This window comes from Aulonocara stuartgranti (assembly GCF_965226115.1).
Source record: "Aulonocara stuartgranti genome assembly, chromosome: 16".
NCBI classification, from domain to species: domain Eukaryota; kingdom Metazoa; phylum Chordata; class Actinopteri; order Cichliformes; family Cichlidae; genus Aulonocara; species Aulonocara stuartgranti.
This window is the reverse complement of record NC_138952.1, coordinates 918,564-989,543: the sequence shown is the minus strand read 5'-3', so window position 1 is coordinate 989,543 and position 70,980 is coordinate 918,564. Positions and strand designations below refer to the sequence as shown.

The 70,980-nt window shown below is 44.9% G+C and overlaps 3 protein-coding genes across 5 annotated transcripts; all 3 read left to right on the top strand.

The window, feature by feature from the left end:
* Positions 1-19,167: 19,167 nt before the first annotated feature.
* LOC309691497 (uncharacterized protein) lies at positions 19,168-38,448 on the top strand. Its single transcript, XM_082509179.1, has 8 exons — positions 19,168-19,290; positions 27,927-28,047; positions 31,089-31,212; positions 34,283-34,473; positions 34,626-34,792; positions 36,316-36,469; positions 36,745-36,872; positions 37,448-38,448. Exons 1-8 carry the CDS (start codon positions 19,183-19,185, stop codon positions 38,156-38,158), a joined length of 1,704 nt encoding a protein of 567 aa, XP_082365305.1. The 5' UTR covers positions 19,168-19,182; the 3' UTR covers positions 38,159-38,448.
* A 1,312-nt stretch (positions 38,449-39,760) lies between these two features.
* LOC309691500 (interferon alpha/beta receptor 2-like) lies at positions 39,761-55,370 on the top strand. Of its 2 annotated transcripts, none has more exons than XM_082509184.1 (8): positions 39,761-40,192; positions 40,592-40,709; positions 41,571-41,700; positions 41,880-42,055; positions 42,155-42,300; positions 42,992-43,148; positions 43,766-43,881; positions 53,254-55,370. In XM_082509184.1, the coding sequence occupies exons 2-8, from the start codon at positions 40,661-40,663 to the stop codon at positions 53,800-53,802; spliced, it is 1,323 nt and encodes a 440-aa protein (XP_082365310.1). In that variant the 5' UTR covers positions 39,761-40,192; positions 40,592-40,660; the 3' UTR covers positions 53,803-55,370. The 2 variants fall into 2 exon arrangements, with proteins under 2 accessions (XP_082365310.1, XP_082365309.1); XM_082509183.1 differs by having other exon boundaries at positions 39,762-40,398.
* Positions 55,371-55,478: 108 nt separating this feature from the next.
* Positions 55,479-69,600, top strand: LOC309691510 (interferon alpha/beta receptor 2-like). 2 transcript variants are annotated; one of them, XM_082509227.1, is made up of 7 exons: positions 55,479-55,639; positions 60,605-60,737; positions 62,286-62,461; positions 62,986-63,137; positions 67,415-67,571; positions 68,368-68,489; positions 68,722-69,600. In XM_082509227.1, the coding sequence occupies exons 1-7, from the start codon at positions 55,579-55,581 to the stop codon at positions 68,836-68,838; spliced, it is 918 nt and encodes a 305-aa protein (XP_082365353.1). In that variant the 5' UTR covers positions 55,479-55,578; the 3' UTR covers positions 68,839-69,600. The 2 variants fall into 2 exon arrangements, with proteins under 2 accessions (XP_082365353.1, XP_082365354.1); XM_082509228.1 differs by having other exon boundaries at positions 55,483-55,618.
* Positions 69,601-70,980: the final 1,380 nt, after the last annotated feature.

The window sequence follows — 70,980 nt, the reverse complement described above, 5'->3', positions numbered from 1 at the left end:
GACAGGAGGAGGTCTGGAGGAGGTCAGGAGGAGGACAGAGGAGGACAGAGGAGGTCCGGAGGAGGACAGGAGGAGGTCTGGAGGAGGTCAGGAGGAGGACAGAGGAGGTCCGGAGGAGGACAGGAGGAGGTCTGGAACAGGAGGACGACAGGAGGAGGTCTGGAGGAGGTCAGGAGAAGATCAGGAGGAGCTAACTGGAGGGGGTCAGGTGGAGATCGGGAGGAGGACAGGAGGAGGTCTGGAGAAGGACAGAGGAGGTCTGGGACAGGAGGACGACGGGAGGAGGTCTGGAGGAGGTCAGGAGAAGATCAGGAGGAGCTAACTGGAGGGGGTCAGGAGGAGATCGGGAGGAGGACAGGAGGAGGTCTGGAGAAGGACAGAGGAGGTCTGGGACAGGAGGACGACAGGAGGAGGTCAGGAGGACAGAGGAGGTCTGGGACAGGAGGACGACAGGAGGACGACAGGGACAGGAGGAGGACAGAGGAGGTCTGGGACAGGAGGACGACAGGAGGATGTCAGGAGGAGGTCTGGAGGAGGTCAGGAGGAGGACAGAGGAGGTCTGGAGAAGGACAGAGGAGGTCTGGGACAGGAGGAGGTCTGGAGAAGGACAGGAGGAGGTCAGGAGAAGATCAGGAGGAGCTAACTGGAGTGGTCAGGAGGAGATCGGGAGGAGGACAGGAGGAGGTCTTACCTTTTTTAGCCATTCCTCGCCGTCGGTCCCCTGACCATGGTCGGAATACGCAAGGGGAGATGCTTACTCCAGGGCCGAAGTTTTGTCCTCCTTCTGGGTTAACTCCCTTCACTTTTGCGGAGTAGTGAGGTAGGCAGAAATCAGCCGAGACACTCAGGAGTACTGAAGAGATGAGGCTTTTGTCATGTAACGGTGTGGCAGACAGGAAAATAGGACCCAAACGCAAACTCACGGGAAAACAGGACTGAACTCAAAATGAAGCTTTAATGCTGACAAAAAGGTGACAAAAGATAACGGTGATACAAAAGCAATACAAAACTAAACTGGGAGAAGCCAATTGTAACACATACCAGAAAACACGGGGAGAATCACACACAGCATGAGGGACGACGCGACACTGACTCAGAGAAACACAGGGTTTAAATACACTGGGGAGTAACGAGGGGAATGAGACACAGAAGGAGGGCACAGCTGGGAGAAATCAGGACTGACGAGACAAGCAAAGCAGGACACATTCACATAAGACACGGACCTTCAAAGTAAAACAGGAAGGATCACACAGAGACGCGAACATGACACAGTGGAGACAGCAACTAAGAAACACAGAGACATAAACCATAAGGCAGAGGACTCTAAGAACCAAAATACGCGGAGGGAAATACTCAGCTTGGAACACAAGAAACTAGACTAGAGGGAGTAACAAAAGACCAACCATGAGAACATAATGCACAATGCAGAGTGACAGAAAACAAACTCAAACATGCAAAGACACACAATTACACAGAACAGAGGGGACACAGAGAGACATGAAGGGCAAGGGATCAAAACTAGAAGCCATAGAATAAATCACACACATAAGTACAATAATACAAAAACCACAAAGAACTAAAAACGCTGGGTCAGGAGACCCAGGACCGTGACAGCTTTAATAACGGCACTGCACATTTCAAAACACACTGCATAGGCTGTAGCCCATTAGAACGCTGCTCTCGGTCACCGCCTCTACCCGTGACATTCTTTTTCGCTTACCGCGTTTCCTCACACGCATGCTCTCACACACATCGCATACACGCCTCACACAGCACCCAGCCACACACAAGCTGGCAGTTCCTGCAACACTACCCCCACTCTGGATGGCAATTAAACAATAGTTCCACTCCAGAATTGTAATGCACAAAATAAAACATTTCAAGTGCTGTAAAGTAGAAAAGAAATTACACAACTGTAACTATTACATGGCGACTATATATAATAAGAATAACTAACTTATCCTAGCATCTTGGAAGGCACAAATACAAATGCATGTACATAACCCCGTAGGTTCTTCAGATACTTTACTCCCCCTTTTTTAATGTAAACACTGGCACAATGAAAAACATAGCTCTCTTAAACCATTGTAGCTAACACTGTAGGAAGCTGAAACGATTTAAACTTGAACTGAATCTTCAGTCCTACTTGAAACTGTCCATGGTAGATAAACCAAGCTAAGTAACCCACACCCCATACCGGTCTGGTGCTCTGCGCCGACGAGTTGGTCACTGAAACTGTTGGCCCAGATGGTCTGGCTCACCCACCACACCCACCACACCCCCACCATTCTCATGGTCTACATGGGAAGGAGACGATGGGACAAGCACAACCAGAGTGGGATCAGCTGCAACTGAGACAGAGAGAAGCTGGGACCATTGCCAGTGTCTGTAGAGAACAGACTGTGCAGACCCAGATCACGGTCTGCTGGGTCATCCTCTAAAGCTGGTGGGACCTCTGTAGGTGACCACTGATGAGCTTGATCAAGGACCCAGGTATTGTCCAGGGGCTCACAGCAGCGATAATGCTTTAGCTGGTCATGGTGGACAACTTTCATTTTAGATCTTGGGTTCTTCTGGATCCGATAAACTAGGTCATCCAATTGCCCCAGGACAAAGAATGGTCCTTCATACGATGGGAGGAAATTTTTGACCTTGTTCTTGATGTGACATGTTCCTTTGATGAGATACCACACAGGATCTCCAGTCTTGTACTGTGTGTGGCAACAGTTCTTGTCATATTGTCTCTTTGCGCGCGTGACTGACTCACACAGGGCTTCCCTGACGATGAGGTGAGCCAGCTCCAGCCGCTGAAGCATTTGCTGCACATACTCTGGAGCTGAGGGTTGGTTGTCTGGATCGGGAGGTAAACCTGCGACAAGGTCCACTGGCTCACTCAGTTCTCGACCAAACATCATGAAGTTTGGGGTGAAACCTGTAGCACTGTGCTTGGTCGCCCTGTAGGCCATAACAGCGTACGGGATCATCAGGTCCCAGTCCCAATGACAACGTTCTGCTGTGGAGGCCAGGATCTTTTGGAGAGTGGCATTGAAACGTTCAACCTGGCCATCTGACTGGGGTCTGAATGGTGTTGTGTGAGTCTTGTCTATGCCAAACAAACTGCACACCCCCTGGAACACCTCAGATTCAAAATTGCGTCCCTGGTCACTGTGCACTGCTTGAGGTATCCCGTAGCGGCACACCCACTCAGATGCAACAACCTCAGCAACAGTTGCAGCCCATTCATCTGGGATAGGAAAGGCTTCAGTCCACTTTGTAAAGTAGTCTTGTATCACAAGCACATATCGGTTTCTGCGCTCTCATTCAGTGGTCCCATAATGTCCAGCGCAATGCGCTCCATTGGGGCTCCTATCCGGACAGTTCCCATCGGAGCTTGTGGTGTCTTCTGGGGTCGGGCTCTGGATGCACAGCTGGTACAAGTACGGCGCCAAAGAGCAACGTCTTCCCTCATGTGATACCAATAGAATCTGTCACGGTCCTGGGTCTCCTGACCCAGCGTTTTTAGTTCTTTGTGATGTTTGTATTATTGTACTTGTGTGAGTTATTCTATGGTTTCTAGTTTCGATCCCTTGCCCTTCATGTTTCTCTGTGTCCCCTCTGTTCTGTGTAGTCTGTGTCTGCATGTTTGAGTTCCCCTCTGTGTCTCTCGGTTCTTAGAGTCCTCTGCCTTATGGTTTATGTCTCTGTGTTTCTTAGTTGCTGTCTCCACTGTGTCAAGTTCGTGTCTCTGTGTGAAACTTCCTGTTTTACTTTGATGGTCCGTGTCTTATGTGAATGCGTCCTGCTTTGCTTGTCTCGTCAGTCCTGATGTCTCCCAGCTGTGCCCTCCTTCTGTGTCTCATTCCCCTCGTTACTTCCCAGTGTATTTAAACCCTGTGTTTCTCTGAGTCAGTGTCGCGTCGTCCCTCATGCTGTGCGGATCTCCCTGTGTCTCTCTGTGGGTTTAGTTTGTGAGTTCCAGTTTAGTTTTCTTTGTATGACTTTCTCCTGCCAGCGAATAAAGCTGAGTTCTTTGTGTTTAAACCTCGTGCCTGAGTGCCTGCATTTTGGGTCCAACTCCTGCCTGCCGCACAGCGATTCATGACAGAATCGGGTTCGTAGTCTGGCCACAGTCCTCTTGACACCAAAATGTCCGCCCACTGGCCCTTTGTGCATCAGGCTCATCACTTCTGGTTGTAGCTTGCGTGGCAGTATGATTTGGAAGAACTGGGTCTCGTCAAGGCAGTAGAAGCAACGGACCAGAACTCCATTTCTGAAGTAGAGCCGTTTCCATTGAGCCCAGTGTGTCTTAGTGGCCGGGCTGCATGGTGAAACAATAGTCCATTGAGGACGCTCACTGCTGGCCTCCATCCAGGCACGTATGGGTGCAATGTCTGCATACTTATTTTCCACCCTGATTTACGAATAAATTCTTTACAAATCCTACCAGAATCGTGTTTATTGGCCAAGTATATGTGCAGACACATGTGGATTCATGGATTTTTTTTTCACATTCTGTCTCTCACAGTTGAAGTGTACCTCTGGTGCAAATTACTGACCTCTGTCATCATTTTAGGTGGGGGAACTTGCACAATCGGTGGCTGACTAAATACTTTTTTGCCCCACTATATATCTCCCATGGGTGGCTACACTCCCGAAGTGGCAACCCCCAACTTTGACATACACCAACTGCTCACAGATTCAGGGGAGGGGCAGAACAAATCTCACAGACACAGCATCAACGCACCTGAACCAGAGGGACCACAGTGTAGGACGGGTAGCTGCGGTCACATCAGCGGGCCTCGTGCCACTAACTCACCACCAACTGACATCAGACATCCACTGATTCCCCAGCAACACCACATGGCTGCGGGAGCACTGCCTACCCCAGCCCACGAGAGTGTGATTGCCCTTCGCGACCTGCCCCTGTTACAGAGGAAGGAATTCAAAATACATGGTGGGCAAATCAGAATCAGAATCAGAATACTTTATTAATCCCGAGGGAAATTAGGGTTACAGCAGGCAGCACGCTAATGGCGCATGCGCACTTACAAAGGAACCTTCTGACCAACTTTACACAAACATCACATTGGGGAGACATGTCAGAGAGGTCAGCTGATAGGAAAAAACAACGAATATACACTACATGAGGTAAGAGGAGGAGAAAAAAACTCCACTCAGACTGAGCTCCTAGTGGGAGAACAGTTTGATAACAGAAAAAACACCTCAGCACAAAAAGCACATGACTATCAACACACCATAGAAACACAAGACAAGCAACAGGGGCGGGTAAAGGGTAAGAGAGAGCTGGTGTAGACAGCGCATCCGGTCCTGCAGCATCTGCGCTGGTCCAGTCGACTGCCATCTTCCCCGGGAGGAGACAAGCATCGAAGGCGTTGGAAAGGGAGGGGGGTTCAGTGAGTGCATATCAGTGTAAGTGTGTGTGTGTCCATAGTTTAGCTGAGACAGTGTCCTTCGGCCTATCAGGCTAAGTAAACAGTCCTCCAGCCAATCCAGGTGTCCTTGCATGGGACGGGAAGAATAGCCGTAACACAGTCGTTATCAGGGAGTGATTGTTCGGCTCCAGCCTTGGGCCTGCAGCTGGCGCCATTATGGGGTCCGCAATCTCGATGTTGATTTTGTAAATTTCCATGCGAGCAGCCCAGGAGAATTTTCAGGCTGCCCTAACACTCCGACACTGGCCTCTCGATCTCCTGTTGGAGAGTCGCGAGCCTCCCCATGATGGTATCAAACTTCTGTTCCATGGTGTTGTCATTCTTTTGATTCTGAGACCTCACAGCTGCAGTGATCCATTCCGCGATGTCTTCCAACTGTCGCTCAAGGGTCCCATTTTGAGCAGGCCTCTCTCTGATGTATCCCCCCATACGCTCAATGTTGTTGCTTTGAGCCTTCACAGCCGATGCAAACGTCTCCAAGGTGTTGACCATCTTACGTTCGTTGTGAGAGGTCGCATAACTGATACTGCATCGGACATTAGTTTTAACAGTATCTGCAAACAGATTGATGATGGTCGCAGGGAACAACACACAGATGACGACATAATTAGAGGAGTCCTACGCGTAATCGAGGGCTGAAACTTTAAAGACATGCTTGTGAACAAGGAAGACCTGACAGTTACAGAACTGAAAAGTTTCCTACAGTCCCATTTGAGAGAGAAAACCAGCACCGAGCTCTTTCAGGAACTGATGTGTGCTAAACAACACGAGAACGAATCTCCACAGCAATTCCTGTATCGCATGATCGGACTGAAACAGAGAATAACGTTAACATCCAAGCAGGCAAGTTCAGTCATAAAGTATGATGCCTCCACACTCCAGGGCGTGTTCCTGAACGCAGTTTATCAAGGCATGGGAGAAAGGCACGAGGACCTCAGGCGGGACCTGAAGCCGCTCCTGGCTGACCCCACTGTTTCTGATGAAGCTCTCTTAAGACAGGTTATCCAGACCACGATGGAGGACAACGAGAGAAAACGCAGACTGGGGCGTAGCACCAGCCGGAAGTTCACACAAGCCCACAGCACAGTTGCAGAGCCAGAGGGAATGACCGGCGTTGTGGGCGAGACTAGAGTCAAAGGTAAAGACAATGTAATTCAGAGACTGAGTGCTCAGGTCGAGGCTCTAATGGAGGCCATGGAGACACTGAGAAAGCTCACTACTCCAGCCCTGGTGCCTGGGGCTGCCCATCAAATTGTCCAACAGAGTGCCTCTGACAAGACCAAATCGGACAGAAAGACACAAAGATCATATGGGTGTCCACAGTGTGTAGCCCAAGGCAGGCCAAGCTGTAACCACTGCTTTTCGTGTGGAGAAGTAGGCCATCGTGCTATTGGCTGCTTGAAAAGGAATATGCAGTCGGGAAACGAGTGCCAGTCTGGGCTGAGGGGCAACCGCTGACCAATCCAAGGGACAAATCCCAGCCCCATGATGCCACAGTACTAGAGTTAGGAAAGAGGCACCAGTCTATGAGCTTACAGATGGGTAACCACCTACCCCCACCTGAGAAAGTTGCCCCACTGATTGGCCGAAAATCCCTATTGAAATGCAGCATTAACGGCTAAGCAGTAACTGCCATGTTAGACACCGGGGCAAATGTGAACATCATAGACCACGCCTGGAAGAACAAGTACCTACCTGAAAAAGAGATCCGCCCACTGAGTGAACTAATGGATGAGGAACTCAGTGTAACTGCTGTCACGGGGGAGGCAGTGCCATATGATGGGTGGATGGAAGTGGTGGTAAACCTGCAAGGCAACAATGATCCAGATCTATCCATTAGAGTACCTTTTCTAGTTAGTCGGCTAGATTTAGAAAGACCATTGGTTGGTTTTAATGTCATCCAAGAACTCATCAAGAGTAACGAGAGCAGACCCAAAATCATGTCCATCCTCGTCAACCTGCTGACTGGTGCCCTAGAAATCAACAGTGCAAAGGCAGAGGCTATTGTAAGCTTCATACAGACCAAACCAAAAGTAGAACAGAATGCGACTGTAAAGGTGGGCAGGAAAGGTGCCACTATTAATCCTGGTCAAGTAGTGTATATTAGGTGTGGAGTATCTTTAGACATTAGTGACTCTAGCCCACTCGTGCTGTTTGAACCTAACCTAGATGACACACCACTGTTGCCACTGAGTATAGGTGAAGGGCTATTGGCAATCCAGCAGGATGAGAGACCCTTCGTGAAGGTACCAGTTTCCAACCACTCTACCGAGACGGTGGTCCTGCCCAGCTCCACGGTCCTAGGCACCATTGAAGCCATTGATGGAGTAATAGGAACAGGCAGCCCAAGCGGCAAGCACAGTTAAGCCCGGGGCAACACTGACCCGCCACCAAGCTCCATGAGTGACCTGCCCCCTACTACACTGTGGCACCTGCCAGTGGATGTTAGTCACCTAAGTGATGAGCAACAGAGAAAGGTGAAACAAATGCTATACGAGGAGTCAGGAGCTTTTGCTTGTGATGACGAAGACATAGGGTGTATTCCAAGCCTGCAAATGTCCATAAATTTAAAGGACAACATCCCAGTACAGCAAACCTATGCTGCAGTGCCCAAACCCCTCTACAAAGAGGTTAAAGAATACATCCAAGATCTGCTTGCCAAAGGGTGGATAGTTAAGTCAAAGTCACCGTACGCAGCACCTGTCGTGTGTGTCAGAAAAAAAGATGGAACATTGAGATTATGTATCGCTTACAGGCTTTTAAATCAAAAGACTGTACCAGACCGCCACCCACTGCCTCGCATCCAGGACCTCATAGACACACTAGGAGGCCACAGCTGGTTCACTATCCTGGATCAAGGCAAAGCCTATCACCAGGGCTACATGGCAGAGGGATCCAGACACATGACAGCATTCATCACTCCTTGGGGTCCCTATGAATGGGTGAGGATCCCATTTGGGCTCTCCAATGCCCCAGCCGCTTTTCAACGCAGCATGGCAGGAGATGTTAGATTCCCTGCGTGATAGCTGCTGCATCCCTTATCTCGACGACATCCTCTGCTACGCAAAATCTTTTGACGAGCATGTCGAGGGAGTATGTCAGGTCCTGAGGTCTCTAAAAGCCCATGGTGTCAAGCTTCGGCCCACAAAATGTGAGCTGTTCCGGCAGGAGGTCAGGTATGTGGGGAGGCTGGTCTCAGCTGATGGTGTCAGGATTGACCCAAAAGACACTGATGCGTCTCTTGATGCTGCAAGAGAAAACACCCAATACAGTGGGTGAGGTGAGGAAGCTGCTTGGGTTCCTGAGCTATTACAGAATGTACATCCAAAACTTCTCTAGCATCGCTAAGCCAATCTACGAGCTGCTGAATGTGAAGACCGCCCCAGCAGTAGCAAGTGGAAAGCTCACGAAGGGAAAGGGGGCCCAGCTGCCATCAAAGACACCCATCGTGTGGACAGATGAGCACCAGAGGATACTAGAGCAGCTGATAGACACTCTGTCGCCCCCACCCGTGTTGGCGTATCCAGACTTTGAACTCCCGTTTGTACTCCACACAGATGTCTCTAAGGAGGGACTAGGTGCTGTGTTGTATCAGTGCCAGGGTGGAAGAATGAGGGTCATCGCTTATGGCTCGAGAACTCTGTCCCCTGCTGAGAAAAATTATAACTTGCACTCAGGGAAACTGGAGTTCCTCGCCCTTAAGTGGGCGGTATGTGAGAAATTCAGGGATTACCTGTTTTATGCACCCCATTTCACAGTCTATACGGACAATAATCCCCTCACCTATGTGCTGAGCACTGCAAAGCTTAATGCGGTGGGCCACCACTGGGTGGGTGAGCTGGCAGATTTCCGGTTCGATGTCAAGTACACGCCGGGGAAGGTGAACATAGATGCGGACACATTCTCCCGGTTTCCACTTGACATCGACACCTATCTCACAAAGTGTACGGAAGAGCTCACGGGAGACGCTGTCCATGCTGCCTGGGAGGGTTGTGAGTCAGCAAAGACAGAGGACGTTGCATATGTTGCTGCCTTGAGCTTAACATGCCCGGAGCCACCTGTGAACGGATCACCATTTACAGTCTGTCACAGTGATCTGGTGACATCACAAAGGGGGGATCCTGTTATCAGCGAACTGATCAAACTGAAAGAAACAAAAACAGTAATAACGAATGACAACAGAAGGAGAGCCAGTGGCCCTGTGAGGAAGTTGATGCACGAGTGGGGAAAGCTCAATATCGAAAACCAGCTACTGTATCGCACGGCAGGACAGCGGAGACAGCTTGTGCTTCCAACACAATATCACCCCCTAGTGCTGAAACATCTTCATGATGACCTGGGTCATTTTGGGGCAGAGAGGGTCATTCACATGTTGTTGGTCTCAAAGGTTCGGTTTTATCTTGGTTTAAATCCTATCTCTCAGAGAGGTCGTTCTCTGTTGCTATGGGGCAACACTCCTCGGCTTCTGCTCCTATTTATTGTGGTGTGCCTCAAGGGTCCGCGCTCGGTCCTGCTCTTTTCTCTTTGTACATGTTGCCCTTGGGATTAATTTTTAGTAAATACAACATCTCCTTTCACTGTTATGCCGATGATATCCAGATTTATTTACCTTTGAAATCCGATGTGTCTGCTTCTTTGCAACCTCTGTTCAACTGTTTGCATGAAGTTAAAATTTGGTTATCACATAATTTTCTTACATTGAACGAGAATAAGACCGAAATCATAGTCTTTGGTAGTCACACTCCGCTAGACCAGTTAGTTGATGCCCTAGGCCCTCTCGCTAGCCATCTTTCGTCCACTGTAAGAAACCTCGGAGTGTTCCTGGAGGGCTCTTTTAAACTCGAGAAACAGGTGTCCACTGTGGTAAAAAACAGCTTTTACCAGTTGCGTCAGATTTCCAAAGCAAAGCCTTTCCTTCCTTTAAAGGACCTTGAAAAGCTTATCCACGCATTTATTACATCCAGATTGGACTACTGTAACTCCCTCTACTCGGGCCTCCAACACTCCTCTCTTTGCCGGCTCCAGTTAATTCAAAATGCAGCTGCGCGTCTTTTAACAGGTACGAGAATTCATGAACACATAACTCCAATTTTAGCCAAATTACATTGGCTCCCTGTTAAATATCGTATAGATTTTAAAATTCTTTTGTTCACTTTTAATATTTTGAATAATTTAGCGCCCAGTTATATTTCTGATTTACTCCATTCATACAATCCCAACAGAGCACTTAGATCGTCCAACCATAGGCTCCTAGCACAACCTAGGACTCGAATGAAGTCGAGAGGCGACCGGGCCTTTGCATCCGTGGCACCCAGACTCTGGAATAACCTCCCCGTTCATATTCGCACTGCCGAGTCTATCCAGTCTTTTAAATTACGTCTTAAAACTTATTTTTTTACTTTGGCTTTTGATTCTGTCTAGTTGGCTGTTTTAGCTTGTTGCGTTGTTACCTATTGTTTGTTGTCCTCTTTTATTGTTTGTTTTAATTGTCTCATGTTTTTATTGACTGTGAAGCACTATGGAAATGCCCCTGCATTAAGCAAAAGAAGCCGGTCAAACAGATCAGAGCCCCGATGGGATCAATCTCCACTTCTGCGCCGCTTGAACTGGTGTCTGTGGACTATATGCACCTGGAAGCCAGTAGGGGGGGCTACGAGTACATCTTAGTAGTCATCGACCACTTCACCAGGTTTGCTCAGGCCTACCCCATGAAAAACAAGTCGGGAAGGACGGCGGCGGAGAAGATATTCAATGACTTCATCCCCAGGTTTGGATTTCCAAGGCGGCTACACCATGACCAGGGCAGAGAATTTGAAAATGACCTGTTCATGGCCCTACGACACCTGGCTGGGGTTGCTCACTCGAGGACGACACCATATCATCCACAGGGCAACCCAGCCGAGCGATTTAACAGGACGTTGCTCCAAATGCTAAGGACGCTGGAGGAGAGGGCGAAGAGCAACTGGAAGGAGCACCTACCCCAGATAGTGTATGCCTACAACTGTACCAGGCATGAGGCCACAGGCTTTTCACCCCACTACCTCATGTTTGGTCGGCACCCCCACCTCCCAGTAGACCAAATTTTTGGCCTGTTAACCAGAGATCAATCTGAAACACCTCAGAGTTATGCCAAAAAGTGGGCGTCACGGATGAAGGAGGCTTACCGTATTGCAGCTGAGAACAGCCAGTACTCCAGTGCAAGGGGTAAGAAGTATTATGATCGTCACATACAGAACACAGTCACTCTCCAGTCTGGTGACAGGGTCCTAGTCCGTAATATGAGTGAGAAGGGAGGACCTGGAAAATTGAGACCCTACTGGGAGCAAACTGTGTATGTCGTCAAGGAACAAGTGGGTGACAGTCCCATTTACAAAGTATGCTCTGAGGCAGGTGGTGCTAAAACCCGCATACTTCACAGAAACCTTCTACACCTGGTAAATAATCTACCTGTGGACTTACCTGACCTGCAGAGGGGGCCATTGCCATCCAGAGGGGCTCGAAGGAAAAGGAGTGACCCTGCTGTGGGACATGACGGGATGGAGACGCCCGAAAGCAGCAACTCGGAAAACTCAGACAGTGAAGCACCCAGAGTGCAGTACTGGCTCAGAGTATCACCACAGGCTCAACGCCAAACAAAGAATCTGAGACCAATGCGTCAGTCCCAGAGAAATATTGAAGGAGCCCAGAATGTCCCTGGAAAACAAATATACATGCCACAGTCAGGAGGTGATATGGCAGAGCAACCCAGAGGCACTTCTCCTGAAAGAGAAGTTGAACAAGAACAAGGTGAAAACCAAACTGCAGACTGCTCTGTTGCTGATCCAGAACACCTTGATGCGGAGGAGTGTCCAGAGACAATGGCTGAGGGTGATGAGGCTCGACCGCTGACTTCTCAGGAAGCCACAGTGAGGAGATCCGCCAGGGGCAGGAAACCCCCTCGGGTTCTCACATACGAGTCCCTGGGCCAGCCATCTTACCGAGCACACGGGTCACTTAACCCCGCTGGACTTTGTACAGTACAGGCCCTGCCAGTGTGGGGAATTCCACCCCTCGCTGTGCCACACTACATCCCATACACACTACATCCCATCTTACTTTTATTTTTTCATGTCTATTTAAGCGCAATTTATGACAGTATGTTTGCACTGAAGCACCGCAGCAATTTCCTAATGTTGTAAACCTGCTCAACATTTGGCAATAAAACCCTTTCTGATTCTGATACCAACCATTCCCCTGCACGGTCGTGCCATACACAAACCCATATTGATACACACACTGACAAAATACCTTCGCTCTGAAATACGAAGATCAAGAACTGTTTCTAGGTGAGCGAGTTAAAGTGTTAAGAAGTGTGAACTTTCTGTGTATTTTTCTTGAAATGTCTGGAGCCATCTTTTTTTGTTTGGGAGCATGTGATCCACACAGAAATGTGGTCACAATTGTGAGTTAAGTGTTGTGATATATGGAGATTATTATGCATGTTTTATTTTGCTGGTTTATTGGTGTAATTTAAATCCACAATGTCATGTAAGTTCCCTGTTGCCAGGAGAGTGTATAACACTTTGGACAGTAGGGGGCAGCAGCGTGCTTTGGGAACTGAGTTGGGTGCATAGCTGCCGTAAGTTTTCCATTCTGGCAAGACTGACCAGGCGAACGGCAGCGTGTCTCCTGTGTTCACTTTCTCTCCTGTTTTACAGGATCGTAATCTGGCTACGCGCCCATCATAGTGGGGCCTGTAACATGTGCGCGCGTGTGTGTGTGTTAAACCCATGCAGTGAGGATTCAGAGCAGAGAGTCAGAGTTCAGGTCCACGCCCAGCACACGCTGGCCTCTATGCTTAATTACACGGCGGGACTTTGCACGCTGCTCAGCGCCTCTGTGTGAGGAAATGTTCCCGCAAACAGAAACTTTTAAAACGTGCACAGAGCACGGCTCACTTTTACAAACACCAACCTTAGAGTCCAAAATGATGTGCGTCAGAAATGCTTTGATTCGCTTCCAGGTTCTAATTCTCATTCACAGCAGGACAGCTACAAAGTGCACACACATGGCCAGAGTCCAAGCTAGCACGTTCGACTTAATCAAGGCCGGGTGGAGGGATTAGCCCTTTTTCTTAAACTGGGTTTGATCTCATGCACAAACATTTGATGTGAACAGAGGGTTCAGTTTCCTGGAGTTTCTCTGTTCTGAAACAGTTCAGTTTTGGCTCTGCAGGTGTCGCTGTGCTGCAGCCACACGACAGAGGATGTCAGGCAAATCAGTGCATGTTTGCTAATGTCCTGGTAGTTCCTCACACTCTGGTGGTCAAAGGCAGAACTGAAAGCTGCTCCTGAGTTAAACCATAAGCTATAAAGATACATTTATCATTTCTTATACTGTAACAGTCCATATAAACCTTTGATGGGCTGTTGCTGTTTGAAGCACCCCCTAAATGACCAAAACAAACGTTCTTCTTTATTTTCTGGCTGTTTGCAGCCCTCTAGTGGTTGTACGTGGAACTTCAGTTGAAAGTGTAGACATTTAAACCGCTAATCCTTTTCCAGAAAAACGAACGTGCAGATAAACACTGACGTTCAGGCTTGATGTAAGCGCACATTATTCATGACCTCTCCGCCTATTGGTTAGTTAAATGCCTCAGCAGTGACCAATGACTCGTGGTTAGCCGTCCTGACAGCAGACTCTGATAAGCACCCAGAGTCTTGCAGGCTTTGGGATCTGGTCTCATATGAGCAGCTTTTATGACATAATTATAGATCATGTGGTGTGAAGTCAGGGAGGGGTCAGGGCTGCACGCCCCATCAGCAAACAAACCCAGCAGCAGTGACACACGGTCCGCTTGATTTTTCTCCATGTAACATGAAAGATGCTCAGCCTGTGAGTGTCTGACTTCATCAGAGGGTCTCTGCACTTGATTTTCATGCTTACATCATTTACACTTAGCATTTATCAGACAGTCAGCGACTGCACGGAAACCTCCGATTGTTAAGGGAAAATGTGAATTCTCCACCTGGTTGCTGGAAGCGGTCACAGGGAGGTTTAGTGCTTCTCCATCCAGCTGGTGAATCCTTGTTTTTCCGGGCCGACCTGTCCGGTCTCTAGGCCTGTCCAACAGCTGACGTCACCTGGTTAGTGGTGAAAACCTAAATTTAAGAAGCACTGCTCATGAGAAGAAAATGTTTAAGATCACTTTGATTTGGAGGGGGCGGGGTTTATAACTTTTGCCCCAACCTGCCACCAGAGGGCGATTGCCATGCTGTCCATCTTTATATACAGTCTGTGTTTTCAAGTTTACCCAGTCAGGAACAAGGAGAACCGCTGGGTGAGTTTGCCCTCCTCGGTGACTGTCAGGCTCCTCCTGCTCTTCCTGAGCACAAACACTTGTAGTTATGCAACAGGCAGAAGTCTGTCTGTGAACGCCATCTGCTGTGGCAAACGCAAACAGAGCAGCTCACATTTCCAGCGTGCAGCGCTCTGACACACTGGGATTTTTCCACAGCTCTTCCCATCTGCTAAACTGGGCTGTAACACACCTCCATAATGGTTTTCAGGCAGTTCACAGAGGACTGGCACTGAAAGTCAAAGAGTCTGGAACTTTCCACCACAAAATGGGTGAAAATGAGCTCAGCGGGGTTTTTGGGTTTGACGTCACTCCCTCGTCCTGTCTCCGTTTCCTCTCCTGGTCTCTGTTCCAGCACCTTAACTCTGCATCAGGGAACGTGTTTTGCTTTCGGATGATTTGCACGCTTGTTGCAGGCTTCGTGATGACTTGTGTTTAAGGAGCAGGTTGTGTATTTGGAAACGGCTCGGCACCTTTGATTTGTATATAATTTGGAGTGAATGTCATAAACACGTCATCATGTGGAAGCTTTGTGTAGTCTGACAATAAAGTTTGAAAACGTGTTGTGATGTTGACTTTGTTACAGCTTCATGCCTGCACTTCACACCAACAGTAATAAACAACAGTCACAGTCAGACCAACAGGCTTTGATTCTAAATACCAGAGGTGGGACCAAGTCATTGTTTTGCAAGTCTCAAGTAAGTCTCAAGTCTTTATCCTCAAGTCTCAAGTCAAGTCTCAAGTAATGTCAGGCAAGTCAGAGTCGAGTCTCAAGTCACTGGTGTAAAAGTCCGAGTCAAGTAACAAGTCTGAAACTTTGAATTTCAAGTCCTTTCGAGTCTTTAAAAACAAAAAAATGAAAAAAGCATGTTGCAGTTATGCTAAATGTAAATGTTAGACCATGTAATTTTAAAATCTGTGTTTTTCTCAACACATGACAAAATAGTGAACTTAGAAAATATACACAAATTGTGAAATTGCACCTCTTTAAAATGCAGCTCAATTAAACCTAGCTCCAAGAATAATTTTCACCGACAGTTCTGAGATAAGATGCATGCTTGTTGCGCTTGTAGGACCGGCTTTAAAATCGCATGACAAAAATATCATACACATTAAAAAAACTGTATCACCAACGTAGCCTGGACAAGATTTGCTTGTTAGATGAAGTCATGATCTCATCGTAGCAAGAGAGAAGCACCACCTACGTTCTTTATGCAACTTCAACTGTCGGAGAAAGTTGGAAGTTGTTCCATCTCTGTCTGTGATTCTCTTCTTGCATGTTTTGCATATTGCATTTCAGTTTTTTGTTGACTACTTCATAGTTTATGTACCTGAAAAAAATAACTCCTTGCAGCATTTTTGAGCGGTTTTTTTTTTTTTTTTTTTTAAATCTGGTTAATTTGATCGGCTGTGCTACAGCTCACGCACACATACATACGGAGTGTGGTTTGAATAAATGAATCAATGAATTGGTGCACACTTTCTATATAATATGCATGTTAAATTTTATATTTGGGGTGAAATATCAAGTCTTTTCAAGTAAACCGGTTCAAGTCCGATTCAAGTCCCAGGTCATTGGTGTAAAAGTCCAAGTCAAGTCTAAAGTCATAAAATTAATGACTCAAGTCTGACTCGAGTCCAAGTCATGTGACTCGAGTCCACACCTCTGCTAAAAACTTTATTAAAGCGAGTCGCTGAGACATTTCCTCACAGCTCTGCAGCTTTTCAAAGTTCACAGAAATAAAAGCGTTTAAAAAAACTCCTAACTAATAAACTCCCACAGCGCCCTCCAGCGGCGGCCCCCCGAACAACAGCCTGGAAACCACCGAGTGACGTTTGGGAAGCGCAATAGCAGCGAGACAGGAAGCGGAAGAACTTCAACGTAAGAGCACTGGGTCCTCCTGCGCTTTCTGCTGCCTGTCCTCAACTAACGAACCAGCAGAGGGAGCCCAGGGCTTTGTTTTCACACAGCGGGTGAAAGGAAGCAACAGCTGACACGATCCGCTCAGTAAATGTCCTTTTACCTGTAAGCCTGGTTTAGTAACCTGTCCTAATAAATTTGTGTTGTATTTCTTATAAGGGGCAAAGTGGTGTCAGCCCTGCGCTGAGAGGGCTGTGCTCATCCATCCGCCCTGTTCTAACAAAGACACGTTTCAGGAACACCTGTAGTTCCCTTTTATTCATATAGCATCAGTGAACAAACACACGTGTTACTGTAAGGTGAAGACCCCACAGAGTTAATGCAGGACAAACGTTCACTCGGATTCATTGATGAAGTGAATGCAGGACTACATGTGTGTCCTTCTCATGAGTGGACACACATGGATGTGAACCACGCGTGTTTGGCTGAGCCAAACAACCGCAGCAGTGATTCGAACCTAAAGTACTCTGGATACTGTTACTGTACAAATACTATTACATGTTTGTTGGTCAGGTGTCCTGTAGGAAGAAAACACGTGAATGTGCATGAACGCGTTTACATGAGGACAAAGTGACTTCAAGGGAAATACAAATCTTCACATTTTGATGTCTGTCAGTTATTTTGTTCATGAAGTTTTAATTTACGAATTTTTGAGCAGATGGTGTAAAAGGTTGTAACTGTATCGAAGTGTAAAGATATAAAGAAATTAATTTAATGAGTTACAGTGAAAACCAGTGTCTGTAAATGATAAACACGACTTTCAGTTTTTCTATTCATACAAATTTTATTGTGAAGAAACGGAATTTTCCGTTTTAGAGTTGAAGGAATGTCCGTAAATAGTAGAGAAATTCTACGGAATCTTCTGTTTTACCGGAAAAGTTCGTGAACTTCAGTAAAAGATCTACGATTTTTTTTTACCCGAGCGAGGCCGCATCTGTCCACGCCAGTATAAACCACAGCACAGGATCCACCCACTGCAAATTAACGACACTGCACACTGACAACCCCAACTGCGACTACACCTCCCAGCCACCTCCTCCCAGCTTCCCCGACATTAAAATACCGAACTTATAGACCCCCCACACACCCCCACACCCCCAACCTTTCCCCTGAACAAGCATCCTTTATAGGATGCTTGTTCAAGCATCCTTTATAGGATGCTTGAACAAGCATCCTATAAAGGATGCTTGTTCAAGCATCCTTTATAGGATGCTTGAACAAGCATCCTTTATAGGATGCTTGTTCAAGGCTGCAGTTGGTCCAGAATGCTGCAGCTCGTCTTCTGACACGTACTAAAAGATGTGAACACATTTCCCCGGTACTTGCCTCCCTTCATTGGCTCCCTGTCCGCTTCAGAATTAATTTTAAAATTTTATTGTTGACTTACAAAGCCCTGAATGGACAGGCTCCCGGGTATTTGTCTGAGCTCTTGCAGACTTATACCCCCCTTAGATCTCTTAGATCAAGTGATCTTTTGCTTTTAGCTGTACCAAGGTCGAGGCTGGTTCATAGAGGTGATCGAGCATTTGCAGTCGTAGCGCCTAAGCTGTGGAGTAATTTACCCCTACACATCAGACAGGCTCATACTGTCAATCTTTTTAAATCTTATCTTAAAACACATTTTTATTTACTGGCTTTTAATACAGCATGAGAGTTGTTTGTTAATTCATATTTGGTGTTTGCTTTTAATACTCTAAGTTGTTTTATTATGTGTGTTGTATTCTTGTACAGCACTTTGGTAAACGCTCCTGTTGTAATTAAATGTGCTATATAAATAATTAAACTATTAAACTATTAAACTATATGCATGCGCGACGGGATCCCAGAGACAGCAGCTGATCCGGCGGGGTCTGGAGTCCCTACCTAAACACGGCACCCATCCTCCCCTCCTCACCCCCGAACATAACAGCCTTTCCATCCAGCTGGATCGCCGGTGTGGTGCCAGGGTTGGTATCCCCAGACGATTTGTTTCCCCTGCGTCGGGAGCGCGCACAGGGCTGTCCGAATCACGGATGAACACTATCTGTCGTTTTTAGATTTAGTTCACAAACACTTCTTATAAAGACGTATTACTGCTGAAATATTAGCGGCGTTGGCTCTTTAAACAGTAAAGTTACAGGATACAAATAAATATGAGCCACGGTGTGGAAATGATGCGCCGCGTGAGAACTTTTAATGCATCATTTTCTCCTGTAACCCACAAACACTCATCAGTGCGCGCTCCCGACGCAAGGGAAAAATTCTACCCTGACACTCTGACACGCCCACGCGTGATGTTAACCACTCAGTTCCTACTGTGAGAGGTCCACAGTTCATCCCGATCACATTACAATAATTTAATAACATATTATTAAGATACAGAAAACTAGATCCAGCTTAAGGAAAAAAAGTCCACGGAGACCAGTGTAGAACTGTGTTGGTGCGGGAGGCTTTTACTTTGAAGGGCGTGGCAGGAAGCGGTGGTAGGTTTGATGTGGAGAGCTGAGAGGAGCCCGTCTGCGTCACAGTGTAAGGAGAGTTTCTGGGAGCTGCTCGTCTTTCTCCGAGGCTGTGGAAGCTCCGCTCGGGGCAGACAGGAGGTGAGTGACCGGGCAGAGGGCCACCGAGGCCGGCCGAGCATGTCCACGACACCGCTGTCTGTGTGTGGCTGTGTCGGTTCCGCAGGGAGCAGTGACCGGCGGGCACTCCGGGGCCGGTTTATGGTGTTTAACTACCGACTAGTACACGCGAGCAGGGGCCAGACTGTGGAGCGGACACCGACCAGCCGCGTGAAGTGATAACAACAACAATGATCATCATGATAACAATGATAATAGGGATAAGTGACTGATCAGAAAGTCAATCAGGGTGTCCGTGGTCACTGAGACTGTGTGTTGTGTTCCTCTGAACAAAGCGCTCATTAAACTAATCTGGTTTTGCCTTTTATTGTTTTAAACGTGGGAGAGTGGACAGGTTTCACCGTGGGCTCAGATTATTATATCACGATCTGTCACTCTGACAAACACCACGCTGACTAAAACTACTGTAATGCGCCAAATCACAACAACAGCGCCTTGAGGCGACTTTTGTTGTGAATTGGCGCTATATAAATAAAATTGAATTGACTTAAGTGCACGAGACTGTCCAGTTATTATTGTGTGGATGCTTTAAGCATCCACACTATTGAGTTCCTCTTGGGACTTCCGTACACTTTTTGGCACTTAACTACTTCCACAATTTTCAGCCGATTTTCACCGTTCAAATTTTAAAATATTCTGCTATTTCTGCTAATTCCTGCTATGTCTTTTGGTATTTTTCACTATTATACTTTTTAAAATATTAAGCTTAATTTGTCCCATTGAAATGAATGGGAAACTTCTGCAATTCTGCTAAAATTTGCTTGTTTCTGAAACTTAACTACTTCCTCATATTTTCACGTAGAACAACCATTCAAACTTTAAAATGTTCTCAAATTATTGGGCTATTCAGGTATGATTCAGCTTTTTCAAATCTTTTACCGTTTTACCTTTATGCCTCTTAAAGTTTTCAGTTGCAAAATTGTGATTTTTCACAAAATACATGCGTTGTTATGGTTGCTATGCACTTGGCTTCCAGTGTGCCACTGAAGGTTTTGCAGTCTTCTCTTCATGTCCGAACAACTTCTTGCTACTTGCTCAATCTTCACTCAACTTCCACAAATTATACATCAAAACATAGGTATTTTTGCTGGGTTTCCGAAAATGTCACTATCATTGTTGTGGTATTCATAGAACTTTCGCAAATCTCCTCAGACCAACACAATGTCGGAAAACTCTCCATATAAAGTCAATGGAGAGTTTGTTCAAAATCACCGCTGCATTTCTGTAATGAGAGGCATATTCGAATCGTCATATCTCCTTAACGAAGCAAAGTTAAGACATGATGCTTGTCCCGGTATATCTTCAGACACTCGTGACACTCACAATTCAAGAATTTCTTTCTCACGTATTACCGTTCTGAAATGAGTTGGACTTGTTTGAGGGTAGGAAATTCGTCCGTCGCTCAGATTTCTTCAAATTTCAAACCCTGGAAATGAACCACTTTTTTCTCTCGTCATAACTTTTTGTTGGATTTCCACAGAGACCTGAAAATTTCCATGACTGTTCACCAAAGCCTGCTGTCTCTTACGGTGAAAGAATGATATCGATACTCCAAATAGATTTCGAGTTACAAAGCGTTGTTTGAGGGCAAGTCAAGCCAGTTTTTGCTTCGCTCTACTCAGTTATGGTGCATTAGAAGTCAAATATCTTTAATAATTCACATTTTAATGATAAATTGTCAACACTGGAAGATTCCCCCATCTCTTCTGAACAAAACGGTGTAAGAATGACCGCTCTAGCCCCTACGGTTAGGAAATTATGGTCATTTGTTTGAGGGGAGTCGTCATTATGAGAAATAGGCTGCAATAATCCTGTGCCTCTCTGTGCTGCGTGTGTAAATAGATGCACCTGTTTTGGCGGGAAAAAGTACACAGGCTCTCTGATTGGTGGATTCAAATTCAGCAGCTCCCAGGCTGACCTAGAAACTTACTTCTCTCTCCCTGTGCATCTTTTTGCTGATTTTTTCATTTAACAAGTATATTTGAGGGACCCTCAGCATGTTCAGCATTTTTTCAGCTGTCCATTTTGCTTTTCCAATTTTTCTGTTTAACTTATTACTATTGTGCTAAATCATACTATTTCTGCTATTTTATAAGATTTGTGCAAAATATAGTATTTCTGCCAAATATAGTATTTCTGATTATTTATAGTTTTTCTACTAAATCATAGTACAGTATTTCTGCTTTTTATAGGATTTGTGCTAAAACATAGTATTTCTACTAAATGTAGTATTTATGCTTAATCATACTATTTCTGCTTTTCATAGAATTTGTGCCTAATATAGCATTTCTGCTAAATTACAGTATTTATGCTTTTTATACTATTTGTGCTAAAACATAGTATTTCTACTAAATGTAGTATTTATGCTTAATCATACTATTTCTGCTTTTTATAGGATTTGTGCCTAATATAGTATTTCTGCTTTTTATAGGATTTTTGCTCAAACATAGTATTTCTACTAAATGTAGTGTTTATGCTTAATCATACTATTTCTGCTTTTTATAGGATTTGTGCTTAATATAGTATTTCTGCTAAATTATAGTATTTCTGCTTTTTATAGTATTTGTGCTAAAACATAGTATTTCTACTAAATGTAGTGTTTATGCTTAATCATACTATTTCTGCTTTTTATAGGATTTGTGCTTAATATAGTATTTCTGCTAAATTATAGTATTTCTGCTTTTTATAGTATTTCTGCTAAAACATAGTATTTCTACTAAATGTAGTATTTATGCTTAATCATAGTATTTCTATATATTTCTGCCAGGTCCCCAGGCAGCCAATCCTCTGTGAGGACTGAGACATTCAAATTTTCAAATCAGGGCCTGCACGGCTTCCCAGCCAATCATATATGTGTCCTGAGGCATTCAAATTTGCATATTGGGGCCTTCATGGCTTCTAAGCCAGCCAATCATATCTGAGGGCTGAGGAATTCAAATCCACAAATCAGGGCCTGCACGGCTTCCCAGCCAGCCAATCATATATGTGGTCTGAGGCATTCAAATTTGCATATTGGGGAATTCGTGGCTTCTAAGTCAACAAGTCATCCATGTCATATATCTCTAAAAATTCATATTTTAATGATAAATTGTCAACACTTGAAGATTCTCCCATCTCTTCTGAACAAAACGGTGTAAGAATGACCGCTCTAGCCCCTACGGTTAGGAAATTATGGTCATTTGTTTGAGGGGAGTCGTCATTATGAGAAATAGACTGCAATCCGGTTGTTCAGTGATGACGCGACGAATCCTACTTCCGGGTCTAAAGTAGTCTGCGTTTAATATGGCATTTGTGTTGTTAACATGTTTAATGTTATGTATTTTCTTCTATTTGATCTCAAAAAGCTCCTAAAACAGTCAGCGATCACTGTTGACCTCCCTCGGCTTTTATTACCGCTAATCATTTATTTAAGCTCAGTTTTTAAAACCTTAGGATGTAACTACAGCCCAGCCCATGCAGCAGTATATGAATGACTAACCTCGTATTGTGGATGGATTATCTCAGTTGTTCTCCTGGCTGAAGTTTGGTCCGTTTACAGCATCCTGCCATGCAATTACATTTGTTCCTGACCACCGAGAACACTCACGGTAACTTTTATCAAGTGGAAAAAAAGTTAGCTTGTTTATATTATGCTAACATAGCTGTGTCGCTAGCGGTCACGTAGCACATCATTATATACCAGCTAGCCAAACTTCAGTAACCCTACAAACGTCACTGCTGTTTAGCTTTCTGTCTTCATTTATGTTGGAAGTGATAACAGAGCTGTACGTTTTAATTTGTTTCCAAAACCCCGCAGTCAGGACATGCTATATTGTATTTAGATAGAAGCTAGCGAGCTAACTCCCTGCTAACTTCTAACTCCGTTAAATGTCATAAATTCTGTTTTCATGGATGCCTGGATGTTAAACTCAATTGTTACACCTGGTAGAGCAGAACGCTGATCATTTTATTAAAGATGAAAGACTTTAGACAGTTTTTCAACTCACAGTAATGCCATAGTGATCGTTTGATATATGGACCTGCAGCGGAGTTTAGACCCAGACACGGCTAGTGACGTCAGACTGAACAACCGGATAATCCTGTGTCTCTCTGTGCTGCGTGTGTAAATAGATGCACCTGTTTTGGCAGGAAAAAGTGCACAGGCTCTCTGATTGGTGGATTCAAATTCAGCAGTGTGTGTGTGTGTGACAGAGAGAGAGAGAGAGAGAGAGAGAGAGAGAGAAAGAGAGAGAGAAGGCCTTTTAATGGGATGATCTCATTCTAAGATTCAAATTCAATATATTTAGACTGGTTGACTGAATTGGATCTTGTGTGTGTGTCTCTCTGTGCATGTGTGTTTCCTTATGTGTACATATTTCTGATTGTGTGGCTGTTATATATTTTTTTGCTGATTTTTTTCATTTAACAAGTATATTTGAGGGACCCTCAGCATGTTCAGCATTTCTTCAGCTGTCCATTTTGCTTTTCCAATTTTTCTGTTTAACTTATTACTATTGTGCTAAATCATACTATTTCTGCTATTTTATAAGATTTGTGCTTAGTATACTATTTCTGCTTTTAATAGGATTTGTGCTTAATATAGTATTTCTGCTTTTTATAGGATTTGTGCTTAATATACTATTTCTGCTTTTTATAGGATTTGTGCTTAATATAGTATTTCTGCTAAATGTAGTATTTATGCTTAATCATACTATTTCTATATATTTCTGCCAGGCAGCCAATCCTCTGTGCGGACTCAGACACATATCACATATCAGGGCCTGCACGGCTTCCCAGCCAGCCAATCATGTCTGAGGTCTTCCGTTTCCTCTCTCGTCATATCTCAGCGACGGTTGTACAAAGAGCAATGAAAATCGCAGTCAAAGTACACCAAAGTCCGCTGATTCACCCAGTACAAGAATTATGCCTCTAGTCCACCTAGTTTTTGAGTTACACAACGTTTTGTAACTCCAAAAAACGGCGTTTTTCGCCTCTCACCGGGATCTAATTCTGACTGCTCATCACCCTGTTTTTCAAAATGGCTCCTCTCTTTCCCAGTGGCGCAGTTGGTAATGACACGGGTCTGCAAGCCAAAGATCGTGGGTTCGATTCCACCTTGGTCAACATGTTTTTTTCCCTACAAATTAATACACTGTCACAGACCAGTAATTCATATTCATCATTTATTACAATTCTGCAAACTTTTATGATTTTACCAGCTTTTCTAATATGGACCTCACATTCTTAACACTCCATGGCACAAATACTCTTACCTTTAGGCTCTGTGTATGTGTGTGTGTATCAATATTTCTCCCATTTTAAAGTATTACTCCTCCATAATTGTATTTCTGTTAAATCAAAGTACTTTTACTACATCTTAGTATTTCTGCTAAATCATTGTTATTATGCTATATTGTAGTATTTCTGCTCAATCATACTATTTCTACTATATTATATTTTTCTTTCTAAATATAGCATTTCTGCTATATAATTGTATTTCTGCTATGTTATAATATTTGTGCTAAACCAGAGTATTTGTGCTGTATCATAGTATTTCTGCCAAATTATAATATTTGTGCTAAAACATAGTCTTAATTTAAAATTACAATATTCATAGTTCATCACAGTGTCTCTGGTAAATCACAGTATTTCTGCTATGTTGTACTATTTTTCTAAATCATAGTGTTTCTGTAATGCTTAAGTATTTTTGTCTAAATATATTCTTTCTGTTATCTTATACTATTTCTCCTAAATTCTTGTATTTTTGAGAAGTTATGTTTCTGGTAAGTTACAATATTTCTGCTAAGTTCTGCTATGCTATTGTATTTCTGCCAAGTATTATGTTTCCTCTAAGATATTGCAGTTCTGCTAAGTTATTCCATTTTAGCAAAGTTCCTTTGCTTCTGCAAAGTTTTTACAATTTCTGCAACTTTTCAGCTTTTTCAGCTACTTTTTGCATACAGCTTCAGCTTTAAAGCATCCACACTGCATTTTCGCAGGAAATGCAAATTTTTCTAGTTATTATTGTTGTTGTTTAGCAGCACGGTGGCGCGGTGATTAGCGCTGTTGTCGGGTCTTTCTGCGTGGACTTTGCGTGTTCTCCCCGTGTCTGTGTCCAGTCTGGTCTGTCTCAGACTGGCGACCAGTCCAGCGTGCAGGGTAACTGGGAGGCTCCAGCCCCCTGTGACCCTGACAAGGATCACCAGATGATGGATTATCGCTATTGTCACTGTTATTGTTGTTGACTGTGTTGTGAGTAGGGCTGCTCAATTAATCGAATTTTAATCACGATTACGATCTGGACTTTCAACGATCATTAAAAATGACTGAGCCGATTATTAGCCCCTCCCTCGTTTATCCGCGACACCTTAAAGGCCGGTCCGTGAAAATATTGTTGGGCATAAACCGGTCGTGGCGCAAAAAAGGTTGGAGACCGCTGATTAAGAGGACCCGAGGGAAGCTCGGAAAGCTAAGCAGAAGTTATTTGGAGAGGAGAGTGACTGCCGTTGGTTGAAAAGACAGGTAAAAAAACTTCAGTGGTGTTGCACACTATGTTATATTATTTTTTAAAGTCATTGTTAACCCTTTAAATCCGGTCAGAGCAGCACGCTCCGTTTTGTGTAACTATTTTTAAATCCCTGTAGAACCGGAACCGCGTAAGCTAGCGCAATAATTTGTTTTGCATATGGGCGATCGTGGCTCAAGAGTTGGGAGTTCGCCTTGTAATCGGAAGGTTGCCGGTTCGAGCCCCGGCTTGGACAGTCTCGGTCGTTGTGTCCTTGGGCAAGACACTTCACCCGTTGCCTACTGGTGGTGGTCAGAGGGCCCGGTGGCGCCAGTGTCAGTGCGCCCCAGGGTGGCTGCGGCTACAATGTAGCTGCCATCACCAGTGTGTGAATGTGTGGATGACTGGATATGTAAAGCGCTTTGGGGTCCTTAGGGACTAGTAAAGCGCTATATAAATACAGGCCATTTACCATTTACCATATGAAACCGGAGGAGTTGTACTTACATCTGATGCCATCAGCTTGTCCTCGGTCACGGTTTCCTTCCACAAAAAGCTTTGCAAAAATTGCATAAAAAGCGCTTGCAGGAACAAAAGCATAATATTCCAGAAACACGCTTCGCCGATCAGCTGTTCTTAACACTTCCCACCGTGAAACAGACGTCAGCGGGAACTATCACATGTCCGCCATTTCCTGGTCAAAACCGGAAGTGACGTCATTTTCGCGGAAATGTAGTTTTTTACTTGTAGGCCTTAAAAGCCTCTACTGGTCATGTTTGACTTTTCTGAATAGTTGCTGGGATGCTTAGAACTCGAATTGCACTGCTGGAAATAGTTTATTTTGATGCACCTGCTGTTTTCTTTGCAAATTTGCATCATAGGATTGTTTTTTCGTTTTTCCTGCAGTGTATATAAAAATTGCTGTATCTCCAAAATAAAACTATGAAGACACTCAAAATAAATTTCCTGTTGTAAACTATTTTTTGCAACTTTTTTGTATTAAAGTTTTGAGGGATAAACCTCTTAAATTTCTCCAAGTAGAAATATATGTAAAAAAACCAAAAACGATTTTCAATTTGTTTTTTGTAGTTTATTGCACTTTTTTGCAATTAATGTAGTTACTATGGACTTAATGCATACATATTATTAAAATATGGGCTATAACAGTTGTATAGCAACTTGAAATGCTCCCATAAATGACACTACAACATGTAAAAAATTAATATAAGCTCTGGTGGACTTGGTTCTATAGTAGGTCTTAAAGGGTTAAATAAATATCGTCAAATAATCGAGATCTCAATTTCAGTGAAAATAATCGTGATTATCATTTTTGCCATAATCGAGCAGCCCTAGTTGTGTGTTTTTCACGTGTGGTTTTTCAAACACCATACAGTAAACCTTTGATGTCCTGGTGTTTCACGCTCATGAACCGTCCTCATCGTGATGTTTTCACTGAAAACAGGAACTGGGAGACTTTCACAGCGGTGCTGAGGCTCCCAGCCTCTGGACCAGACTCGGGGTCCTGAGCGTGTTTCCAGTCAGTCTGCACGGCTCCTGTTTTTGTAAAAGAACGTCAGTTTTTTCTGCAGCTGCCGTCTCGTGAACACTGAGTAAAAAGTTCACCTTCAAGCTTTAACTCTGGTTTCTAATAATGTGGTAGAAGTGATGCACGTGGGAGGATGTGAGAGTGCTGAGGCAGCAGGGCTGGGCTCAGCGGCAGAGGAGGAAGAGGAGGAAGAGGAGAGAAGGTGCCAGACTTGCTGTGATGTCATCATTCATGCTTGATGCAACATGTTGACGATGTTGCCCACAAGTCTGAGAGTCTGTCTCTCTCTGAGCGTCCTCTCCCCTCTCTCGCCGTTTGCAGTGCGTCACTAAATGTTGTCTTTTTAGTGTTTCATCCTGTTTCCCTGCTCTCTTCCTGTGAAAAGGGGTTTTTGTCACCGCTGTCTGATGGTGGGGGTTTTCTGTCTTCAGGATGAAGCGGCTGCAGTTGGGCAACTAACTGAGTTTATGTTTAATTGACTGAAAATCTTTTCTCGAACTGAAACAATCCGAAACATTACAATCGTCTCGTCGATGAGATGTAAATGTAGATGATGTTTCGCTGCAGCTGGACCGCGTGGTGCTTCCTGGCTCTCAGCGCGTTTGCAGACGTGACGATGAATCCTGCCCACCTGTGACCATGGCCTGTCTGCCTCTGCTGCTCTGCCTCAGCTTGCTGCTGCACTCAGGTGAGTCATGTAAAAGCAGTCAGGTGTTCAAATTAGGGCTGCCACGATTAGTTGACTAGTCACGATTACGTCGACTATCAAAATCGTCGACGACTGATTTAATAGTCGACACGTCGTTTGAAGCTTTGTAAGATCCCAAAAGACGCAGGAATAAGCAGCAGGATTTAAGAGTGTAATAACGGACTGAAACAGAAGATGGCAGCACCGCATGTACAAGGATGCCAGCTGCCGTTAAACCCCGAAAAAGAAGCAGCAGCTGTGTCCCAGAATTCATAGCGCAGCCCAGCTCAGTTTCCAACAATGGCGGCAGCTAGTTAGTTTTAATATTACTCTTATTATTCTTTCTGGGTCACAAAATAAACGTTTAACATATTTTCAGGCGAGAATGTAGCTGTGTAAACTAGTGATGGGCAGATGAAGCCCCATGAAGCACTGAAGCTTTTCATCCAATTGGTTCACCCCAACGCGAAGCTTCATGAAGCTTCATTTGCTCTAGCAGGACACCTACTGGACGTAAAAATAATAGCTGGCATGAATTTGAAGAGTGTGGCATTTTGCACACAGCCTGTAAATGTCAACAACAAAAGGAGTGTGTAAAACATGTATATTGTAGTGATGGCAGTATACTGTGTATATTTATACTGGCAGTATGGGAAATGATTATTTGGAAATACTTAAAGTGGAAATGATCATTTACTGTGAGGTGAGGTGTGGTTGGGGTGTGGACAGTGGTTGTGCTTTTGTAACGTTGAGGTATGGACAGCTACACACTGAGGCTTTGAGCCTCAGTCCTGCCTGTTCACATTTTATTCTGTAAAAACTAAATTTTCACTGCTTTTACGACCTTTTTAGTGGGGAGAACATAGCTGGGATTTAATGATTTAACAAATCTTTTGAATCCTTTGTCCTCCACAATGCTAAATGGCTGGGAGTCCTCAATCACCATGCTGACCAGGTCTTCATCTATTTGAGATTGTTCTCCTGAGGAAAGACAATAAAGATAAAGCACAAATATAAATATCACACACGTAACTTATAACAGTTGTATAATATTGTTATATCATTTAGTAACATTACTGCATCCTATATTATCATTGCATTTGATGGCTCACCTGGTCTTGCTCCACAATCAGTGTTCCCCCTTATTCTCATGCAAAGCTCTGTAGTGCCTAAGCATGGATGAGGTGTTGTTGTTATATCCCAGCTCCCTGGCACATAGCAAACACTTCACCTTGTACAAAAGTCAAGACAGCTCAACATAAATTGTATTGCACCATCAGTATCATGGAAATACATCTTCTGTAGAAATTTACATACCTTGTTGGGAGGAATAAGATCAAAATGTTCCCACACAGGGGAGGACATCCTCCTCTTCTTAGCTGGCTCCATTCTCTCCTGACTTTCTCTCCTCACGCTCATAAACCTCCAAACTGTCTCCAAACTCTCACTAACAACTCTCCATCAAACACCCACATTTTTGAATGTAGTCTGAGGGGTTTATATCGCTGTCATATCTCGCGGCAAAGTTCGAACCACTTCATGAACCAGTCACGTGGTACAGCCGGGCAGCGAGGCTTCGGACGTCATCATTTTCAGCTCCTCCCATAAATGAAGCAAGCCTCGATACGCGCTTCGCGGAAACGCCCCCTCCATTACTCGACACACGCTCCGAAGCCTCGATACAGAACGTCCCATCACTAGTGTAAACCTCAAATATCTGCTCAGTTTATCAAGACACCAAATATTTTCAAAAGCGCTCCGACGTTTTCGGAGACGTCTGTTACCCACTAGCTCGATAGTTAGCCGGGGGCTAGGCTAACTAGAGCCGTGAGAACACCGGACTCCCCGCAAATCGTTTTCAAACCCACCGCCGTCTTTCGCTACTCAGGTTAAACATGATATATGAGTCACTTAGATAACTTAAAATGTTATTGTTTGTCTTTTTTTGGTATTTTTTTTGTTCCTGAGTAAATCGGTTTGGCTGAGATTAAAGTTTTTACACAGCTGAATAAACGTCAAGCAGACAGCTGATTATCAGAAGTGTGAGATGCTCCAGAATTTACTCCGGTGTCCTGTTATAAACTACGAATCCTTGAGGCCAAGTCCATAACATGTAACTGTTTCAATTAGATTGATTGTCATTTTAACTGACTTTTTTATTTGAATTTTATTGAATTTTATTTTTTATTTTATTTGTATTCTTTCACTTATTGTTGCATGTGTGTTGTTGCTGCCTGTGTTTGAGTAATTTCTGTAACTGTGAGACATCTGCTGCTGCCTATCTTGGCCAGGTCTCCCTTGAAAAAGAGGTTTTTAATCTCAATGGGATAATAAATAAGGAGTTTATTAAACTTCACCGAAACAATCTGCAGATTTCATTAAAGTTTAACAAACTATCATCTTGTCTTTATTTTTAGTTAGCACAGACCTCAAACACTTAAAGCTGTAAGGTAATGATAGTTATATAAGAGCAGATGCTGCTGGTGCAATAAGCTGTACGTTTTACGTCCAATGGATGATGATCTGATTAGTCGACTAATCGCAAAAATAATCGGTGACTAGTCGACTATCAAAACAATCGTTTGTGGCGGCCCTAGTTCAAATACCGTCCTGCCCCACCCACACACAGGCTGATACCTGTCAGGTATTGTTTTGGAGGAAGGAAGGTTCAGGGTTTAAGTAATCATGGGCTCATCCGATTAGAGTGAGAATAAGCAGTCATCAATCATTTATAGGTTTTGTCGTTTTATTGTATAACGGGTAAAGGAAAGAAAGACACACATGGACTGCTTTCTCTCAGCTGCTGCCCCATGTGGGAGTGAAGAAAGAGTGAGGGGTAGGTGAGTGCAGTCCTTATATGCCGAGTGACAGGTGAGTGCAATTAAGGCCAAGCACCACACCCAATCAAAGGTGAGGAAAAGAAACAAGGTGCATCTGGTGAAGTGAATGTGCTAAAAGGTGAGCCTTTACAACAGGTATACTTTGGATCCTCGTGACTCAGCAGATTGCCTCACATATTTTCTCTTTTCTTCCTCTCGCAGAGCTCGCTCATCCGCCTCCCGCACCTGTTAACCTTTCTGTCGACTCTCTGAACTTCCGCCACGTCCTTCGGTGGAAGCCCGGCGACAACACGCCACCTGGGACAGAGTACGGGGTCTTTGTGAGGTAATTTGTCCGCCGTCTGTCCTCACGTCCTGTCACTCTCAGCCTGGTAACATGAAGACGATGGTGCTCACATCAAACCCCAAAAAACCTCTGAGCTCTGTGGGTGATGTAGAAACGCAAAGTTCAGACGCTTGAAGGATCAAGTTCAAGCTCAGCTGTGACTCCAGGCTTTTATTAACACACACACACACACACACACACACACACACACACACACACACACACACACACACACCTGAGATAAAGGACAGGATTAAACACCTGTAAATAAAAGTGTTGCATCAGCTGCGTGTTTTTGTCAGATGCTTCCTGTCGAAGTTCAGAACACGATATTTTTTCTAAAGGAGGGTAAAAGTCCCCCCGTAGCCTGCTGGGAAATTCCACTGTTGCTTCTTCTTTTTTACCAAAAGAACGATTCAAAAATAGATTTCCTGTTTTATTTTGTAACTCACACAAGTTTGTCTGCACTTTTCTTCAGATCAAAGAAAGAAATGAAACAACAGAATAATTTCATTTTTAATTATATTGTAATTATGCAGCTATACAAAGTTAGTTAGTTACAAGTTTTTTTGTTCATATTTTATAAAATCAGAGGAAACAGCTTCATCTTTGCAGTTTATCCAGAAGAACAGATTTCATGGAGACAGACGTTCTGGTCTTTAGACCCGGTGTCGTGTCCACGTGTGACGACATCAGAAACATTCGAGCCAAACTCGTTGTGACATGGGAAACATAAGCAGCTCGTTCGTACGCGTAAATAAAAAGACAAAGTGTGCTGTGATCGTGAGACGATGGAGGATCAGGTGTGTGAGTGGGGGCGTGACCTCCATGCAGGTTTATGATGTGTGGTAAACATGAAGCAGCCCTCCCTGCTGCCTGTGATGGCGTGCACGGCGTGCTCTGTGGGACGATGAGCCGCCGTCTCTGAGCAACTGCTGCACAGAGATCAGCTGGTCCAGGCTTCAGGGAGCGCTCCTCTCAGGCATGGAGGAAACCCCTGATAACAGACGCACACAGGCTCGAGAGCTTGAACACAGCTTACAGCTGTTTTCCATTTACGCGCACACACACAAAGATGTTCTAGCACACAGATCGTGGTTATTTTGGAGTGCGTGGAGATGAAACAGGAAGTGAAAGCAGAGCGGCGGGCTGAGGTTTGTGGGGACCTCTTCAGACCAGGGTCACCAACCTCTTTGCCCTGAGAGCTACTTTAAGGGTACTGAGTACTCCGAGGGGCGACGTGTCCGACACAGAGCTCGCCTTTAATATTCTAATATTATCAATAACAGATATTAGTGTGTGTGCAGGGACGACTCACACACTGACAGTGGGAGTTCTCACAGCTGATATCTCTGTGAACATGTTTGTAGGAAACCATCAGCTGATATGTAACCATGGAGACTGCCCCACGTTTGTACACGTCCTTCATATTTGAATGAATCTTCTAACATTTGTACCGATCACCAAATCTGTTGCATTTCCATCATTTTTCACGTTTTTCTACACTGTTTGACTTTGATTGTTTGGGCCGCGTTGCTGTGGTGATGATCTCCTGCTGGTGAACCGCGACCTTTAATCTGCTCACGTTTTCAGTCAGCTTCACTGGCTCCTTCTTCTTCTTTGGTGGAATATCTGCCTGGGCGGGGTGCTTTCTCTCTCCTGGGCGGTTTGTTCACAGCGAGCAGCTGGGATGGCTCTGACGCCGTTTCAGTTTCAGCACTCATCGTGAGGGTTCGCTTTACGTTTGCAAGGTTTAACATGAATACACTGAAACTGCTCGTGGCTTCGTGTTTTTCAGCTAGTTCAGAAACTGTGTTCTTCCTCATACAGCGTCCTCGTCACCAAACCACAGCCTGTGGGTCCAACGAGTCTTTATTGTCTTTAGGGCTGCCACGATTAGTCGACTAGTCACAATTACGTCGACTATCAAAATTGTCGACGCGGCGTTTGAAGCTTTGTAAGATCCCAACAGACGCAGGAACAAGTAGCAGGATTTAAGAGTGTAATAACGGACTGAAACAGAAGATGGCAGCACTGCATGTACAAGGATGCCAGCTGCCGTTTTTTGGTCTTTTATTTGTTCCTGAGTAAATCGGTTTGGCTTAGATTAAAGTTATAGTTTTTACACAGCTGAATAAACGTCAAGCAGACAGCTGATTATCAGAAGTGTGAGATGCTCGAGAATTTACTCCGGTGTCCTGTTATATTTTAGATAGCAAGGAGTTTATTAAACTTTACCGAAACAATCTGCAAATGTCATTAAAATTTAATAAACTATCATCTTGTCTTTATTTTTAGTTAGCACAGACCTTAAACACTTAAAGCTGTAAGCTAATGATCGTTATATAAGAGCAGATGCTGCTGGTGCAATAAGCTGTTCGTTTTACTCCAATGGATGATGATCTGATTAGTCGACTAATCGCAAAAATAATCGGTGACTAGTCGACTATCAAAATAATTGTTTGTGGCAGCCCTAATTGTCTTACAGCTAAAACGCAGCAGCATCCGGCTGCCTTCCTGCATGTCTTAGAAATGATTTTCAGGTTTCACTGAGTCTTCAGAGCCGGTGTGCTGGCCTCAGGTGAGCCAGCTTCAGGCCTCAGATGGGTTTCCATCAGGATCTGAACGAGCTGTCAGAGGGGATAAAACCTGTGATACGTGGTGCGTTCACTTGTCCTGTTTTAGCTCTGAAATATTGGCGTTGTGTCATATTCCCGTCTTAAGCACCCTGAATGCATCATCTTTTATCTGGAAACACGTCTACAGGCCTCAGCAGGTTAAAGGTCACAGCCTCGACAGCACGGCTTAGGTTTGAAAAGCTGCGTCTGAGCAAAGCAGCAGACTTCTGAGCTTTTTAATTAACATCTAAACTCCTCTCTTATTCATGAATGGTAACCTGACAGTAAACGTCCAATCAGAAATCAGCTTTCGTTTGAATCTAGGACCAGCTGGATTCGAGACATGAACAGCTCATCGTCGCTGTTTGAGCAAACAGTCGTAACACAAAGCAAATGTTTCTTTTACTGTTTTTGTCCTTCTGATCTAAAATGTTCTGTTTGTCATTGTTCAGTGAGGAATGGAATGAGTGGGAACAGCAATGCAACATACCAACGCAGCCCCAATGCAACCTAACATCTGGAACATCGATGCCACTGATGCTACCAGAGTGGGAGTCCCAGTATTACCTGCACGTCAAATCGTTCTTCAACCAAACCTGGTCTCCAGAGTCCGGAAAAATAGATTTTGTCCCTTACAAAGAAAGTACGTCAGCATGAGCGTCTTCTGGGTGTCACACTGGTGCATTTGGATTTAAGTGTGTCCCATAATCCAGATCAGGCTTTGATTGAACTAAAATCTCTGGACTGGTTGAATCTTTACCAAAAGGTGACCGCGTGTTTTCTTCTGTTTACAAGCTAAATTAGGTCCTCCAGAGGTCTCACTGGTCGGATATGAAAACTACATCCAGATCAACATTTCACTGCCTTGGCCCGATGACCTGCCAAACTTTTCCAGTATCCAGCAATATTACGGAGCCAGTTTCAGAGTCTCATTTCGGATCGGAACCGATGGAGAAATTGGGGTAAGACATCCATTTCATCTCAACATCAACGTGCAGATTTAGACCTCCATCCATTTTCATCCGCTTTATCTGGGGCCGGGTCGCGGGGGCAGCAGCCTAAGCAGAGAAGCCCAGACCTCCCTCTCCCCAGCCACCTCCTCCAGCTTATCCGGGGGAACACCAAGGCGTTCCCAGGCCAGCCGAGAGATATAATCTCTCCAGCGTGTCCTGGGTCTGCCCCGGGGCCTCCTCCTGGTAGGACATGCCCAGAACACCAACCCCGGCAGGCGCCCAGGAGGCATCCTTGTCAGATGCCCGAACCACCTCAACTGGCTCCTTTCGATGTGGAGCAGCAGCGGCTCTACTCTGAGCTCCTCCCAGATGGCCGAACTTCTCACCCTATCTCTAAGGGAGAGGCCAGCCACCCTTCGGAGGAAGCTCATTTCTGCCGCTTGTATCCGCGATCTCGTTCTTTCGGTCACTACCCACAGCTCGTGGCCATAGGTGAGGGTAGGGACGTAGATCGACCGGTAAATTGAGAGCTTCGCTTTTACACTCAGCTCCCTCTTCACCACGACGGACCGGTGCAGCGTCCGCATCACTGCAGCCGCCGTCTGTCGATCTCCGGCTCCCTTCTCCCATCACTTGCGAACAAGACCCCGAGATACTTGAACTCCTCCACTTGGGGCAGGAACTCATCCCCGACCCAGAGTGGGCACTCCACCCTTTTCCGGCTGAGAACCATGGCCTCAGATTTGGAGGTGCTGATCCTCAACACCAGGGGCTCTGCCACCAAGGAGTTGTTTAACTGCCTCAGTGACCTCGCCTCCGGAAATTGGCGGGTCATTCCCCTCATCCCCAGACTCTGCTTCCTCCTTGGAAGACGTGTCAGTGGGATTAAGGAGGTCTTCGAAGTATTCCTTCCACCGCCTGACAATTTTCTCAGTCGACGTCAGCAGCGCTCCGCCAGCACTATACACAGTGCAGGTAGAGACGCCTGATACCTGACGGTTTGCCAGAATGTCTTCGAGGCAGTCCGAAAGGCTTTTTCCATGGCCTCTCCGAACTCCTCCCACACCCGAGTTTTTGCTTCAGCCACTGCCCGATAGGATAGATTTAGACCTCAGCTGGTGAAAGTCTTCATTCTAGAGTTCCTTTAAACCTGTTTGAGGCTTCAGTCACATGGGCCTACAGGCCGGTCAGCAACCTCTCGCCATCCTGTCCCTGAGCCAGCGGTCGCTGACTGGTGTCCAGGCGCGGCTGTAAAACACATACAGTACATATACGATATAAAAATGGAAATGCAGCCAATCACAGCAGGCTTCTGCCTAAAAGCAGGTGTCGGGTTGATTGACATGAGGAGACTTTGACTTTGAGAGTCACCTGTCAGAGCAGGTGTTGCACACCTGGTCAGGCCTCCAAAGGTGTCTTCATGGCCGCGTAGAGGTCAGAGGAGAAAACGATGCTGAGGATCACACCAGTGGGTCGTGGACAAATCCCAGATGTGATTTTAATGACACGTTTCCTCCTTCTTTGACTTGCAGACGCTGGAAACAGAAAATAAAAGTTTTACCCTTGAAAACTTAAAGAAAGGGGCGGAGTACTGCATAGAGGTGAAGCTCAACACCAGAGAACTAAACAACCATGAGCCGTCTGCCTGGAAGTGCACCTTCACCACGGCGGTGGACCAGCAGAGAGGTGAGCTGATGTGCAGCCGGTAAGGCGGGCGTTGTTGCTGAATCAGAGCATAATGAGCTGCCACAATTCATCTGCCTCCTTATCTGTGTAAATATGCAGAGGGAGTAATTACTAACACATGCCAGGGCTGCCCCTCTCGCCAGTGGGACTCCTCCCCCAGCCACCTGCTCCACCCATCCCTCCCACAGCACAGCCACAAACCACACCCCTCCGCTGTACTTCGGCTGGTTCAGACGGTCGTCTGCATGGAATAATGTGTGTCTGTGTGTCTGCAGGCCTCACTTTAGGTTTGGTCATCGGCGTCCCGATGGTTGCCATCTTCATCGTCACGAGCTGCCTGCTCCTCCTCTTCTACACGGGAGTCATTTGTAAACTGAAGGAAACTGTGCCCAGAGCTCTAATTGTAAGAAATCCAGTTTCATGTGCACTCTAACACCTGTGGTTTGAGAGATTTTATAATGATGTGTTTATTTCTGCTGTGAAGTTGAACATCGCCTTCATTTCATCCATGAGCGTCTCTCAGAGGACAAAGTTCAAACGCTTTGAAGCTCCACAGTCGTAAAGCTCCTCCAGCATATTGTGATTTGCATTTCCACAGAAGGACCAAAGTCCTTCAAAGGTTAAGCAAATGAGTCAGCTGAGCTGAAAACGACTTCTGTTTTGCCCTGCTGCTCTGTGTATATCTTGCTTCAGTCTTAAATATGATCAACCTATCTCTAATAATCAGTTGTGTACCACAGGCCTTCAAGCTGGCTGTAGTTAAACCTTTACTCAAAAAGCATCTCTAGACCATCTCTAGATCCTTGAAAGAGTAGTTGTCAAACAGCTAACAGATCACAGTGACTGTCCCCAGAAAACAGCTTTGGCTGATGTGTTTGTCCTGCATACTTAGACACAGCTGTGACTCGATGATAGACATCTTCAGCAGAGTTTGCCTCTGTTCCTCCTTCTCAGAGCTTCTTTCTCTTCTCTTTGTAGACGGCTCTAACCAAAGGCTACGTCCTGGCCCCGCAGCCCACCGTCCCAGATCCCATCTCAGTTACCTCGGAGACCGGGGAGCATAACAATCACACAACATCACCTTCTGCCAACATTGACGATGTCTCAGAGGACGACGATGATGGCAACTATGTGAACAGAGCAGTGGATCTCTCCTCGGGGGAGAGCTGCTGCTGTGAGGAGCTGTCTGGCAACATGTCAACGAACAGCGAGCCAACGGCAGCACTGGACGCTGGAAGCTCAAGGTTATTTGCTAAGGTGAAAGTAACGGCGCTGCCTGCAGAGTCTGACGAAGGCCAGGTGGAGACGGAGGTGGAGGGAGCGCAGCTCTGTTTGGTGAAAGAGAGGAGTCGAAGTGGAGTCTGGGGACAAAGTCAGGACGAGGAGGTGACGAAGTCCAAAGAGGACAAGGAGGTGCGGGACATCTCCGGCAATGTCAACCTGTTCTCAGTCACCCTCGCCTCAATGGCTGCACGCGATGGAGATGAGGAGGACGTCACAGGCTTTTTGAAAGAGTCCAGCCTGGAGGGTTTACCTGCCACAGACTCACAAACTGAATCAGATCACCTGACACCTCAAGTATTCCCGACACACACAGACCGCACTGCGAGCAGATGTGAAGGCAACAGCACGGACACGCTAACTGAAGAGGAAGAGGAGGAGTTCTCGCCCTATTTGAGAAACAGATGATACTGATGTGTGCTGCTCTGAGCGTCGATGACTCGCAGGGTCTCCTCGTGTTTGTAGACCAGCTTATTATTTGGTGCTGCAGGTCAGAAGATCTGCAAATGAACCAGCCGGATTTTCTGTGTCCGACTTTTTGACTTGTTTGACTGTGAACGTAAAACTGATGCTGCCAAATGGGGTCCAGACACTTTTTAATGTTGTTTGAAAATTAACATAAGCATTTTAAGAAAATCAAAGGAAACTGTGACATTTCTCTTTCTAATGTTCTTCATTAAATATAGATTTTAATGTTTGCTTTTCTCCTGGTTTCCATTCTCTGTACTTCATAATTAAGTTTGGGTCATCTCACGCTGGGTCTCCTCTGTCTCAGACAAACTGTTTTTGCTGCAGTGACTTTAAAACTGCTGCTTTCTGATTGGCTGCCCCTTGTAAACAGAAGCTGGCTGGAGCTTCTGAGATGACCATATAAGGGTATACCCTCCCTCTGATATAATAGAGTCTCAGGTGTAGAAAAAACTGTCTGCAGAAGAGCCTTTGACTCACTTGTTCATACATTGAGCAATGTTTCATATAAACATCCATGGCTGGAACAGAAGATACGTGAACAGAAATTAGCAGAAAAAGAATAATGTGATAATTATTACATTTTATTTTTTAATATTTAAAAAAATGAGTCCTTAATGATTTTTCCATGCTACCTTACATTGGTGTCGTGGGTTTAAAAATTTGACTTAACTCAAAATTTTGATTTAGTAAATTGAAATTTTGACTTACGTACCTCACAATTTTGGGATCAAACTACCAACCTTCCAGTTAGCAGATGAACTGCTCTAACACCTGAGCTACAGCCACTCTACCCCATGCTAATATTGTTGCTAGCCAAATCATAATGCTAGTGGATTTCCAGATTACTTCAGCAGTATGACTGTTGACATTTAATAATGTAATCGGACTAAGCAAAGGTCTGCAGTGGTTTGTTGCAGCAGAGTTGTAACATGAAGGCAGTTTATTCCTACATTAGAATGTAAATGGGAACTTTGTAAGGGCAAAGATGGGGGTTAGCACAACTTCCAGAGGGTACAAAATCAGTTTAAAGGCTTATTTTGAGACAAACCTCCAAACCTTTCAATCACATTTGACTGCTGATGTTATTTGTGTGGTTTTTATGTGACCTCTGGAGTTACGGTTCATTTAGAGAAAAGTCACAGGTATATATCAGCCTTTTGTTTTTTAGTGAAGCAAGAACAAGGATTGATGTACACAACATGGCTACAAGATATGCACTTTCAATCAAATAAATAAAATGAGAACTTACTAAACTTCTTTGTGTTAAAAGGTTTCACTGCATTTTTGGTTTTCATAATCTTAAGGGTTTGAAAATAAGAAATAAAATCGTTATTTTATTCCACCGTGGTTTGTTGCTGTGGTTATAAGATGACCTGCTCGTGAAGCGCGTACACGGATATTTAAAACTAAATGTAAACCTCAAATCTAAGGAAAATAACCACAAACTATATCACATGACTTCTCAAAACTACTGGGAGCCTGTCAGGGAAGCGTCCGTGCTTCAACAACATCACGTGATTTCCTATCACCGACTTCCCGCGGTGCTGCGTTCATGACCGCCGGTCTAATGAGATCTCGTGAAGAGACGGCGTTATAAACTGTAAAGAAAAAAATATCTATAGATATATATTTGCTACACCCGATTTCAGGGACGATGTCCCGTTAAATCAACTGTGACGGTATATTTTATGGCGTCTGTCCCGTTGTATTTAATGCTGTGTGTCAAACGAAGTTTACACTTTATGATTTGTCAGACTGGTCAACAACAAACTCAAACCGACCGAGTGGGAAATGTTTCTAAGTGTTGTTGCTGTGTCATTGTTGGGTGTGATGTCGCTTTGATCAAAGGAACGGCACAGGAGCAGGAGAGACTTCGCGATTACCGGAGGTCCGTGAAGGCAGCGGGGCAGCAGCGTGTTTCGGTCCTGTGACAGCGCTAACGGAAGCATATCGGGACGCTCACCGGGACAGGTAACACGCTCGGACTCATTGATCGGTTACTATCAGCCTGGAGCTTTGATCTTTTACCAACACAGAGGGTGCTAGCCCGTTAGCCTGTTAGCCCGTTAGCCTGAGATGAGGAGGAATTTCCGGCGAGTGGGCGGTTTGAGAAAAACACGAAAACTTGAATCTGCGGACCAGTGACGCTTCATGGGGGCTTTATCTCTCCGTAACAGGTCAGCAAGTTACACTTATCTCACAGTCTGTACTTACAGGGAAGTCTGAGGCCAAATCAGAGGCTAACAGAACCACGGGGGTGTCAATAAAGGTTTATTTCAATGTCAAAACTTTATTAACTGTGTTTAACTGTAAGACATGAGACAGAAAGTAAAAGCGTGGGTCTGTAACTGCACTTTCATCCCTGCTCAGAAAGGGAAAGCAGCTGCTGTCTGTCCGTTGAGGTGCTGATGGAAGCTCGGCAGATGTGCTCCAGCTGTCATGACCGCTCTCACCTGGATGCTCTCATGGCTGCCTCTGATCCTGCCAGGTGAGCGCGCACTCAGAACCACGTGATCTTGCCTCTGCGTATTTCTGGACTCTCCGTGTCATAGTTCAGGCCGTTTCCTCTGGAAACCACCTGAGTGTCCCGGCTGTGGTCATCCACTCACCGTCCCCTGCTTCCTGTTCCTTTGCCACTGTAAAGGCGTGTTATTCAGTCAGACCTGAGACCATGAAATCATCAGGAAGGAGTTGGCTGAGCCCAGAGTAGGCTGCTCATGTTGTCACAGACTTGTGTCCAATCAGGCTTTTCAGACGTAGAGGCTGCAGCCGTCTTTAGGACACTATATTAGCAACAGTTTGCAGCTCTTCTTTCCAGAGGTTTAGGAGTGTTTATGGGAATTTTGGACCATTCGGATGTTGGACGAGAAGCCCCGGCTCACAGTCGCTAACTCATCCCAAAGGTGTTCTGTCGGGCTGAGGTCAGGACTCTGTGCAGGCAGGTTCTTCCACAGCTCATCCATGTCTTTCTGCACACCGGTGTGCAGCCATGTTGGAACAGCCATCCCCAAACTGTTCCCACAAAGTTGGGACCATGAGATGGTCTGCTGAAGCATGAAGTTCCTTTCCCTGGAATGACTGAGGGTGGGGAGATGTTTGCTGGGTCTTTCTTTCCTCCCACAGTTCCCACACATACAGATCTCAGCTCCTCCCACAGCGTGCACAAAGCTGGAGTTCTGTCAGGCGTAGAAGAGCTGCTGCCTGTTTAATAATTATGTAGAGTGTCCGTGAAGAATAATAATTTTATTGTTTTTCTGCTGACATGTTTCATTTTGTGCTGCGGGTCAGATAACTCATGGTGCTGGTCTCCTGCTGACCTTTGACCTTCCTCTTCCTGTCTGTGTTCCAGCTGTAGGTACCCTCCCAAAGCCCGTCAACATCTCCCTGACATCACTCAACTTCAGTTATATACTGAAATGGGAGGCGGGACCAGGCACACCTCCAGGGGTCTACTATAACGTTGAATACAAATCTGAGAGGTGGGTTTACCTTCACACACTGACAGCTGCAGGTGTGCTGATGTCACCTGGTTGGTACCCTGATGATAGTCTGCGTTGTCTTCAGAGGAGTTCTGACATGTTTCTGGCACATATTGGCTCAGGTGATCACGAACACTTCCTCTGAGATCTGATGTTTCTCTCCTCTCTGGTCATGAAAGGAAACATAGCTGGAACCCGGTGGCCGGCTGTGAGCGTGTGCAGAAGCCTCTGTTTTGTGACTTGACGGCGGCGTTCTCCGTCCTAACGGAGACGTACTTAACAAGGGTTGGAGCTCAGCTGGGAGGCCAGGTCTTTGGAGACCCGAACGAGACCGAGGTCCCATTCAAACCCATCAGTGAGTGTCGAGTCTTCAGCTCCGGAGACGCCACGAGTTTGTTATTTTCAGCCCTCTGAGCCGTGTGTGTGCGTCATGCGTTGTTTCTGATTTCTGCAGAACACCTGAGCCTGCCGCTGCTTAGCGTGGCGCCCAGCGACAGAAGCCTGAGCGTGGATCTTCACCCTCCGCTGGAGCGCCTGAGGCAGAGCTACGACATTCTCCATTACGAGCTCCGGATCAGCAGCAACCCGGATAAGATGGAGGTACATGAGAGAGGGAGACCAATCAGAACCCCCGGTTTGAGTTTCACCTCCGCAAATAAACGGCAAAGACGGCGAGGGTCAAATGTCAACTCAAGCAAAGTATAAGGAGGGAGGAGCCTGGCCTACAGGCCTGACACGGGACTGCGAGTTACCTTTCAAATCACACAACACTAACTCCACTCTGGACCCGCCCACTTCGTGTCGCTGTGGTTATTTTTCCGCTTACTCTCCGTGTCCGCCGCTTCCATTAATGTTTCCATGGTGATCCAGCTGTGGAATTCTGTCCCACTGTTATTACATGTCTCTGAAATGATGCTCGCCAAGCGTCCTCACCAGCTGCCGATGAGCATAAGAGCGTACCTCGCACAGTAACCGTGGTGATACCTGAGCGCTGGCTCGAAGCGTTAGAAACAAGTTTACTTCCTGCTTTCATCTGTTAGCTCTGAGTGGATCTTTATGGCAGTGACGTACTCCTGAACCTCTGGGACAGAAAGTGTGGCCCACGGCTTTCAACGGTTTGAAGTCAGTCATGAGTCCACTCAGATTTATGATAAATGTTTAAATATTTTGCTAAATGTAAAAAGTCTGTAGGCTAAGAGCAGGCGTCACGTGAGAGACCTGCTGCTGTGTCAGTCGGAGTCTGTGTGAGCAGGACGCCTCCTGTGCTGATAATCTGTGCCTGTGTGTGCAGTTCATCAAGACTGAGTCTCTGAAGAGCTATAAGTGGGATCGTTTGGAGCCCGGCAGGCGGTACTGTGTCGCCGTGCGATTCTGCGACGAAATCGAGGACATGTACTCCAACTTCAGCCCGCCTGAGTGTGCTACAGTACCAGCCATCTTCTCTGCAGGTACACACACACACACACACACACACACACACACACACACACACACACACACACACACACACACACACAGTGATTTCAGTTACCTCGCTGTCAGGTGGAAGATGGGTGACGCTAAAGGAGCAGCATCATAAACACTGCTGTTAGCCTGCAGTGTCGTTCAGGGCGTGCGTGTTAATAACTGTACGTCAGGACTCTGTGGAGCTCCACGTTTTTCAAAGCTGTGCCAAGTTTCAGCCCCCTCAGGTTGAACCGTGAGATACAGCGATTGTGTGTTTGCTTATTTAGTTTTACTCACTGGAAAAATCAAGTGGACACATGGAGGTGACAATAAAAAGCTTTTAGTCCACAACATTCATGCTGAGCTTCTGTTGTGACTGGAAATGGAGGGAATTCCCCGTGAAACACACTTCCCACGCTAACCTCAGCGAATCTGACTGATAAGCAAGTCACGGCTGGAAACAGCAGTACTAGTACTACCTGTAGTAGTACTAGTACATGTAGTACTACTACAGGTAGTACTACATGTACTGTAGCACGATGTGAAAGTTTAAATGTTGCTGTTTTCAGGCTGATGAGACTGATGTTCACCTCTAAACTCGTTGTGTTCCTGCGTGCAGACCCGCTGATCTCGGGCATGTTGTGCTCGTTGGTGATCATCGTCACGTTCTGCATCTTCATGCTGATCTCGACCGGGTTCATCTGTCTGAGACGGAGGCTGCTGCCGTCGGTTCTGGTAAGTTCAGAGTCAGAGCATCACACGCTGAACACGTCACCAAAGGAAGACGATTTATTCTAGCATCTGATTCCTTCAGGTTTCAGTCGTCAGCGCTCGTGTCTGATGTTCGACCTTTGTTGTTGTTTCACAGTTTCAAAGAACGCCATCGCGATGCGTGTGACAAGTGGCTCTTATTTTGAAAGTTCAGTTGTTTTCAGTTATAAAATAAAGTTTCCATCCTGTACCCGCACCGCTAACTGGACCTGACCCTTCAGCATCCAGCAGCAAACGGGTCAGAGGTCCTGAGTTTGAGCCTTTGAAGCGAACTCGAGGACGCTGGTTCATGAGAACGTGATACGATCGTGCTGTGATAGTCACGTAGTTTCAGTCTCACTCCTGTCACTTCTCATTGCTTCATCACAGCAAAGTGTTTTCCACGCGAACAGATCCGCGTGTCTAAAGCACCAGAACGATCTCAGCAGAAATATTCCCGTTGATCTGCAGAGAACACGAGTGGGAACGTGTGAAGAGTTCTTTCTTTCTGTGGTTTCACATCTCTGTCATCTCACATCCTTTGATGCGTGTGAAGCATAAATCTGAGTGCAGATTACACCATCAGATGCTTTAACAGGACTCTAATGTGGTGGAATCGCCCAGGGTCGGGCTCTCTGCTACAGCTGGAGTCGCAGGCCAAACAGTTAACGTGCTGTTTGCTGTTTGTGGTCGAGCGGCGAGCGCTCAGCGTTTTCTGAGTAAAGACACAGGAAGAAACAGCAGCAGGTGGAAACTCTGCCAGAGCTGCGGTTGTACAAACAAAGAGAGACAGCTGCACAGACTCAGGATGCTGCTAAAGAGCTCGCGCACACAGTCAGAGCGTGCAGGCAGGATGTGCTTCGAGAGGTGAAACACAGCCATGTTTTGACAGCTCGTACCGCAGTGAAATCCCATTTGCTCCCAGTCACAGCAGCGCTGAGACCCGCTCGGCTGCTCGGTCACCGAGCCGCTAATCGCTCCGTTCATAACGTGCCGTGTTATTCCTGGTGTGGAGATGCCAGCAAACAACTTTTAATACTCCTGCATCGGCACGAGCCGTCCATGTTTAAAGCGCTCACCAGACTGAAGTGTAATGTTTGTCCACAGAGATCTCACAGTGATTCAGTTTCACAGTGTCTCACGTCACTCTGGTCACATTTCAGACGCTTCATGATCAAAGTAATGTTTTCATATCAGGGCTGAGAGCTCAGAGCTGGAACGCAGGAAGACCCCGACCCCGGCCCGCTCTCCGTGCAGTGTTCAAAAGCTGCTTTTAAGTTTGGCTTTATTTTCTGCTTTGACCTCGAGCCTGCACTCAAACGTTGGCCACCCCTCTGAGGTGAAAGCAGAGCAGCGTTTCTGTGGTGTTGTGAGTGAGTGTTGTTTATCTGAAAGTTGAACGTCTTCGCCGTGTATCCGGGACTCCGGTGTACCCCAGGGTAGGGTTCTCGGCTCATTGTTCTTCTGAGTTTATCACAACCCGAAGCAGCAGAACGCCGGCCAGCGGCTGCTTCCTCTGTGCACAGGAAATGTTATCACATAAAAAACTGGTGAATATTTAAAAATGTGGCCTGAGGAGCCGCTGGTTCAGTTTGGCTTTGAACCCAGTGTAGAAATGTTCATCTGGGTTTATTCTTGGTGTTGTCGTTCTGCGGTGTTTGCTGATATATGTCTGTGTTGGCGTCTTGGCTGAAGTTGCTATGGAGACTTGGTGACGTGAGTCTCAGAGCAGAGGCTGTCCTGCACAGGGAAACACTTCGCATCAGGAAGTCTTCTCTGTTACCTGCTGTGAGTCGTTATCTCGTCTTCTCACGTGATTATTTATCTGTAACCACCTGTTTGCTGGGATCTAAAGGTCGTGTGGTTTATGAGCATGAATGAACCCCGGGCTTATTTATTTATTTTTGCATTGTCTCTTTTATTGAGAGAAAGCAATTGAACACTTTTACACTGTCTTTGCTTTCACATTTTTAAACTTACAATTGAAAAGAAAAAAGAGGGAAAAAAGACTTGGGTAAGGGAGTGGCAGCAGGCAAGTTAGCATCACATGATTGTCAACTCGGGGCTTCAATGTAAAAAAAATAAGAAAGCATGGTTCATAAAATAAAAAATAAAAATCACACCTCACAGGCTTAACGTATTCTGTAGGAAGTATCCCTCTGAAGTTTAAGAGAAAATGACAATTTTTCCATCGTATAGATCTCTGGTACAGAATGTTTTCCATCTTCCATCGTTGGTGGTTCAGGCGTAAGCCATTTCCTCGAGGCTTTTTACTCGTGGCCAGTAGGATATACAAGAGTCTTCTATCATTAGAGTTCAATTCATCCACTGGTGTGTTACACAGAAATATGGTCTCAAAGGTTAAAGGAAAAACAAATGAAAACACATTTTGTAGATGTTCGTGGATTAGTGTTGGCGACTATCTTTGCAATCCCAAAAGATTTGGAAACGGTTAGCTCCATCTCGCCCACATCTCCAACAAGTGTCGCAGTTCCCCGATATCTTTGCTGAGCAGGGCTGATGAAAACTCTCGTAATGATTTTACAGCAGAACTCACGGCAAACACTGGACCCGGTGGTAGCCCACTGTGTCATGCAACACTCCTCTGTAATCGACAGGTTACCTTCTTTTCCCCACATTGCTTTCATATACAGAGAGCTGTGGTTTTTACACTGCAGGATGCTCTTATATCGTTTGGAAATCATTTTGCTTTGCGCTCCAGATTTGGTTAATGATAAAAATGTTTCTACAAGCTGTAATTCGTTTAGGTTCACTTTTAAGTTTTGATTAAAATAATTTCTGGCCTGTAGAAATCTAAAGAAGTCGTCTGAGCCTAAATCATGTTTGCTCCTTTCAAAGCTTTGAAATGCCTCCTTGTGGACGAATGAATAATAATTAGTTATACCTTTTGAAATCCAGTTCTTGAATCTATTATCGTACTGATTCGGGAAAAATCTGAATCACATGCTCACCATCAAAGCTTAGAGGCAAATTCTGATGACTTCTTTCAGAGCAGATGTGATTATTTGTAGTATGGGTTCATCTGCCATGTCTGTTTTGTTCTGTAACTTTATGTCCGATATTAAAGCTGTAACTGGTTTTCCTTCAACATCTTTCCATCCGGCGGTGTAATCTGGACAGCAGAGACATATCAGTGGTCTTAGCTGAGCTGTGCAGTAATATTCTCGTAGACAAGGAAGCCCACGACCTCCCTTTTCTTTCTTTAGTTGGAGCGTTTATATTTAACTCGAGCTTTTTTCCCGTTCCAGATGTGTTTTGACAATATTCTTACAATATTCAATATAAAGACTGAAACAAATACAGGGAAGAATATTTAATCTAACTGATTCGATCCTGGAGTGCAGAGACGGATTGGTATTCCATCTTTGTCTGTCTGATTGTATAGATTCATTTAGCGGGGCATAGTTGGCATTGAACATTTTGGTGACGTCACGATGTATCACCACCCTAGGTACCTAATGCTATCTACATCCCACTTCCATTTATAGCGATTCTTAATTTCAACTGGTGGTTCATAGTTTAAAGTTAATACCTGCATTTACATTAACCTTGTATCCTGAAAAAGAGCCGTACTCTGATAGCATTTCCATGCCCGGGCTTATTTTAAAGATGAGCTCCTGTTAACGTGTCGGTGAGTGCCGTGTGACTCGTCGTCACCTTTAGTTTGTGAAACCTTGAATTCATCTGAGTATTTTCTTCGTGCAGACAGCGTGCTGGGATGGAGCAGCTGTGGGCGTCCTTACAGTTAACCTTTTTAATATTTGTAGTGTCTCATGCGAACGGGGGGATCAGCAGACGCTTTTCATGAAATAGATGCAGTTTCATGTTCCATTATTAACTGCCTTTAGTTAACCAAGATGCAGAGGGGGCTTTCCCCTGCTGTGTGACCAACAAACCAAACATGAAATTTGGAGGGTTTGGGTGCTCACCAACAGTTTTTTCCAAAACACGGCGCCGTGCCCAGCTCTCTGTCACACCGCACTTCTTTTAATGTGATTCAGCTACGTTTCCACTGCTAGGAAACACGCAAAGGCCACGCGAGCAGATGAAGCGCTCACAGCCCACAAAGGTCTGTTCAGCGCTTCGACCGTAACACCGAGCTCAGTTTGCTCGTAAAGCCGAGGTGAAGCCGAGATGAGCCAAGGTGAGCCTCTAACTCCAGGGATGAACTAGATGAACACGCAACATTTCAATTTTCATTTTAAAACGGATCTTCAGGCTCGTTGTGTTTGCTCGCCTCTCACAAAACACGTCATTTGCTTCTTTTGCTAAATCTACAAAAAAATGAAGAAACACAGTTTGACCTGAAATAGTGGCACCAACAGCTGTTAGCTGGAAACTACATTGTAGCCACAGCTGCCCTGGGGCGCACTGGCAGAGGCAGTGACTAATGGGAATATTTCTGGGGGTCTCCTTCGCACACTCAGATCTTTGCACCTGACGTGTTTAAACCAGGGCTCTAGAGTGCCACTAATTTTTCAGTGGTGCGACTAAAAAAAATATTTGGTTGCACCTGTGCGACCAACTGTTCGGGTAGCAAAAAAAAAAAAATCTGCAACCTTCCCTGTGGTCAACAACAGACACACATTTTGCCCCTATCGTGGACTAAACCAATCAGAGATAGTCAGGGGCGGGACCTCTCTGATTGGCCGTGGTCCAGTTGAAAGTGCAGGTGGAAGTGGGAGGTGAGTAGCTTGAATAAAGGATATCGATTCATTAAATCCTGACTTTTAAATAACTGTGTTTTGCCAGAAACGGCAGATTCTCAGATTAAAGCTCACAAAACCATTTCAACAACAACCAAACAGCAGATGAGAGCAGGTACACGGACTCCACACAAAGACGTAAACACAGACCCGACGCATCAGAATCAGCTTTGTCTTTCTCGGCTTTCTCACCCGACGTAGACGGACACGCTGTCGGAGCTTAGCGATCCTGATGCGTCCGGTCCGCGCTGTGTTTACGTCTTTTTGCGCTGATTCTGAGCTGCAGGTTTTGTCTCTCCAACCAAAATCCACCGAGCCAGCAGCAAAAGAAGCAGCAAACTGCGCTTCACATTTGATCAATGTCGTCATGAATTTTGCTGTTTTGCTTCCACGACTATTAAAATCACACTTCATGCACAGCTAGCTCTCTCTCTCTCTCTCTCTCTCTGTACTTCAAGAACAGTTTCCGTCTCCAATCTCTGTTTTCTGTATTATTCATTGGCTTATTACCCACCAGTCTACCGTTGTTTACAGCGCTGTGGCTGCTGTCTTTTTCTTTTTTTCACTTAAATGACCTCAGACAAGAAAGCCTGTTTTTTCTGTTGTTCAGTACTGAAGAAATTTAAACTTTATATGCAGAACATTGCAGAATATTTTTAAGGTTATCTGCTATAAAAAGCCAGACCAGGAAAATCTCCTTCATGTTTTTCTGTTTTATTCTCAGTTACTTTCACACAAAGGCATCTGCTGTGATGTTCACAATTCTGATGAAGTCAGTGCTGATAAATGATCAGAATTATAATATTTCTGACTGGCTGAGGCCAAGTTGAATCGAATCGGGACTTTGAAAACCGGAATCGAATGGATTATAGAAATCAGTGATGATACCCAGCCCTAGTGAGCCGCCTAGGCACGACAGACGTGGATGTAGCTGTAATAGGAAAAGAACTCTTGCTAACTTTTCTGTTAAGGCCTGATCCTTCTGAAATTCATAGCCAGTGCTCTGACACGGTGTCATCAATCTTTGCATGCTGAAAAAGCACAGTGTATCCAGAAAAACACATTATATCAATTATTATAAAATTTGTGCACCAGCACGCCCATGGCAAAAAGTTAGTCTAGAGCCCTGTAAAGGAATGTTTTTAAAATATATTTGACATTTAACTCTGACCAATGAATAAAAAGGCGTCTAACTCCAGGGATGAACTAGATCAGGGGTCGGCAACCCTGGGCACGCGTGGCACAGCTGGCACGCGAAGGGTTAACTGATGGCACAACCATAGCTGGACTGGTGATTATTCGTTTTTATGGGCTGATGGGGTTTTTTTGTTTTGTTTTTTTTTTTTTTGGGGGGGGGGGGGGGGGGGGGGTTGTAACGGTATAAACAATGAAAGGTGGATTGGCCAGATGCTGGCAGATGTGTAACAATAACTGGCTGTGGCGGAGCTTCCACAGAGGCCAGCAGGTGGATGAGAGAAAGGGGAGGCGGGAGGAGGAGAGACCCGAGGCGGCCGGTCCGAGTGTCAGGTGAACTTCAGGTAAGAAGTTATGACCTGCAGTCCATCTGGGTCAGATATAAACCAAGTTTAGGTGGAGTTTATTTTAGTTATGCTGACTTTATACAGTCAGTTACAATAACTCGTACTGCTACTAGCTAGCATGACGGAGTTTCTGTACAGCTGCGTGGGTGCTTTGTATGAAACGCCAGGACTGCCATAATGAATTAATTAAACCATGAAATGATTAATTAAATAAATATTTTGGACACATTTAATTAATTCATTTTGGCACAGTTGACTCCTTCGGGTCTCACCATGAAATAATTTTATCTGTCAGCCTCACCCATCAAACTCAGGGGGCGGGGCTAACGCTGATCGAGTCAAAACCATTGCTTTGGCCTGGTGGCCATTGTTTCTAGCACACAACAACCGGCATGTAGAAGCTAACAGAACTGAGCTTTGAAAAACCCTGTTTGTGTGTTACCAAATACCGTTTTAATATTTTTTTAGAGGAGAATGTAGTGGTTTAATCTTCATGTGTCTGGTCGGTTTGTCAAGATACAGCCTCTTTGCAAAAGTGCTTCGATGATTTCGGAGATGTCGTCCCAGTCTCACGGCAAAGCGTGGGATAGACCCGCTCGCCTCGCAAGCAATCCCACCGACAAAGCGCAGGCCCCGGTACACAGCTGTAGTAACCCCGCTGACTTCTTTTACTGAGGTTATATTTATCGGTGTTTTATTTCCTGATGTTCTTATGTGTCCTACGTGTTTCAGTCGCCAATTCTGAATTATAACTAACATTAAAAACATGTTTAAGGAGGAGAGAGAGCAAATAAATCTGTTTAACATCTGATCTTTGGGTTTTTGTTCAGTAATCAGCGTGACCTGTGTATAAACACATAAAAGAGATAACGTTGGTGTTTCTGTCATGTAGTAACTGCTGGCTTTAACTGTACAAAGGTTGTTCCACACTATGAAACACATACAGACTTCATGATGTTCGGCTAATATTTTTATTGTGAATATTAATCATGAGGGTAAACGGCCCTGTACACCACGGAGCGAGTCTCAGCATGTCCACGATATCCTCAGCTCTGAGTTAACACAGAGTTTCCCAGCTGACTAATCTAACGGTCATCTACGAATATTTCACGGCTCATATCAGTATGATTTTACAGAAAATCATCCTTATTACTGCCAAGTATTCCAGAGACGTGAAAATCTACAGCATAAAGAACACAAAAATATAGCAGTCTAACAACACTGTAACAGAGATGAACCGTCAGTTTGTCCAGATCAAAGTGGAATGAAAGTGATTGGTTGAACAGGTGTGATCTGTGTTTTCTGCGTTTTCACCAGCGTAAGAGACTCAGCAGCAGATCAGAATAACAGTTACACATTTAATAAATCACCAAATGAGTACACGCAAGAAACGAGCAAACCTGTTCGGACAGTCTGAGTTTGTGTTCCCTCAGCTGCAGACCACGCGCCGGTAGAATTGCACATAAATCTAAATGTTGATAAGAACAGAACGTGTAGGTGGAGACTAAGACCAGAAAGTTGTATCAACCCTAAAAGAGGATATAAGATATTTGAACGAGGTGAACGTTGGATCTACGGACAGGCTGGCCATTGTATGCGATGCTTTGAAGGCATGAATTCATGGAAAGGAATAGATGGATGGATTCCCGGCAGAATTTTATCATAAATTTATAGATGTGCTATAACTGAAGTATTACATGAAGCTTTTGAATTTGGACGACTCCCTGCAAGTTTTAATCAGGCAGTAATGTCACTAATTCCAAAAGGCGACAAGGATTTAACTGATCCAGGTAATTACAGACCGATAAGTTGAATCAATGTGGATCACAAAATTCTATCAAAGTTTTAGCAAAGAGGTTGGAGGTTGTACTAGCACAAAGTATTCATCAAGATCAAGAAGGGTTTATCAAGAATAGAGCTGCGTCTGATAATATGAAGAGATTACTACACCTGCTGTGGCTGAATAGAAATAACACAAATCCTGTGTTTGCTATATCTTTAGATGCACAGAAAGCTTGTGATAGGGTGGAGTGGAACTTCACAGCCCTGGAAAAGTTTGGAATAGGTGACAATTTTTGCAGATGGATTAGAGCCATGTACTCGGGGCCAGAAGCAGATGGGGTACTTTCTCCTTTTTTTTAGCATTTCCAGATCAACACGTCAAGGATGCAGTTTAAGCCCATTGCTATCTTTTTAGAGCCATTAGCTATTCACATCAGAGAAAATGCAGAGATTAAAGGTGTATTCGGGGAGGCAGAGAACACAGATTGTTCCTATAACCAGATGATGTTCTGGTATTAAACCAAGACCCAACTAACTCTATCACAACACTATAAGAGGTGATTAATACATACTTAATGTTTTCAGGGTACAAAATGAATTGGCATAAATCAGAGGCGATGTCGGTTTCCCAGGCTTGTAGTCATAACTTAATATATCGGGCTTTAACTTTAAGTGGGTGGACAAAGGAATGAAGTACCTTGGAATTGAACTGAACCCAAATGTTGAAGATATTATGACTAACAGTGTGGGAAAATTAATAAACAAGATCAATAAAAACTTGGGTAAATGGAGTAAACTAAATTTATTTAACTAAATTATCAGAGACTGTAACACCTAGTCTTTTTACTGAATCGGCTGTCCCAACCCAAAAAAGAAGGGGGGCTGGCCCTATTATAGCATCTCTTTTGAAATGGCTAGATTAGGCAAACATTGCGCAGGGAAAAACAATATAGATTGGATTTTAATAGAACAAGAGCTTGCATATCCAATCACACCAATTGATATTTTATCACAAAAAGTAAATAATGAGGGTAAGACGCAAAACCCTATTTGGAAATTTTCAAAACGGTATGGTTGGAAGTGCATGTTATAAAATGCAACATCTAATAAATACTTTCATTATTAAAAAAACAGCAGAGGTGTTGATCACAGGTGTAAAGTATTAAAACAGGAATGCAGTATTAGTATTTATACTTGTGTCCCTCCAGCACAGAGTACTTTAAATCTCAGTGTACTTCGGCCCGGTGTTTAATGTCAGCACATCTGATTGGTTCATGTTATTGACTGTTCAGCTCTCTCTTTGTCAGACGACCATCCATCACCTGGAGGAGGCGGGGCTCAACGATCCCTGCATCATCTCCCCACTGAACATTGAGCAGACGGCGCCCTCTGCAGGCAAGAAGGGAAGCAGCTGCTCCTCCTCGGACGAGAGTGATGAGGAGAGTGAGACGGAGAGCACAGGAGGGGCGTACACACAGCGGGCGGGCACGAACCTCCTCTCCTCTTCATCCTCTTCATCATCATCTTTGACTCAGCCCAAACCACCGCCTGTTGTCTCCTCCAATCAGGAGCCGTACTCTCAGCGCAATGCCCTGATTTCAACAGGAAGTCCTTCCAGAGCTGGGCTAGAGCTGAGGAGCTGTGGAGGAAGACCTAAGGAGGAAGAGGAGAAGGATGTGAACCTCCTCACATTAACTTTCGGCAGGGTGGAACAGGAGGAAGAGGAGGAGAAAAAATCAGACTTCATTGTGGAGGAGGTGGCGTTTGACTCAGTGCTCGGCGAGGAGGGCGCCACAGCAACTGTTCATGATGAAGAGGAGGAGGTCTGTGGATACATGGGGCGCTCGGGTATCTGACAGAGCTCTTTAAGGTGCCTGGTTATCAGGTCCACGTCTGGGTTCATGTGGGCCAGGGTTTGAAATGTTTTCATTTTCCCTCCAGCAGCAGCGGCGCAGACGTCGGCCATTTTTATTCTAACGTGTAGGTTCTCACCTCTTTGCTGATATTACTTATTTGAATCTGTCCGTCCGCTGAAGTCCAGAGATCGTCTCATTGTTTCAGGTTCTATTAATAAGTGTGAGACACCCGCTGATGCAGGAGGTCCAGGACGTCCGTCCCTGCTGCGTCTCTGGAGATGGCGACTCAGCCGCCTCTAATGGCTAACGTGAGGTTAGCATCTGGTCTCCGCGGTGAGCAGCTAGAGGACGTCCCGTGTTAGGGAGGCGATCTATCTAAATCTCATGTTCCTGTTAGACTTTAGGTTTTCTGTGGACCAGTTCTGAGCAGGTTTATTTTTATCTCTTATTTTAAATAAAAACCAGTTTGTTTGTTTTGTCAACACACAGCTGTGTTTGTTGGGCATTCCCAAACTCCGTCACGTAAGCATCCCAGTGCCCGGGTCGAACTCTAACCCACACCGAGTCTGAACAAAATGTTTCGTATTCAGCCGTGCTTTGGATTATTACTCATGTTTGCATCATGTGATTAAAGCAGAAGGCAGTTAAAGAGCCTCTTTGTTCACCTGTGGGGGGGACGGTGGGGAACAGGGAGGCTTGGCTTTACACTGAGAAAGACCTGCAGCGACACCTGGTGGACTTGCTTCAGTATGGCAGGCGTAATGACCCGGGCGTCTTCTGGATCGACTTCTTCCCCTTTGGACAATAACGTCTCTCATCTGCAGACTTTGTCCATCAGCACTGAAACTCTGACGTTTGTAAAATGTTTGGTTACTGTGATGTGTCTGTGCTCAGAGCTGCTGCTCTGAGCGCTGGTTGCGTAACCAGCTCCGTTAGTTTTAGTTTTGTTGTTGGTGACAGTAAAACAAACTGAAGCACAACAGAAAAACAGAATCGTAACAAACTGAAGTCATTTCCTGTATGTTTCATGTCAGTGACGATTAGTTTCTTTTTCCTGTAAGGACCTCTGTAATCAGTGACGTAGAGCTGATTATCTCTGAATCAATCTGATTGATTGTTGCTGTTGGTTTTTGTCCCTCTGGTCTCTGGTGGGCGCTGCTGGACATTTTTTATGATTTTTAATGTTTTAATCAGGAAGAAATAATCTGACAGCAGATGAAATGACTTGATTCTTATGTGTGTCTAAAGGCAGCGACTGTTATTATGGGCACGTCTGTGTCTGAACTCTTCATCGTGTCTGATCATGAACGTGTCTGCAGTGAATCAGCGTCACACAGCCTGCTTATTCGCTTATTTCCATTTACATAAAGCACATCATACCTCTGTAATGCACTCATACAACTTATTCAAACAGTGTAATCACAACATGTTTGTGCCATTTTTGCATGTTTGTATTCACAGTGGACAACGTTGAGCCATTTCATTTCTATATTGATCAAAAACAACAAGAAGCCTCAGATGTTTTTGTACAGAGTCGCGCTTCAAACCAATAAAGGTCTGAGACGGTGCTGCTGGCGTCCTGTGTGCTCTGTGATCAGGAGCTGGAGCTGTAGTGTGAGCAGGGAGGGACTTCTGTGGAAACAGAAACTCAGAGCTGTACAATAACACATGCCCCTGTGCTGCCCTCCCCTCCCTCTATAGGTTGTCCTCAGCCCCACAAACAGCTTATCAGCCGCCTTGAAGCAGTCTAACTTTGGCACAGTCCATGGACACACGATGGGGCTGTGGATGCTGCTGCTTCTGCATTTACATCTTGGTAATGCTCACTGGGGTGAAGGTGGGGGGTTACTGAAGCTTTCTGTTGTTTTCTCTGGTTTTTTACACCTTTGCATTGAAGTTTGTGTGTATTGGAGGAAAAGAGTGAGTGTGGATGTTAGCAGGAGAATTAATAATCATTCTTATTTCTACTGAAGCACTCATGGACTTACAGGAAATGTCTGATTTGAGCTCTCAGCAGGTTTACAGGGGTGTTGAATCTGTTTCTGGGGGAGTTCAAAGGAGGAGGGGGTCACAGGAAATCAGACTGGTAGTGAAGGAAAAACTGTGACAGTTTAAAAAATGACCTATTATATTAATAACATTTTAAATAACTAATTATCATTATTATTTGTTGTAAAATGTTACTTCTGGTTTCATTTCTCTTCACTTCCTTAAACTTGTAGAATGACTTTTGCTCATTTGCCAAAAGACTGACACAAAATCACAATATAAAAGTTGATAATGAAGTTTACTGACAGTAAAGTGATTTATTGCTCAGATTTTCTATAATATTATTGTTCTAAAGTCTCTGGACCTTGATAATGGTGCCATGAAGGTGCGATAAGTAAAACTTTCAGCTGGATCTTGATGCTTGGGTTTGGTCCTTGTGCATTTCTGTTCTTAGGTTTTAAAGCAGCCTGTGTCGAGTTAATGTTCAGACACTGCTAAAGGAAGAATTTAGACACTTAAAGTAAAAGTTCTGAACTAATTTCAGATTATTTATATTGTCATAGATATCTTACAGTGTTACATGCTATAATACATGTCAGGTTTAGCTCCCTCCCTAGTCAGTGTAGGGATCTGGCTGTTAAGTGATGAGTATGAACCCTGAGCCAGGTTTATTAAGGCTGTTGTGTTTTTAACATGTTTTGTATTTTGTTCTATTTAATCTGAACAAGCCCCTAAAAACAGTCAGTGATCCCTGTCGGCCTCTCTCGGTTTTTATCACCACTGTTCATTTTAAAACTCAGTGTTTAAACCCTTCTGATGTAGCTACAGCCCATGCAGCAGTATATTAATGACTAACCTCGTATTGTGGATGGATTATCTCAGTTGTTCTCCTGACTGAAGTTTGGTCCGTTTACAGCATCCTGCCATGCGATTACATTTGTTCCTGACCATCAGGAACCCTCATGTTAACTTTTATCGAGTGGAAAAAAGTTAGCGTTCATCCTCCAGCTTCACTGTGTTTATGTTATGCTAACATAGCTGTGTAGCTAGCGGTCACGTAGCACATCATTATATAGCAGCTAGCCCAACTTCAGTAACCCTACAAACGTCACTGCTGTTTAGTTTTCTGTCTTCATTTATGTTGGAAGTGATAGCAGAGCTGTACGTTTGAATTTTTCAGAAATCTCTCAGTCAGAACATGCTATATCATGTTTAGGTGGAAGCCATCCATCCATCCATCCATCCATTTTCATCCGCTTTGTCCGGGGCCGGGTCGCAGGGGCAGCAGCCTAAGCAAAGAGGCCCAGACCTCCCTCTCCCCAGCCACCTCCTCCAGCTTATCCGGGGGAATACCAAGGCGTTCCCAGGCCAGCCGAGAGATATAATCTCTCCAGCGTGTCCTGGGTCTGCCCCGGGGCCTCCTCCCGGTGGGACATGCCTGGAACACCTCACCCAGGAGGCGCCCAGGGGGCATCCTTGTCAGATGCCCGAACCACCTCAGCTGGCTCCTTTCGATGTGGAGCAGCAGCTGCTCTACTCTGAGCCCCTCCCGGATGGCCGAACTTCTCACCCTATCTCTAAGGGAGAGGCCAGCCACCCTTCGGAGGAAGCTCATTTCTGCCGCTTGTATCCGCGATCTCGTTCTTTCGGTCACTACCCACAGCTCGTGGCCATAGGTGAGGGTAGGGACGTAGTTTAGGTGGAAGCTAGCGAGCTAACTTCCTGCTAACTTCTAACTCTGTTAAATATAATAAATCCTGTTTTTATGGATGTTAAACTTAATTGTTACACCTGGTAAAGCAGCAACGCTGATCATTTTATTTAAAGATGAAAGAATTTAGATAGTTTGTAACTCTCAGTGATGCTGCAGTGTTCGTTTGACTTTGGGACCTGAAGTGGAGTTTGGACCCGGAAACAGCTAATGATGTCAGACTCAAAGAGCGGATACTGGCCACACAGGAAGTCATCGCACTTTGTAGCTGATGATTGGCCACTAGCGGACGTTGCAAGCTCTGGTTGCCTAGGTAACCATCTAAACTACTGAACATACCTTCATGTTAGTCACTGTTCTTTGGTCCAAGGGGGAAAGTTTATCTCTGGGACACGCCCACTGGGTCAGTAACAGCAGTCAACTTACTGCTAACCGCTGTCACAGAACCGCAAACCATAAAGAAAAGGTCCATGATCCAGATAAAGCAAACAGTCTCTGAACAGCAGGAGGTTAGCTACGCACTGCTAATCGGCACGCAAAGAGCCACCCATCTGATTTACTCCTGAACATAAACGGCAGACTCGTCCTTTTCCTTACTTTTAGTCTGGCTCGGTGTAAGTGATCCCTGAATTAGTCACCTGGAACGTCACTACCTGTGACGAAACGCTGACTCTGCTGTCATGTGTATGTCTTTCTTCCAACAGCCTGCACTGCATTTATGTAGTAGCCACTTGTCTGTGGCTCAGGTAAGTTTCGTTTCCCTCTCAGTCTGTACTGAAGTGCTCTTTGCTGTAGGTCTCTGAACAGTCACAGCCTTTTATAGCGGTGACTCTGTGATTGAAGTGCAGAATCTCAGCTTTACTTCACGGGATTGAACAGGAATATTACTCACTTAGTTGAGAGACTACAGACATTTCTTTGCACAGTTTCTGATTTTCAGGAGATCAAATGGAGCTGCTGTTTCTCTGTAAATGAAGCGGGTGAAAGGTCTGGAGGTGATCCAACTGTCCACATTCCCATTTGGAAGCTCTTTTTGTAAACCCACCCTTCCCAAACCTGGAGGTTTAATCGTGATCATTTTGAATAAAGGCTGAAGGTGAGTGACAGAGTCCACTTGTCCAAAGTAGGCCAAAAGGCAGGTCAGAGCAGCTCTGAGTGAAACATCCGTCGTCTCCTGTGGATGTCTTTAAAGAACTAAAGAACACTGTCATGATCCAAGCACATCATACAGACACCTCACAGACACACTGTGATGTATTCCCATCATGAAGATGTTTCCTCATCATCATCTTGATGCTTTGAACCCAGATGTGACAAACGAGCAGGTAGATCTGCTCTACCGTATCAATTTCAAAATTCTCTTGCTTACTTTTAAAATTTTCAATCGGCTCCCAGGTATCTATCCGATCGCCTCCATTTGTAGATCTTCCAATCAAATGCTCCTGACCCAACCAAGGTCTCGTCTGAAGTCCAGAGGAGGTCAGGCCTTTGCTGTCGTAGCTCCCAGCCTCTGGAATAACATCCCTCCCTATATTCGTTCCTCCGAGTCCATTCAGTCTTTAAATTGCGTCTTAAAACATGTTATTGTAGTTTGGCTTTTGATTCAAACTAGTTTCGTGGCTAGTTATGCTGTCAAAGGAGCTTGCAAAGAAAAGCGTCTGGCAAGCTCCTTTGACTACGATGACCTGGATGACTGAGAACCTTCACAGACGGCTAGTTATGCTGTTTACCTTATTGTTTCTTGTCCTCCTTCTAACTGTTTTTATTCTGTCTTATGCTATTGCTCTGACCGACTGTGAAGCACTTTGGTCAACTTAGTTGTATTATTAAGTGCTATAGAAATACATTTTGATTTGATTTGATGTGAGACCTGCGAGGACAGAGGGACGATGCAGTTGTCAATCAAATGTAGCTCCGCCCTAAACCCTCCCTGTTTTCAGGTCCCTTCTTACTCCAATGAGACCATCTTTTTTGAGTTGGAGGCTTATGTCTCACAGACCTCTATGCAATCAGACTTCATTTCACAGCCAGAGGAGTCGGCCCCTGCTGGACATTAGAGCTTTAAGCTTTTCTATTTCCGACTTCTAAACTAGTTTTGTGAAAAGTTCCTGCAGATTCAGCTTCCCTACATTTCTCACCCACATTTATGATTTCAGCTCCAAAGTGTCAGGATGGTGATAGCGAACAGCTTTAAAGCATTAATTTCTCCGATCACGCTGGGTTATTCCAGCTTTCACATGTGAATAAATATCTGACCATTCAGGTCACTGCGTTTGGCCACACTTGCTCTCGTAGCTCAAGTCACACAAAGTTATAAACAGTAAATAATCCTGCATCCCTCAGATTCACAGCTAGCTGCTGCTGCGGGTCAGTCGGCTCTCTGAATCAGTACTCTGCCTCCTCAGATGTGGTCACAACTCTAATAAACAGGAGCTCAATCCTGAAACCCGTCCCAAGGCTTCGACTCGGGGATCAGAATAGGAAATCCTCCCTGCTGCCGCCTGCTCCCGAGCATCGGACAAACCAGAATCTCTGTTTCTTCCTTTTTGTGTTCAGGAACATCAGGACGAGCTCATCGTTTCATGCTAACATTACAGACAAGTTCACATCTGAAAAATTCTGAATTTTGAGTCAGTCTGTGTGTAAAGGCCTACGATAACAGGAGTCTTCCTCACGTTGAGTCTTCCTCACTTGACTGGATGTTGTAAGGGGGGTTTTCTTCACCATGGAAAGGATCCTGGGATCATCCCCCTCTGTCTCCTGTGGATGTCCACGATCTTGTCTTTGTTCTCTCTGTGGACCAAACTGTTAATGAGTCCTCAGCAAATGGTCCCTCGCACTATTGGATGGATGAGTTTTGTTTTTGAAGAAACAAAGATATATCCACTCCTGTGTAAGAAACAGTGTTAAGTACATTATCCTGTTATAAAATAGTGGATTATTCCACTCCGTGAAGTAAAGCTGAGAGTTTGTACTTCAAATGCGTTTTGAGAGGTTCATTTTAAATCTGCAGAGCCGAAACTGTGTGAGTACAAACACTTCCTGTCTAAGCATACAGGAGGATTATTTTAAAACTTTTTTATATCCTCTTCCTTTCTGTAGCGACGGGCATTTCCCTTTCTGCACCCTCCAGCGTTTCCATCTCTTCCATCAACTTGGAACACACACTCAGCTTCCAGCCGGGCCCTCAGACCCCCTCTGACGCCCAATTCATGGTAGAAGTCGTCCGCTCCAGGTATTCAGAAAATCTGATCAGAAATTTAAGCTGTCTCAAACAAAACCGATTCAGATTCAGAGTGTCAGGCTAAATTTAAAGGCTTTCGCTGGTCTTTTTAATAGAGCAGCTTGGACAGATTGCTTGGTCTTGTTTGACACGGCAGAGCAGTGATTAGTGATTAGTACTATCACAGCACAAAGGTTAAAACCAGCCAGTGTCTCCTGACTAACCTCGTATTGTGGATGGATTATCTCAGTTGTTCTCCTGACTGAAGTTTGGTCCGTTTACAGCATCCTGCCATGTGATTGCATTTGTCTCTAACCATCAGGAACCCTCATGTTAACTTTTATCGAGTGGAAAAAAGTTAGCGTTCATCCTCCAGCTTCACTGTGTTTATGCTAGGCTAACATAGCTGTGTTGCTAGCGATCACGTAGCACATCATTATATAGCAGCTAGCCCAACTTCAGTAACCCTACAAATGTCACTGCTGTTTAGTTTTCTGTCTTCATTTATGTTGGAAGTGATAGCAGAGCTGTACGTTTGAATTTTTCAGAAATCTCTCAGTCAGAACATGCTATATCATGTTTAGGTGGAAGCTAGCGAGCGAACTTCCTGCTAACTTCTAACTCTGTTAAACGTAATAAATCCTGTTTTCATGGATGTTAAACTTAATTGTTACACCTGGTAAAGCAGCAACACTGATAATTTTATTTAAAGATGAAAGATTTTAGACAGTTTGTAACTCTCGGTGATGCCGCAGTGTTCGTTTGACTTTGGGACCTGAAGCGGAGTTTAGGACCCAGATTACTCCGTGAGGCCCCTTGACTACAGTTGCCGTAACCCCCTGATAGTTCATCAAGCGGTGCGGCTTCATCTTGTACCAAAGTTGTTGTAAAACATTTTTAACAGATTTTTGAGCGCCGTGTACGTCATGAAATCGGTTCCAGGTCAGTAAGCACAACCAGAGTTCATACATAAGGAGCACTGATGATTTTTGAGAAAATTAAAGGATTTTAAGTGCGCCTTATGGTGCGGAAAATACAGTACATCAGAGACTGTGTGGTTAGCTTTGTAGTCAGAAATGTAAAAACGGCGCCTGGGAATGACTCAAGTCGATATTCTAGTGATGATGTCCCAGAAACAGAAGCAGTTTCTGTGTTATAACATGAATTCTTCACTGTACTCTTGGTTTCTCAGTCCCTGAGGTTTGGCACCTCCTGGGCTGAAGGTGCTTCTTACTAAAACGTCAGGTCACAATAATGTCAGTAAAGTTAATTTCAGCCTCGTTTGATCCTGAATGATATCTCCTGTGTTTGTTGCTTATTTAGCTCCTTTGTTCAGTAAGTTTCATGTTTCATTTCTGTTTCTGAGGCACCTCTAAATACAGAGTCAGCACTTTCCTTTCTGAGTAAATGTAAACTTTCATATTTATTTGAAGGCAGATGTGAGGTTATTTATTGTGGATGACGCACACGCCCACAGCTTCATTCATCTGTGAAAGGTTTATTTCACAGGATGACACAGTAATCTGTCTGTCTTTGTGTTTTGTTTTCTTCGACATGAAGAAAGCAGTTGTGGAAGCCGGTGCCGGCTTGCGTGGCACTGAGGGCGGGACAAACATGTGACCTGACCAGAGCCTTCAAGGACCCGTTCGACCACTACGTAGCTCGTGTCCAGGCCTTCACGGCCACCCAGAGGTCCAGCTGGACGGTATCGGACAGCTTCCTGCCGCTGTCAGACAGTGAGGCACTTTAACACGTTTCATTACCAGTTTTATGATGAAAGCATGAGCGTGTGATGGAGAGCCAACACAGCACACTTGTACCTATTATTATGTCATATTTGTTGTAACCTTACAGCAGTGTAAAACGATAACTCCTATTAACACAGGTTACATCAGTAACTCCACCCACCATCTTGCATTTAACACCACAAACATCATATTTTTCTGGTTTTGTGGTTGTTTTATCAAAGCTCGCCCTGAGCCAGGATACGTCGCCGTATCCACGTCATGTGACTGTTCGTGCCATCACCTGTACATTCCTAATGATTTACCTTCATCTTCTTCTAGTCCTGCTCACAGCTTCGTTAAACAGATGTTACACGGTCCCATGACGTTTTCCTTTGAGAACAGTTTCCCTGGTTAGAAATCTCTTCAGGGTTTTTCTGCTGACAGAAACTAAAATCATCGCCTGTGTTTGTGTCGCTGTACTGATTTGTGTCCAGTCTCCTTCCAGCTGACTGAATTTCTTCTTTTTTCTGTAGCTGTGATTGGACCTCCTGACATTGCGGTGTCTGGATGTGGGAACTGTTTAATCCTGCACCTCACACTTCCTGAAGTCTTGGCGAGCGAGCACCTGAAGGACAGCCACACAGACTTAGTCTTCCACGTACGACGAACCCGCGACGGAGCGGAGGTATGTCGGCCGTACACTCAGGCTACGCCCACCAGCACTCGGGTGTTTTTTGAAAAGGGGGTTTCCCCCGTTACCCCCAAGAACTGCTTTAAACATGAAAACACAAAATACGAGAAAAGTCAGGTGGATATTTAAACCTAACGGTACAAGAATGCAGACAAACCAGAAGCTGCCCCACCATCATAAAACCAGATAAATCTACACTTGTTTGTCTTCTTTCAGTTTTTCTGTAACCCAGGACCCCATTTACATGTGGACAAAAGGCCAAACACACAAAGACTGAGACTTTTCTAAAACAACCTACAAACTCTGCCTGTTGTTTTAGATTATCTTGTAGATTTTGTGTGTGTGGACACAAAGGTGTCCCTCAGAAAGTTCCTTACATGTTGATCCAGTTATACAAGCTTTTCTTTAATGAGTGAATCTTGGCTTTTATTTTATAAGTAAATCTTGTTTTTTTTGTTGGTATAAAATAACTTTTCTGATTAAAGAGAATTCAGGGATATTTAAGTTTTGTAAATCATCGCAGTGTTCAGAAACTAAAAGTGTTTAAAACACAAATTGAAATCTAAAATCATTTTGTGACTCGTTCAACGATAAATGAAAATGAATGAACATGTCAAACATGTCTTTTCATCAGGATTTGAGTTTTGAAGCAACATTTATTCAGATTACAGTCTTTACTTGTGCCGCTGCAAATACAACAAATATTTTACCAACACAATAATTTTACGACTAAACTTTCGGAGCGCTTCGGTTGTCTCGGCGCCGTCACACTGGTAATCTGAGTTCTGCAAACATGCGTGCGTTTAAACGGTACTTCCTGTCTTCCTCCTGTGGCTACACCCACAGGGGTTTGCATGTGGTTGTGTTTTTGGTGTACTCGACAGTACAAAGTTCCTGCACACGTCTGTGAAGGACTACATTTCCAGATTTTTATTAGTACTTCTCTCGCTTTGACTTATTACAAGGAAATGTTTTATGATCTTGTGAAGTTCTCATGGTTCATTCAAATGTAGGTTTTTGTTCTTGGTCATCATCATGTAAGACGACACAGTTTTCCATGGAGAGCAAACTTTCCTACATTTCAGCCCTGCTGTTAATAAACGGTGAGGCTCAACATTTACTCTTCCACCTTAAACAGGAGCTGACCTCATCCACGCTCCTTTAGCAGCACTTCTGTGTTTTGTGGAAAATTTTAACTTTTTGATGCTGAGACGAACCAGCCGCAGAGCCTCGGATCCTCCCGCGTCACGCACACCTGCGTGTTGTAACGGAGGCCGTTTACATGCTGTGAAACTCTGAGCCGTGTGGAATACCAAGAAATCACAACGGCAAACCCACACAGCAGCTCGTCTGAAAGCTCGCTACGATTATTAAGCACCTCGCGGCTTGGAGAGGCGCCGCTGACGTTTTTCACTCTGTGGTTTTTGGCAGCGTCTTCCTCTCCCCAGCTCACATCTGCCTGTGTTCGGGGAAACGCTGAGCTTCAAGAGAAGAGGGTCAGTCATCTCTGCGAGCTGGAACATGTCGGCTGGAGGAGATTAAACACACATGATTGACAGAGTCTTCCTCAATAAGCAGGACCTGAAAGTCCCATTGAAAGTTACAGAAAAATCCCCCGCTTACATGTCCTGGTAGGCAGGATTCATTCACTTTGTGGAGGTCAGCTGATACCCCCTGATCGGGGTCAGGAGTTAAGCAGGTGAGACAGCGTCTGGAGGTTTGGGCTGCAGGTGTAGAGCTGATTTATAGCCTGTATCACATTTACACAGGAGGCGCTAACACAAAGAGCACGTTCACACGCCCCAAAATACATCTGTGACCAAAATAAGCATAATAAACAAAAACCTAAACAAAACGTTATTATGAAGATGAATATATTCCTATTTGTAGCAGTAATAGTGATGTTTCTGCACAATCAATAAGAGTCAAGCTGGACAGCACATCTGTGGCCACGCCCACACATGTGATTAATACTCTGGGTGCTTTAAGTGCAACCACTTACTGTCTAATTGTCCTCGTCCACGTGGAAACGCAGAAGTGTTGGCCAATCAGAAGCCTACATCAAAAACATGGCGCACGGTCTGGTGTCAAAAAAGGAAGTAAAGGTGCGCACGAGGCACGACAAGCAGCTTTCAAAAGCTCCGCTTTCACACATAGCTTTCCAAACCATCTTATATTTATGGGGAAAATAAGACATTTACAACAAAAATGGCAAATTTTCAGTACAAATGTGAAACGTTTATGAGAAAAACAATAAACTCTTCAGTATGTTGGAAAATGTGTCGTATCCTGCAGATTGTAGCAGAGCAACAAACTAACAACTATTCTGGCTTTGATCAAATACTTATTACAAATAAAACTTTAATGTACGACTTCACAGTATTTCCTGTAAAACTAGGATGAAAATAATTCACATATTGAGCTAAAATCCACTAAAACAACACTTAATGTCTTCTTCACAAGAAAAATAAAAGCAGTTCAAAGCAGTTGTAGCAAAAACACAGTAAATACATAACAAACATTAAAGAAAAACAGTTATTTTGAGGGTTTTGGTGAAAAAACAACTTTTTCCACCACAGTCTCAGTCGGCTCATTATCTTCTGATTGTTGCTGCTGGATGTGAGTCCTCTCGTTCTCTGTGTCCCTTTTGTGGAAAAACTTCTTGGTTATGTTTAATCAAGAAGTCGTATGTGGTTACGTTTATAAAATTATAGTGATTTGTTGTTGCTGTCTTCATGGGTACTTAAAGGTTTAAAGCTCATTAAACCAGGAGGAGATGGTGCCGTCACCGAGATGATCAGCCCACCAGCGGCTGGGCGAAGGCGGGACACGACCTCCTTAACCTCGATACTCACTAATGCTCAGCTTTGACAGCTGGCAATAACTGCACAAACACAGAATACGAGCGACTTAACGAGCTGCAACAGCAGCTTACTGAAAATATCCCTGTGATGGAACTTTATGAATCGATCACGAGCCACACGACTTTCATCGCATTTATGTCCGAGTACACAAAATGAACATTTTCTGCTGAAGTCGACATCATGAGTCCAGGATGGAGTCGTGTCACACTTTCACATTATGAGTAGTGAGTCCATCCTCAGTGACCCTGAACTCTCTAAAATGTTCAGGTGTGAACACAGTTTGTCCAGCAAATCCACGTCTCACCTGTGTGGACTTTTATGTGACGCACACACATATACAGTACTGTGCAAAGGTTTTAGGCAGGTGAGAGAAACTGCTGTAAACAAAGAATGCTTTCAAAAATCAAAGAGTTAATCATTTATTTTTATCAGTCAGTGAATGAACAAAAGAGAAATCTAAACCCCATCGGTGTTTGGTGGGACCCCTTTGCCTTCTTCTAGGCACACTTGCACACCGTTTCTCAGCTGGTAGGTTGATCAAACACCTCAGAGATATAAGCACAGACCTCCTGTGGATGTGGGCTTCCTCACAGCTTTCTGTCTCTGATCCCAGACATATATGAGTCCACACAGGGCCACCTCTGGCCCAGATGTTTCTGCGCTCTGTAGCTCCTCATGTTAGCGGCTCAGTGCGTCGTTCTGCTTTACTTCCTGTTCTGATCAGCTGCTGAGCTGCAGCTCTTCCTGTCTTTGGAAAAATAAAATCACGGTTGTAACACAGGAAGTGATGCACTGTACAAAGTACAAAGTACAGTGCATCTGCACCAGTTTGTTTGGAATGACAAGAAATGGAGGAAAGAGCGCCACCTGGAGGAACTAGTGGAGAAGCTACAGGTCAGGTAACTACATAACATAAACCTGCCTGCAGAGAATCAGAAATCTGTGAAGGTTTGGTCGAAGGTTTAAAAGCTTCCTGACCTGCAGGTTTTCCCGTATTGTCAGTTTCCTCCTTCTGTGTTGGATCAGGCTCTCCTTTTCTAACGTGCTGCGCTTCTTTGCCTCTGCATGTGTTTTTAAAAAGCCCACAAACCAGAACATTCAGTCTTCACCTTGTCCAGCTTTTCACCAGCTGTGTTCATGTGCACGTGTTTAAGCTCAGGTCCACAAACAGTTTGTGGACACGTTGGAGAACACTCTGATTTTGGTGGCCGTGAAGCTGAGCATCAGGACTTTTCACAGTGAATCATCCACACCACACAGCAGCAGATCCATGACCAACCTTTGATGGGGGATCTCAGGGTTGGCTGAAGCGTGGTCCATTTTCAGCATCTTCTTCCTGTCACATGATGACGTTTGTTTGCGCCTGTCGGACCGTCAGCATGAACTTTGTCTGTTTGTGTGTTTCAGTTCACGCTGCATATGCCCTACTCTGAGGAGACTGTGATCAGCTACCTGCAGACAGGTGTGGAGTACTGTGTGACCGCCTCCGTCAAGCCGCACTTCTCCAAAGCCATCCCGAGTGAAGCTCAGTGTGCCTTCACCAGCCCCCCACCCAGAAACTCACGTATGTGTGGCTGCAGACTTGCTCTCCTGCTTAATGTCATTTCAGTTTAGTGAGCTAAAAGACGACAGCTCTAATTTTATCTTGTTTTGATGTATAAACAGCTGAATTAACCCACTTTACTGTTTATCACAGAGTTCTTCTTCTCTTGCTTCTGTAGTACGTCACAGAGGGGGTCAAAGCCCCGCCCACCAGAGCATGAGACCCAATTGGAAAGAAAGTTGGATTAAAGAGGGGAGGAGTTAGGACAGCTAGTTTCAGGGTCTGGTATAAGATGAAGGAGGAGTCCAGAAGTCCAGACACGAGCCGATGCTTATTACAAGTTTATGATGGCGCTAAAGCTGACCTGATTGTCCACGGTGTGACAGGAAGACTCTGTCCACACGCTGCTGTAGCTTATTTGGAGTCTGGTGATAAAGAAATCCTGTTTGTGCCACAAAATCATGTTTGATAAGTTAGAATATTTATTGAATGTCAATGTTCTCACTGCTCAGAGACACGAGGAAACTCCAGAGTGTCAGTTTTGAATTGAATGTAGTATGTAAGACGCACCTCTGTGATTAGCCTAGCTCTTCTTTTCACATGATGTCACATTCGTGCGTCCGGCACAGCCAATGGGAGCTCGGTTTTATTACCGTGTATGGACACATGCGTGTTCACAGACCTCACGCCCTGATGAAGGCACATGGACCGTGTTCGAAGACTGAAAGAGGAACCTGGTTTCAGAGCGAGCACTTCCTCTCAGGCATGTAAATGTGCAGGTGGAAGTCTAACACCTGCACCCTGGTCTCTTCCTCAGTGTACATGCTGGTGGTGCTGCTGGGGGCCTTCTGCGCGCTGGTGTTCCTCCTCATGGCGTTGGTCGCCTACGGCAGCCGGCTGACCTTCAGTGTGCTGAAAACGAGACTTCCCAAATCTCTGGTAACAGCGACTAATCGATCAGATTTAACCAGTTTATCAATCATCTGATGACACAAACTACGTTTGATGCAGTCCACAGGAAGTCACATGACACAGTGTGGGATCAGTGTTTCGCCTCTGCTGCTGTTGTTAACGGTGTTTTTATTTAAATGCTGGTGTCTGCATGTACTCGTGGTCAGAGCTGCTGTGACTGAGCAGAGGTCAGAGTAAACGGTCCCGCCCTCTCTTCCAGTCGTACGTCATCCTCTACCGGCGAGGAAGCGCTCCACCCGGACTCTCGCCTCAGAGCTCACATGACGACGGCTCGTCTGACCGCCTGAAGAGGAGCCACTCGGAGAAGTCTGTTTAGGTGGAGCCGGCGGAGCGGGTGTGGGGCTTCAGGTGTAATGATGTGTAACAAGTATTTTATGGATGATGTCGGTTGGCATCTGTTACACCACCGCAGTGGATTCTGGATCAAACAAACTTTGGTTCAGTGGGCTGAACAAGCTCAGATCATTTTAACTCTGCCACCTATTCTTAATATTTGTATAAAAGTCCTGCTCTGTTTGCTCTGAGCCTGAAAATGGGGCGCGTGTATAAAAATGTCAAACTCCTGAACAGCTGATGCAGTCCTTCAGTCTCACCTGGACTGATTGAGTTCAGATGGTCATCGTCGCTGAGCTGACACGGTTTCCCACAGGGACACGTCCCACAACAGGTCGTTCCCATCTTTGTCGGACCTGTGACGATGTAATCCTGACAATAGCGTCTCCTGTGAATCTGAATAACGTCTGTGTCTATATTTTTATAACCTGGAGCTCTTCTTCATCCCATTAATCGAGACAGGAAGTGAAATTTTCATAAAATCTCGGTGTCGTTACTGTAAGTTTATATGTGAAGCGTTACTGTGAAGTGTTCCTGTATTTCCTGCTTTCTGTGCTAAATAAGCAGACCCATGCTTTTCATTTAAAGTCAAGTTTATCTGGTTTGCAGGGGAGTGAAGGGTGGATGCCTGTGCAGCCATCTCCACCCATATTTGGAGTGAACTTTGAATGCGATGATTTTTCTTTGATTGTTTTCTTGACTTGTCTTTCTTTCATTTTTAAATAAAGCAAACTGAACTCTGAGAGTCTGATGTGAAGGTTTGTGGATGATGCTGTATTAATCACACTTTGGACTCACCTGTTTAAAGCAGGTGAGGACGAGCTTCCACACACTGAGATCAAATCCCTCGAGGTCACAGGTCAACCTTTGTGAACATAACCTAGAATCATCACATTTATACCTCCGGTGCATCTAATGGGAGGCTGCCTGTATCTTTTAAAGTGCTCTTGAGCAACAGTTCTTCAGCTTTCTGGAGCTCCTCTTTGGACAGTCTGAAAAAAGACTAGACGAAAGGAACAGATATTTCCTGAATGTATGTTTGCCATCCATCCATCATCCATCTTCTTCCGCTTTATCCGGGGCCGGGTCTCGGGGGCAGCAGCCCAAGCACAGAAGCCCAGACCTCCCTCTCCCCAGCCACCTCCTCCAGCTTATCCGGGGGAACACCAAGGCCCGGGGCCTCCGCCCGGTGGGACATGCCCAGAAAACCTCACCCAGGAGGCGCCCAGGAGGCATCCTGGTCAGATGCCCGAACCACCTCAGCTGACTCCTTTCAATGTGGAGGAGCAGCGGCTCTGCTCTGAGCCCCTCCCGGATGGCCGAACTCCTCACCCTATCTTTAAGGTGTATGTTGTTTGTATTTATTGTTGTATTTGTATTTTTGTAGGTTTGCATTTTAAAGGAAATACGATACGACTTTATTGATCCCATGGAGGAGAAGTTTGTGCATTGCCACAGCTCAGGTACAGATAGCAGAAGAACACAAAGAGTATACCAAGAATAGAAAGTCAAGAAATACAAAGTAAATAAGATAATACACAATATCCGGCTCTAGACTAACTTTTTGTGCGCCTAACCTTACAAACTAACCCATAATAGCTGTCCATACAGACAGTATTGATTTGTAAATGATTAACTATCAATCCTCTCGACACAAAGTTCTTTATTTGGAGCACATTTCTATCAGAAAGCCCAGTTACTGAAAAAGTTCTTGTGCCTAACGAGCTTCACTGAGCTCAAATTTAAACTTAACATATCTCAAGATATATAAAATAAACAAAGTCTAAATTAAAAATGGCTCAAAGGCTTCGAACTGAACATCTCAGTGTCTGAACATCCTACCGTGGGCGTCTCAGAGGTCCCGCCCTTGACTGTCTCTGATTGGCTTAGACCACGATATGAGCATAGTGTCGTCTGTTGTCGGCCACACAGAGACTTTTTTTTACTCGAACAGCTGCTCCATTTTTTTAGTGACATTATTGAGGAATTAGGTCGCATTTGCAACCAAACTGGCTGCACTCTAGAGCCCTGCTCTATACAGCAGTAGCTGAGGTTCTATGTACACGCATGCACAGTATGTGTTATGGAAAAAGGGCTGTGGAAATATGCAAGTAATAGCTATCTA

What these genes read in the sequence shown, in the direction of transcription:
- LOC309691500 (XM_082509184.1), top strand. Translation starts at nt 40,661, where the DNA reads ATGACCGCTCTCACCTGGATGCTCTCATGGCTGCCTCTGATCCTGCCA. An exon ending in GTTGAATACAAATCTGAGAG is followed by an intron (nt 41,701 to 41,879) that starts GTGGGTTTACCT and finishes TGGTCATGAAAG; the next exon opens with GAAACATAGCTGGAACCCGG. An exon ending in GGTCCCATTCAAACCCATCA is followed by an intron (nt 42,056 to 42,154) that starts GTGAGTGTCGAG and finishes TGATTTCTGCAG; the next exon opens with AACACCTGAGCCTGCCGCTG.
- LOC309691510 (XM_082509227.1), top strand. Translation starts at nt 55,579, where the DNA reads ATGGGGCTGTGGATGCTGCTGCTTCTGCATTTACATCTTGGTAATGCT. An exon ending in TAATGCTCACTGGGGTGAAG is followed by an intron (nt 55,640 to 60,604) that starts GTGGGGGGTTAC and finishes TCCTTTCTGTAG; the next exon opens with CGACGGGCATTTCCCTTTCT. An exon ending in CTTCCTGCCGCTGTCAGACA is followed by an intron (nt 62,462 to 62,985) that starts GTGAGGCACTTT and finishes TTTTTTCTGTAG; the next exon opens with CTGTGATTGGACCTCCTGAC.
- LOC309691497 (XM_082509179.1), top strand. Translation starts at nt 19,183, where the DNA reads ATGTGGAGAGCTGAGAGGAGCCCGTCTGCGTCACAGTGTAAGGAGAGT. An exon ending in CAGCTTGCTGCTGCACTCAG is followed by an intron (nt 28,048 to 31,088) that starts GTGAGTCATGTA and finishes TTCCTCTCGCAG; the next exon opens with AGCTCGCTCATCCGCCTCCC. An exon ending in GAGTACGGGGTCTTTGTGAG is followed by an intron (nt 31,213 to 34,282) that starts GTAATTTGTCCG and finishes GTCATTGTTCAG; the next exon opens with TGAGGAATGGAATGAGTGGG.